The 59,415-nt window shown below is 35.7% G+C and overlaps 5 protein-coding genes across 6 annotated transcripts; 3 read left to right on the forward strand and 2 right to left on the reverse strand.

The window, feature by feature from the left end:
• The first annotated feature begins 3,499 nt into the window (after nt 1-3,499).
• LOC126967027 (mitochondrial import inner membrane translocase subunit Tim29) lies at nt 3,500-4,330 on the forward strand. Its single transcript, XM_050811340.1, has one exon. It carries the CDS (start codon nt 3,675-3,677, stop codon nt 4,245-4,247), a length of 573 nt encoding a protein of 190 aa, XP_050667297.1. The 5' UTR covers nt 3,500-3,674; the 3' UTR covers nt 4,248-4,330.
• Nucleotides 4,320-20,405, reverse strand: LOC126967007 (F-box/LRR-repeat protein 7-like). The gene is made up of 13 exons (XM_050811306.1): nt 20,229-20,405; nt 20,000-20,121; nt 19,773-19,918; nt 18,733-18,881; nt 18,057-18,103; nt 17,173-17,332; nt 15,599-15,789; nt 14,455-14,541; nt 12,285-12,789; nt 11,110-11,315; nt 9,930-10,073; nt 8,594-8,750; nt 4,320-7,953 (listed from the first exon to the last, which is right to left on the reverse strand). The coding sequence occupies exons 1-13, from the start codon at nt 20,299-20,301 to the stop codon at nt 7,874-7,876; spliced, it is 2,067 nt and encodes a 688-aa protein (XP_050667263.1). The 5' UTR covers nt 20,302-20,405; the 3' UTR covers nt 4,320-7,873.
• A 3,813-nt stretch (nt 20,406-24,218) lies between these two features.
• Nucleotides 24,219-32,612, forward strand: LOC126967020 (2-oxoglutarate and iron-dependent oxygenase domain-containing protein 3-like). Its single transcript, XM_050811328.1, has 4 exons — nt 24,219-24,425; nt 24,507-24,942; nt 31,270-31,422; nt 32,309-32,612. The coding sequence occupies exons 1-4, from the start codon at nt 24,346-24,348 to the stop codon at nt 32,597-32,599; spliced, it is 960 nt and encodes a 319-aa protein (XP_050667285.1). The 5' UTR covers nt 24,219-24,345; the 3' UTR covers nt 32,600-32,612.
• A 3,075-nt stretch (nt 32,613-35,687) lies between these two features.
• LOC126967009 (uncharacterized) lies at nt 35,688-39,236 on the forward strand. The gene is made up of 3 exons (XM_050811309.1): nt 35,688-35,856; nt 35,939-36,073; nt 37,042-39,236. Exons 2-3 carry the CDS (start codon nt 35,955-35,957, stop codon nt 38,582-38,584), a joined length of 1,662 nt encoding a protein of 553 aa, XP_050667266.1. The 5' UTR covers nt 35,688-35,856; nt 35,939-35,954; the 3' UTR covers nt 38,585-39,236.
• On the reverse strand, nt 39,120-59,155 carry LOC126967017 (ubiquitin-like protein 7). 2 transcript variants are annotated; one of them, XM_050811323.1, is made up of 9 exons: nt 59,002-59,155; nt 58,647-58,810; nt 57,929-58,143; nt 54,269-54,497; nt 53,494-53,621; nt 50,434-50,554; nt 45,116-45,256; nt 40,823-40,951; nt 39,120-39,599 (listed from the first exon to the last, which is right to left on the reverse strand). In XM_050811323.1, the coding sequence occupies exons 2-9, from the start codon at nt 58,807-58,809 to the stop codon at nt 39,544-39,546; spliced, it is 1,182 nt and encodes a 393-aa protein (XP_050667280.1). In that variant the 5' UTR covers nt 58,810; nt 59,002-59,155; the 3' UTR covers nt 39,120-39,543. The 2 variants fall into 2 exon arrangements, with proteins under 2 accessions (XP_050667280.1, XP_050667279.1); XM_050811322.1 differs by having other exon boundaries at nt 58,883-59,121.
• Between the last annotated feature and the right edge of the window lie 260 nt (nt 59,156-59,415).

The following is a 59,415-nucleotide window of genomic DNA, read 5'->3' on the forward strand; positions in this document are numbered from 1 at the left end:
TTCAATAATATAATAAAGCTTCAAAATACAAGAAAGTGAAAGGTGCGCGAGAAATGATGCGCACCAAAAACGTTACTATGCCATTTGATGATTAGGTTTTACTCTCCATATTTTTCTCATACTGGGTGCCTTATATGAAAATCGATTCTTATTTTGTTTAATTATATTCTTTCCTAAAATTTAAGAATCTTATTTATCATTTATAATAAATCGAAATTTCTTAGATATTATTTATTTTCCAAGCACACCAATATGCGTGAATTCACTTCATAATAAAATATAGGTCAAAACTTTCAAATGTTGATGTTATCTTAACTGCAATATACCGCGTTGAGCAATTAGCGACATGCTATATAACGACCTTACTATCCCAAACAACGCACTCTGAGTGTTAAGCCGCTCAAGTGCCTCGATATTTTTGTAAGCGCAACAATCGTGTAACAACACACCACACGTTGGTCGATAAAACACAGCTGTTGTGTTTCAGGACCCAATATGTGGTAATAATTGAGATTAGAAGTATTAATCATTGTCATAATAGGTTATAATAGAATAGTTAAGAAGGTCATAGTTTTAAATGTTGTAATATAAAGCCCACATATAAATATTTTCATCATTGATCGGTATGTGAAGTAAGTGTTAATTGGATATTTTATCGTTGTCCAAATCAATCAAGTCATCATACAAAAAAAATAACATTTGCACGTAAAAAATTGACCTTTATATAATTAATCTGATGTTTTTAGAAAACCACACAAGATAATATGAACACAATAGTCACTTTATTTTTAGTAAAACAGCTTTATTTAATATGCGTAGAATAGTGGAGGTGTCTGTTTTCGTTAATAGTATTTTCCAGTCGTTGACCCAAAAAGGGAGTAGTTGGGCTTGGTGCGGAGCTCACGAGCCTGTTTTAACAGCAACTTGTTGGATGAAGTGAGGTGGTCATTGACAAAGTTACTAGCTGCGAGACCTGCAAGCCCAATATCAGCAGTGGTCAGACGACGTACTTTCACAGCGGCACTGAGTTGATCGTTGCGGCGGCGTTGAGTGAAACATAGTGTAGGATTAATTTGGAATCCCACTTATATATCAATAGAGGAATAACATGTTCTCCTTTAGGCGGTCGTGGCGCACTGGCGGTGTCCCCCGGCGGCTTACGCCATTGCCCATGACGCCACACCAACCTCAACCGCTCGCGGGTGACGGCACCCGTGGTTGTCCAGCCGCTTGTGGGTGACGGAGGGATGGCAGAAGTCCAGAAGTCCTTGTCTTTGCATCACCAACGCTCTTAAACATGTGACACGAGGCATAAAACATGCTCAATGTTGTATGCGCGGTTTGTTTAGGCTTTATAAAAGATTTCGGCTTACATTTTATAGAGGAATTCCTTGACGCAATTAGTTTGTTTCCTTCTGGTAAAAATAATTGTTTCAGGAACACTGTCATACTGTGTTGGAGGGTTTGGGGAATGGGCGCCAGTTGTTATGTAGAAACTGAATTTGTGTAGTTTGTGTGCAAGTAAAGGATCTTTTTTAATCTACTTCATATTATAATTAGGTTATCATAGATCAGCCTTTGTTACTATGCCCTATAATATTAATAAATTGATTTATTAAAATAGTATCGGCTGATAATCAGTAAACAGAATCAATAGTGTGACACTATTCGATAGAAATCGAATAAAATGGCTACAATGACATTACCAAATACGGCAGAAATAAGACATTTCAAAACTAGACACGTTATTTTTATAGTTACACCAAATCTAATTGTTTTATGAATATTAGGTTATTTGGCGTATGGTCTGTCCCAATTTGTTGAGTCGCCAACGCGGCTCCCGGATGTGGATAGCCACATGCCGTCCTTATTGGATCTTCTGCTGACTACACATCCCGATAGTTACCAGGTCTCTGTCAACGCCTCTCTCGGAACGTCCGACCATTGCCTGGTCAGGAGTGTAGTGCCTATCCGACGCCAGCGTCCCAGACGACCAGCGACCCGCCGCGTTTTCCCGCACTAGAAGTCAGCAGATTGGGATAGGATGCGTTCCTTTTTGTATCCTACCCTTGGGGCAAGGTTTGTTTCCCTTTGGATGATCCTAGTGCCTGCGCCGTTGCGGTAGCCTTTATGATACTGCAGGGCATGGATATTTTTATACCAAGCTCTGTAATACCGATCAGTGGCAGATCACAGCCTTGCTTCGATGCGTCAGTTAAATGCCGTATTAGTAGTTAGATGCCGTATACACGGGCCATGGAAGTCTCTCTCGGGAAATCGTTGACCAGTGCCGGGAGAAACTTGTGTCTTCTATGGAGTTCTCTCTTGAGAAGGTCGCGGAATGGGGTAAATTGAACCTTGTCCAATTTAACCCCCAGAAGACTCACGTTTGCGCGTTTACCACAAAAAAAAACCATTTACCGTATCACCGCTCTTCGACAACACTTCCCTTAAAGCCTTGCCTAGCATCGGAATACTGGATCACGAAATCTCGAGCGATTGCCAATTCCGTGGCCATCTGGAGGGTATAGCCAAATTGGCTTTGAAGAAGCTGGGCGTCATTAATAGAGCACGGCTATACTTCAAGCCGGACCACCTTTTAGCGCTCTACAAAGCGCAGGTCCGGCCATACATGGATTATTACTGTCGTCTCTGGTCTGGCGCACCCCAGTATCAGCTCGACCCAGTTGACCGCGTGCAACGTAGAGCAGCTCGAATTATTGGGGATCCAGTGCTCTGTGAACGGCTGGATCACTTGGCATTGCGTCGCTTCATTATATGTCTTCTACCGCATTTATCACGGGGAGTGTTCCGAAGAGCTGTTTAACCTAATTCCTGCCGCTGAATTCCACCTTCGCACGACACGCCACAAGTTAGGATATCATCCCCACCATCTGAATGTGTGGCGGTCCTCCACAGTGCGATTTTCAAGGAGCTTTCTTCCTCGTACTACAAAGCTGTAGAATGAGCTTCCTTTGTTTCCGGGACGATACGACATGGGTATCTTCAAAAAAAGCGCGTACACCTTCCTTAAAGGCCGGCAAAACTCTTGTGATTCCTCTGGTGTTGCAAGAGATTGTGGGCGGCGGTGATCACTTAACACCAGGTGACCCGTACGCTCGTTTGTCCTCCTATTCCATAAAAAAAAGGTTATTACTGATCTTAAGCAACAAACATCTAGCAGACACCTCGTATGACCGAGTAAATAATCCTATATTCCATGTTCATGTTTCATATCACATCGAGTTTATTTATTCAGAGCATTGGTAACAAGAGCTTCGGCTCAAACCAAAATACAATAAAATAATATTTAAATCAATATACTCAATTACAAGAAAAGCCCCCGTTAGTTTTATGGGCAAAAAAATCAATTTTATGACACTGTCAACACTCAATCTCGTTAAAGTAAAGTACCATTTTAATATTTCAACCGAAGGACTAGCATCCATGGTCATGACATAAATTTAAAAAAAATATGATTGTCTGTATTCTCTCACTGTAATGTCATAATATCGCAACTCAACTGTCAAAACATTACCTAAAATTAAATTATTATTCTAGATTTCCAATAACAATAAAATTTACTAAGTCCAATCGAAATATATAATAATATAAATCCAGTTCAAAGTTTATAATGTACAACTTCAACAGTCAGTAATAACAGTAGTAGCAATATGAATTCAGCAATCATTAAAGTTAAAACATCTGCTAATCTCGTTCGTAACGTGCAGAAACGTATCACTTTGCCCGAGAAACTTAAAGGCACTATAGTCGAAAAATGGTCCAATTATTGGAAAAATCTCTTCATGGACTACACGCAGATGCTACAAGACTTAAGAACGGACATGCAAGACAATCCAAGAAAAGCGTTCATATGGAGTTCTGCTCTGGCCGCTGTGTATGTTTTGGCTGCTCGTAATCCATCAGAAATTGATTTTAAAGATACGGTGAAGAGAGTAACAAATGATGCCATCTTAGTTAGTGAAGAGTGCAGAAACTCAAAATCAATTGACCATTTGAGGTTGATAGAACAGAGTTACAATGAAGGTGTATTGCACTATAGAAGTTTAGGGGTTATATCAATCATGTATATGTCGGAATTAAACAATGAATGTGATTTATATAAAGCACACTGTTCATATTTGCAGCCAACATATTTTGGAATATTCTCTAGAATAATAGACATTGGTATGATGGGCAGATGGTGGAATGTTTTTATAAAAACAACAAATTATGATGTTGCATAGACCTGTTGCTTATTTACATTAATTTATTTAGAATAAATACAAGGTAGTAAATTGTAAAATAATACACAAATATATTGAATGAACTTATTATTTCACTTGCATATAATATGTATAAAACTAGAAGAATATGGGTATTTTACTGCACCATTAAGAGATATTAACATAAAATCACCAACTAATAACCCAATTTTATACAAACTAAAAAGAATTTGTACCTATTACATTAAAACATATATATTTTATCCAGTTCACTATTTCTACAATATAAATATTAGTGTGAATATGGATGGACCTGATATCACTTATTTCCCCTGACTCAAATGTGATGTAAATTTTCCTAAATCATCTAGCAAACAACACTCCACAAGTCACTGACTTGTACACTAACAACATTCAACACCATTTTTTGGTACATATTATGAAATGAAAATAAATATGATCTAGTATATTTATTTTTATATTACATTTTAATAATTTAGATCTCCAGATATTAAACTAATTTTTAAATTAATTCTTTAAACTAATTTTAAATTATTTCATATTCAACAACCATATATGAACCAAGATATAGTGGCATATTGTCATCAATTAATACCCGTCTTTCAATATCTCTATACATGCAAATGGAGGGCAGTAACAGCTCTAGTGTGCACTCAATTGTACTTATAAGATGGGGAAAAGTAGACTGAAATATAGTCATCTCATTCATATCATATAACTTACTATACAAATAGTCAGCAGATGAATTCATTCTATTACTGACTTGTTGGTGTGGGTGGGTGGGCAGATTTAGTAATCACCAATCTTTGCAATGCAAACAATACAATCAAGTGAGGTGAGTGGGGTGGGATATTGAAGGCCTTTTGCATATTATTGTAAAATCAATACTGACTACTCTGGATTTATTGAAGATCAATTTGTCTAATGTGATATCCACAGGGATGTCTCAAAACATGCACCTTTATTAGGTGCTTGTATGGGCTTTTAAGGTTACAGCCCTGGCTATACAACCATAGCATACATTTTACGTATACCATATTTTCATGGGTGGTAGTTTTTGATGCTTAATAAGACATGATTGTAAATCTTGTTTTGAATTAGTTTACATGACTGAGAAAAAAACAATTTACATCACACTAAGAACAATTATTGTATTTTAGGTATACTTTGTAGTTAAAAGTTATTACTATAAATTAATATAAAACTGGTAAAAGAAAAAACAGTTATGGGTAAAGTAACACAAATATCAATCTGATTATGTAATGATAACTATATCAACCATTAAAACACACATAAAAAATAACAAAATTAGTTGTTCCTGTAACATTTAAGTACTAAAAATGATCATTCTCAAAAATAAATAACATTGGTGTATGAACGCAATAAAAATAATCTTAATACGAAAGATTATCACAATCAATTAGATGTTAAGCAACAATAAACTTACTGTGTGTATATGTTGCAAGCAAGTTGGACACCATAACATTTACAAGTAACTTTTTTTATAATTCTCAACTTTAGACCTAATTGAATATTATTTTAGAGATTATAATGATATACAGATATATATGGACAATCAAAATATATTAATGCTGACATGAAACAACAGGATAGGTGAAAGTGAGCAAGTAGTAAAACCTCATAGTAAGCTGGTTCTGTTGCTTTTGCAATATTTAAAAAAGAAAATACTAATTGTTATTGTTGTAAGTAAAGTATTTGTAAAATAATGGACCTATATTGATTTAAAAGAGAAGTGGTGAGTTTCTTGCCACAAATAATTATAGCTCTTTTTCCAAAGTGGTAGTAGATTATACAATAGCATAATAATATATCATTGAGACAAACTTTCATTTTATATGTTAAGGAAAAACTTGTTTGTTTTTTGTGTTTGATGAAATTATATATACATATTCAGGAAAAGGCTGAAGCTACACAATATTTATAAAAATCAATTTTCAAGTGATAAATTCAAATTAGAAAAAGTAGTAAAGTTAGATAAAACAGAACAAAATATTATATTTATTGTTTTGATTATTTTGATTTGAGTTTTTAAAATTGTTATTTCAGTTTTTTTCACCTATCAATATACAGATTTATTTTCTATTAACTAGGTTTAATTTAAATTGTTACGAAAATCAACATTATTTCTATGACCATAACACGCAATTACCTACTAAACTCGAATACATGTGGTGGATAGGAAAATTGTTAGGTTGAAGTCCGATCTAAAAAAAGCACAAACAATATCGGACTATCTAACATTAACTAAGTTTTATTATATTTATGACTTAAGACTCACAATTGTATGATCTATATAATCATCACATAATATTTATTGCTTTACACTTTTCTATCAACAACTTTATCAATATATAATAATGTACTTTTTTTTCATGAAATTTCCAGAAATTCTGCAGTAAGGGAAATTTTTATTGTTACAATTTTAAATTTACAATAATATTACTTTATAATTTTATTTGTAAATATTTTTGTGATGAATGGTCCATGTTTAGACCTAAGCGCTGTCAGCTATTTAAAGCTATGTATAACTACTAATAAGTTTAATGAAAATAAAGCCAGTAATGAAAACAACACATTTATCACAATAATTCAGACTTTGTTAATACTCGACACATATTTCAGTAAACAATTGAGTTACGATACCACCCGAAACTTAAGCTAATGAAATATTTTAAAATCACAGGGAATACAGCATTCTGTTACTACTATATTAATATACTATAACTATTAATATTCAATAGGTATCTATGTATAAATGTGAATGCAATACATAAACCATGGAAGATTAAATACTTATTTTGAATGAATACAATGTAATTATGTTGGGCTTGTCATTTCTGGGCATTGATTAGATAAAAAAATTAAGCTAACATGTCATGTATAACAAACAACAGCAAAAGTGGCAAGGCAGGTGAAATTGAAGGAAGCCCTTTTGTGTTCTCTGTGTATGGACATGGTCTTTTACTAAGAGTGATGGTAAACAGGCAACTTCGAACTGTTATAATCAACAAGCACTGTAAACTGCAAAATATATTCTATCCATTTACTTCACTAGTTACCTAGCTAGATATTCAACGTGACAATTTCGAATTATAGGCATGTGACATTTCTGCACCGAAAGACAGTCAGTGGTTGCAAGCGCCATGATCGAGGGTTGGTCAGAATGTCATGGAATCACAGTCAATGTCTGCATTACTTACATCAAAGTTTACAAGATAAACATTTTATTTTAGTCAACTTTTGTATCATAGGTACTTATTTAATGATAATATTTGTCCTTTTTTTTTTAGAAAATATCCTAAACTAAGCACAATTCAATAATCGTATGTTTCACAAGGCAAAAAACATGTTCAGCGACCCTTAGCCAGGCGCCCAATTTAAATGTTAATTGTGATTCTTGGATAATTTTCATATCTAGCTAAATAAGTTGAATAACTAAAGATGTTCTTCAATAGCTGCCTGAGTTTCACCCAATCTGAGAGTAATGCAATCAGCCAACTTTAATTCATTAAGAATCTAGGCCATAATTATTATCTTGGGATAGTTTTATGTTTCTGGTGTGCAAAAGTAATATGTAGCAGGTGGAATACACTAATAGCGCAATGTTAAATTAAAAGTATGTTGTTAAAGAATCCATCGTAGTTAGCGATGTTTTGTTGCAGGAAGTCTTCCTCGTCTGACAAAACTGTAATAAAAATAAGATATTAATTATTGCAAATTCATCTAGTGAATTTTGTTCCAAATATTATGAACATAATTATAGTCAAAATATGGCCAGATAATAAACTAGTTGAATATCAAGTCTGCTTTTTCATGGGAAAGTTTATTGAAAATCTTTTATCTATCCTTTGAGTTGCGAGACCTGTCAGATTGTCAGTTACTAAAGTCACTAAATTTACCATTGTAGCCCAGGGGGTTAAGATTCGGGCCAGATGGCACGTTGACATTCAGCCAAGCTTGGCTTCAGTGAATGGCCATGCGTATTATTAAGAGGTTTCACCCTGTTACATTATGTGTTCACGAATAAGACAGTCTCTTGAAACACTTTAGCTTAAGTCTTTTAATCTTTTTTTCACAAAATGAATCATTATGACTCCAAGATAAAACACCCCCCACCAAACCATGACTGATCCACTTTTTAGTCCACTTGTGGAGCTATGAGCGTATACAATTTGTCATTTTGCCTGTTGTAGCATTCTTCAATTGTGTAATATTTTTCATAATTTAACACCTATCTATGAAATAATTCATGCACATAACAACAGAGGTACCTAGCAAACTCCTTTTTTTTAAAGTCAAATACTCTTCCAATAGTGAATACCTACATTGGTCAAAGAAGTCAATGTCGTCGTGATCAAAGACTTCATCGTAGGAGTCGTCCGAACTGCTCTCGAATATTCTGTCGATGAAGTCCGGGCGCATGTGGGGATTGCTCTTGTCATGGTGCAGATCAACTGACAGCAGCTGGTGTGTTGGAGTATCCTGGACATACGGAAAATAAAAAACGAATTCGCACATTAGTGTACACAACCAAATCAAATTTTCAAAAATTTTAAGCTGTTAATATGGCATGTTTCAAAAGAAGCATCCTGCTCAGACCACAGATGCATACTCTTCAACCTGGAGGTAAATACTACTAAACCATCTCCACGAAAGAAAACCGAGCAGAACGAACCTCGCCGAATACAAGATGATGATGGAATCGCGTCTGAAAAAGGGAACGAATCCAGAGAAGATAATTGGAGTAGAAAACATTGGAAAACAGGCAACAAGAATTAATGATGTCACGATAACCGTTTATGCCCCTTCACCATTGCCAACCCAGACAAACCAAAAGCCCAGTAGGAAGTTGAGGAAACGTCTGAACCGCGCAATTAACACAGGCGAACAAAGCGATTGGGATAAGTACCAAGACAGAAAGTCTAAGTACAAAAAACGCATCAGTTACAGAAAATCTGAAAGTTGGCGGAAATACTGCAACGGCATTGAATGCCAGAACCAGGCAAACAGGGTAAGAAAAGTCCTTTGTAGTCAACCCAGACAAATTCTGGGTTCCCTGTAGAAACCTGATGGTACTTTCACTAACTCACCAAAAGAGACTGATCTTTCTGGAAACATACTTCCCTGGCTGCAAAATCATGCAGAAAATGGAGTAGGTGGATGAAAATTTAACGCATTTTGCGAATTCCCGAATTGTGTGTCCAGTGGACAGTGGCGGTGTGTCAAGGAACCCGTGAATGTAGCTTGGAGCTGTTATACTGAGGCAGTATCGCCCCCAACATACTAAAACTTATTACTTTTACTTGCTTACGGTCATTCCCAATATTCAGTCTATCTCCGGTTGTGGCCTACTTGAGATAAAAATAGTAACTCTCGTTGACTTTTCTGTCCCAATAAACTTATCGACGGTAACTCGCCTTATCCGTACACGCTGTCCGTCAATGGGAGGACGTATAGCTTACCAGCGATAGAAGTTTGTATGGAAATTGCAATTCACGCGTCCCAATATAAGGCGATAAGAATGACTTATCGGGTATATTGGGACAGCTTCAGATTATTGACTGCTAATTACTGACAGTAGAAGATAGTAATTTCTCTCTATCTGGAGATAGTATATTGGGAACGGCCGTTAAGGATTAACATCAAAACAAAAGTGTGTACCCGACTTTCGGAGGGACTCTCGCCTCCAGCGGCCGCGGTGCCTCCCAACAGGAGTGCCAGCGGGCGAGGGTGTTGGAGCAGGGCCCGTTCTCCGGCCGAGATCACTTCCTCCGTCACCGACTCGCAACCGCACAGGTCCAATTCCTAAAATAAGAATAGGTTTCGACGTCTGTGTGCAATTAAATTAGTAACCAAAATTTATAAACGATACGCGAGTCGAACCCGCGCAATCTCGGGTTCCGTCCGAGCGCTCTTCCAACTGAACCAGACGTTCGAGTGACGTATGGTTCGACCGAGAGGTCGTGCGTTCGAGTCCCGCATCGTTCATAAATTGTGATTAATCCAGATTTCACTTTAAAAATAAAAAAAATTGTCTGTGTGCAATTTTAAGTTTCTTATTCTACCTACCAATGTTAAAAAAATGGATTGATCCGTGAATGGTTGTCGGTTGTCCATTACTGAATTAAGTGATCGTTATGGCAACGCCTGCTTGGCTATCCAATACGCACGCTCGCGCGAACCTTGCTCGTCTTCCTACCTACTACTTCACCAATCCGACAAGAATCCGACCGATATTTTAAAAATAAAGAAACATAAAACAGGAAAGCATTAAGATGCTATAGCATAAGTGCTAAGGCACTGCTATCCAAATTTAAATTTTTTAAGCTTCCTAAAGACGCTGAAACAATCTAATTTAAAGTTATTATTATGAAATTACCACTAACGATAGCTACCTTTTTATTACCAATACTAAGTAGGTTCAAATACGTTAATAAGTAGTCTGTTAAATTTTTACTCTTCCAAGATTTCACGTTAGTGTGCGACGTCTGCACATATACATCTATGGAGATAATACTTTTTTTAATGCTTTTAAATTAGTATTTCCCAATTAATTATTGTTTTTTAATTTGTAAATCCACATCTTTTAAAAAACTATTGTCTTCAGGCGACTCTATATAATTCGACATTAACCTTATTCCTACCATTAAAAAAAAAACGAGTAAAAAGAGTAGTAAAAACTCTTTACTTCCGAGTCGATTGAGCGGCTGACAGATATCCGACGACTGAACACGAATTTTGCTGAGAGACATACAGAAAATAATGGCGAGGGTGTGCAACGAAAAATCAACGAGGGCAAAGTCATTAGAAGTAGTACTTATAATAAACAGAATAAGCATACCTCAAGGTAATGGCATTTGTTAAGTATTGCAACGATTGGCTTTGCGGTGATGGAGATATTGCCACGCGACATCAACGTCACCAGGCGGCTCAGTTTGACGACCGCGGCCAAGCCTGTGTTGGAGAGCCCCGCCAGGTACGACACGTTTAAATTCGTCAGCAGGGTGCATTGAGAGCATATCGCCACTATGCTTTCATCACTCACTCCTGAAACAAATGTATTTAGTGCCTAGTTGAGCCATGCAGTTTGACACACATTCAATTAAATCAAAGTAACTGGGTCTATATCTGTTGCTATAATCCTCCTTAAAAATATGTTTCTTCTGCATATCACTGATATACTATATGATATACACATAAGAGGCAATCATTGCTCGGGGTAAGTTTGGTTCTTAAACCGGCCATGCCAACATCTCTCCAGGTATCGTCAACGAGACCGGAACAAACTTGTGTCTCTCGATCTCTAGTATTACGGATGTCTATGAGCAGTATTTGCTTTCCATCATGCGAGCCGCGTGCCGCTTCACCCCCCTCTATTATATAAAATAATGTGTCATAACCTGATTCAATACCGTCAGATTGTGGGTAGTTTACTTTAAACGATTTCTTACAGATGCGGAAGGAAGATACAGCTGAATTATTGGCATATGATAATTGTTCGGATAAAATAAAGAATGAAATAGCTTTAGCCCTCTTCTGCAGCAAAAAGCTCTAATAAATAAATATTATTTAAATAAAGGAAGCCCGCTGATTTTCTATCGCCCGTTCTTCTCAGCGTGTACACTTTTCTATAGGGCGTGCGACGCTCCTGCGATTCTTCTGGTGTTGAGGAGAATGTGGGCAGCGGTGATCACTTTATGTTCATACTCCTAAGACTAAATCTATTTGCTCGCTATTTTCACTATGTTGTTCGGTGGGTGGTTCAGCCGGGCCGACTCTTTGGTGGAAGACAAGTGAAACCCCTAATTCTAGGACTTGGGTCAGTCTTACACAAAAACTTTGAAATACTAGATACCCATACAATTACTGCGGCATTTTGAGTGTTATTTTTCATTGCAATGTTTTCTTCTTATTACCGTCATTTTTGGGTGCAATAAAATATCCGGCTGGAATCTTAAAATTGCCAAATCCAAGCTAATTACATATCCGATGTGAAGAAAATAATAAAAATCGTACCTTTATGGGAAAAGCTTTTCCTTGAGTTGCAACCAGAAATATTAAGATCTTCTAACTTAGAGCATGACTGTGCAACTTGTTTTATGACCTCATTTGTTATGAATATGTTCCGACTCAGATTAAGCCGCTTTAATTTGGTCAGAATGCCAATTGAATCACAGAGCTCATGTATAAGTACAGGCACTGGACCATCCATTGATATGTTTTCACTGAGTGACAATTCTTCTAGTTGCGGTACTTTTCTTAGAATGTTGGGTATTAACTTCCACATTGATGGTGGGCACACGTCGAGTTTGAGACAAGTGAGGCAGGGCAATGTGTCCATGGCAGCGTTGACAACAGTTCCCTGGAGACTGTAGCAGTTGTAAAATGATAGTGATGTTAACTTTGATGGTTTTGAACAGTTAGTGAGGAATAGTCCAGTGAGATGTGTATTGTTTGAAACAGACAACTCTTCAATACTTGCATCACTCTTCACTACATGGACTAAGCTGGCATCAGTTAACTGAAAACAATAGACAATTAGGGTGAAATTTTTTAATTTCTTTTTACTTTTTTACTTCAGAATTATCCTTTCATTAATATCTATGATTACAATTTCTTTTTGAGTCAGAAATTAATTTTTAAAAGTGTACAAAAATTTTGAGATATATAAATCATAGCAGAGATAGGCCATCATAGGGTATATAAAAGTATGAAAAAAAAGTCAATGTTTTCAAAAAACACCTATCGTATAACCACCATACAACTTCTTTTAGACGTCATATATTACGTGAAATATTTAGTGAAGAAATGTTGCGTTAGTCTTCCATCAAATTTATGACATTATTACATTACTATATGACCCAGCATCCTGACTTACCGGAGTAAGGAGTGAACATCAAATCATTGTTTAAAATACTATCAGGGTAAATATTACTGAACAATAGTTCTACATATTATACCTACAGCTATGTTCAATTTATTTCATTGAAAAAAAAAAAACATTGGCTATTTTATTAAACATTTAAAAAACTAAATTATTTTAAGGACAAAAGTTTCGCAGATAAGAAATAAATAAAGATAATCTTGCGGAATGGACGAAAATGATATTTTTTGGACAAAAACTATGACTTCATACGCATTAACACCAAGCATCAAACTGGCAAGCATTAATTATTATTTTTTATGAAAATAAGGGACGAGACGAGCAGGACGTTCAGCTGATGGTAATTGATACGCCCTACCCATTACATTGCAGTGCCGCTCAGGATTGTTGAAAAACCCAAAAATTCTGGCGGCATTACAATTGCGCTCGTCATCTTGAGACATAAGATGTTAAGTCTCATTTGGGAAGTAATTTAACTAGCTACGGCGCCCTTCAGACACAGTAATGTTTACACATTACTCCTTCACGGCAGAAATAGGTGCCGTTGGTACCCATAATCTAGCCGGCTTCCTGTGCAAAGGAGCCTCCCACTGGTATATCAGTTACTTTTCCATTTTTTTTACATGAATCTCTTATAATATGGACTCAATTGTATTATATAAAACGGAAACTTGTAACGAATATTGTACTGTGTAGTTCAGAGTCCGTTTACAGGCTCTTATAGAATCAGAATATCTTTATTCAATAAAATCTCGAAGATCACATTGAATCGTCACAAAATAAATTATTCTAATATACAAAAATACAAAGTTGTATCCATAATTATACTATTGCACTATATTATACAAAAACTAGTCATAGCTCTACACCGGTTTACAAGAACCTAAGGTATTGTCAAGCTGTCATTGAGAGATGGAGCGACATCTGGCCAAGCTATCTTGGCATTTATAAAATCATCTATTCTATAATAGGCTTCCTTAATTAATTGTTTTTAAATATAAGATTTGAAATGACTAGTCCACTACACTCTAAATATTCTCGAAATATATGAAGAGGGTAAATTTTATACATGTTTGGATATACCAATTAAAACAATCAGATTTTTTGAACTCAAACAAAACTTTAAAGTCCAATATATAAAATCAATGCTGTTATTCCTTCGGTGTTTTCCATAAGAGTGTATTTATTATCCCCAAGTTCTAACTGAACACATTTTTTTCGAAACTTTTCGATACACAGCTTCCAGAGAAAAATGTATGAATCCTAGATGAAGTAATAAATAATACTTAAATATTATCATACCTTATAGCAGGAAACGAAATCAATTTTCTTTAATTGTTTACATCCATACATCAATGGATTCCAATTCTTTGTATGCATTCCTGCGACCTAGAAAAAAGAAATACAAGACTGTAACTTTTTGTAACTGTATCACTTGTAAGGAGGTAAGATTAGGTTAGAAAGTAAGAAGAGTGTCGAAAGTTGACAAGAATATAATACGGATTTTTTTTATGGAATAGGAGGACAAACGAGCGTACGGGTCACCTGGTGTTAAGTGATCACCGCCGCCCACATTCTCTTGCAACACCAGAGGTATCACAAGAGCGTTGCCGGCCTTTAAGGAAGGTGTACGCGCTTTTTTTGAAGGTACCCATGTCGTATCGTCCCGGAAACACCACACAAGGAAGCTCATTCCACAGCTTTGTAGTATGTGGAAGAAAGCTCCTTGAAAACCGAAATTTTTAACGGAGGATGCTAATTACGAACTCTTATCTCTTTGGAAAATTACAACTAAATACTAATTAGCAGTTATTGTCGTGTGAATGTCCTGCCGATAAAAGAAGCTAGAATTTACCGATACAAATGTATCGTGTTGCGTGTGAACCTTTTATATTGTCAAATTATTAAGACAGAAGACCGAGTGAAATGGCACTTTCAATACGATGTGACTGTCGTGGTGTATCATAAACACATTTAATAATAATAAAAAATTCTTTATTGCCATACAAATATAAAATGAACAATTAGGATACGCGATGAAACAAAAGGCTCAGCTTTACCTGACATGGAATCATGGATTTATGTTTCCATGCAGCGCTGTTTTTCAGCCATCCCCTCCTCCCTAAGGTGTTGAGCGGGAGTGGATGTATTATGGCTCCCCGATTACCTACTTAAGCTATCTTGTTTTTATAAAATGTAATATTAGAAAAAAAGGTGTTCTGATTACTCTTGCAAGTGTGTATGTAAGTGTGTGTGTGTGTATGTATGTGTGTTTGCGTATGTGCGTGTGTTTATGTCCGTACACAGAAAAAATCTTTTGGAGAAAGATATTTCCAGTGGAAGTGGTTAAATTTCTCCGCAGCAAGTTGCTTTTTTAGTAGAGTAAAACGGTATTTTTTTTTAAAGGACTCGATACTCATTTATAAATAACTGTATTCAAGCCTACCTTAACTTCTTCCAAATTAGGGCAGTACTTCCCAACCGTATGTGCAGTGCGGTCATTGAGATCTGACCAGTTATGATCGATGTGAAGCCGTATCAGTGAAGCCCCAAATCGCTGAAGAACTTGTCGTAACACGGCTGTCGTTAGTTTTACTTGATCTAATTGCCAACTTGACGTTTTAAACGTGCGAATGCCTGTTGGATAAATGTTTTTTTAGTACATTTTGTTTTAATCTTACACTTCCGACAGCGACAACCTCCTCACCTAAAGGCAATATTTTGAAAATATTTTCTTATAGCTTAATGAAGGTTAACGATTACCTAAATAATTAAATTGGCAAAATTTTGAAATACTCAGAGTTGCATCGCGACCAATGGTCTTGGTAAGGTTAAATATAACCCGTTTTACTACAGATTAAAAACATTAAACACACAGATCCAAATACATGAAGGAGTTTTTAATCAAAGGTTTTCAGTACAAAAATTTAATTTTTCAGGGTAAATATAATTAAAATGGTATTTATTTAAAAATAAGAATATTATTTATATAACGTAAATAAATAAATAAAGCAATCAAAATTATTTTAATTTAAATTAATTATTGTCATTGAACTTTTTTGTTATTTACCTAAACAAAATTTACTTCACTCTACTCTATACATACTACACTTAACCCTTATTAAAGTTTATCAGCGATACAGATGCTTTATTTGTGAAATAATATTAAATACAAGATTGTTACACTTTATACTAGGAAGCATAATTATTTTTGGTAAGTAGGTAATACACCCTGCCAATTAAAATACAGTGCCACTCGAGGTTATTGAACATCCAATATTCTGGGCAGCGACGCGATCGCTTTAAAATATAAGATTTTAAGGCGCTTAATCCACGAACGAGTACATCGCTACTATAATATAATAATAATATTGACACACTTTTTACACAAATTGTCTTGCCCAAAAACAAAGTTAAGCATATATAGCCTGTTTTATGGGTTACAAGACAATGATATATATAATACAATATACTTACTTAAACATACATATAAACATCCATGAGTCTGAAACAAACAAACTATGTCGTCGGGTAACCTCTACAAGACGACGATATAAATATCGTCAGATAATCGGCGAGACTCGCTACGATGTATTCGATAGACCGCAATGACTCATACAGCAATTTGTTCTGTTGAAAGTTTTCTTTTCACAGTGCGCTCGCATTCAGCCACTAACCGTGCAACCTTGTGGAAGGCACCTTCTCTTATAGTAAGTAGCTTAATATAAATACATCGCACGCGTATAATATCACTCGCTCGTTGAGGCAGTACTTAAATCTCTGTAGCACTGTAATTTTACATCAAACAAAAACACCAATAGTGGTCGTAGTACACGCAACTCATAGAAAAGCTTCTCCGTAGTACCCAAGCAGGCAGCATCCAGTGTGAAGGGAATTACTCCCTTTAAGAAGGGTTGTTTTTGTAAAGATATGGCATCCACATGCCAATAACGCCCAACCCATTCTTCACACTATTTAAGATTTGTGTAATATTTATAAGTTTAATATAAAGTCACTTACTATTAAGATATAAATGAACCACATCTTTCCACTTTTTACTAACACGCTCGGACCTTATTAAGTCTGTTAGGGGCACATGCGATAGTATGAGCGACCAGCAATCCATGTTGAGGACATCCAATATATTGTATGATTCTTCTGTGGTTAATACTTCGTCGGTCTGCAAGCAAATAAATCAAATGTAGGTTACAATGTAGTAACATATTAGTAAGAATTACCTAGAAATGTAATAGTTTAATGAAACATGTTTTGTACATGCATAATATATATGTACCTTGTACAATGGTTACCACATAGCCTTCATTCGAGAATCCCACAATAAGTTTCATCAGATAAAACTGATCTGGTAATACTTTATCTATTAGTGTCAACAATCCTTGGCACTAGGTGCTTCTGATAACGATATTACTCTAAAGTGACATATGACACAGTGGTTCATCAGGTAAAGATGCAGCACATGAACTGCAAAGGTGCTCAATGAAACAGGTGGCTGATCATGTATTCCATTGTTTATGATCATGGGATTTCTTTCTTACCAACAACCTACACAATGCTGGATGGGCAAACCTTAAAAGCTGCAGACACTCGAAAGAAATGATATCTGCATTATCACCCAGTGACACAGAGAAAACTTGTAAGCCTAAATAAACAATATACGAATTATGGTAAGCACTCTTACAGGAACACACCACAACCAGTCCGGAGGGCAGAGTGTCCATCTGATCAATATGGTCGCTCATGTAATCTTAGTTTTTGCAGTAACATTATCATTCATAAAGTGCTTGTGAATCTAATTCTACATTATGAATTATATAACACATAAGTATTCGCCAATTATTTTTTCTTGTAGCCACTATGTGGAGAGACAGATCTTCAATACTTACAACAGGATTGCCATTGTTGTTCTGAACATCCAAGTTTTCTGCGACACCTGTGAACAAATTTTAATTTTCTCTTAGTTTGTAGCTCCAAATAAACTCTTGAGGAATAAGAGGACAGAGAAATATTTAAAAATAGTAGCACTTGCTTAAGTTGTTTAAAAGTGGCATTTAAGGTGATGACATCAATGTAGATATCATTATTTTGGTAATTATCCATACAGCCTGTACTGAAATAAAAATGCAAGCTATTTATGAAAGATGAAAAAAATAAAAGAATAAAAATGAAAGACACCCGATTTAAGGGTGATAAATTAAATTTTTCTTTTGACATGGCAAGGTGATGGATAAAGGGAGGAGATGCACCCAAAATCGCCACAGATCGCGCCTTCTGGATCGAGCCATAATGGACATTGTAATGCAGTATTTTATTAGTTACATCTGTTTTAAATGTAAGCTGTAATGTATGAAGTAAAGGCTATTTTGATTATATTTAGAGATACTAAGATCTGGCATCATATTAAACTTTGTTTTTACTTTTTATAACCATTATTTCTCTAAATTATGTTGCTTTAATTGTTATCCAGTTCAGATCAAAAGCAACTCTGAATGTATAACTTTCTTGTTCTCGGGAAAATGTTAATATTTAAAAAGTTGCCATGTGTACATAAATGTGAATTACCCCAACTATGGCTAGACTCAGTTGCAGATGGTTGTTTCCATTGCACTCTGCCATTAATGTCCTCAGCTGGTTGATGCCAGCTATCAGCTGGTGATATCTTCAGAATTCTATCACGGATTTTTTTCTCATGAGGGGGTGCACATAGAGCTCTGAAAAACCCACAAAGTATTAGCATTACCATATATAAATTGTAAAAATAATCATAATCTAGTCGCAGGGTGATTAGATAATCTGCACTTGATTAATAGTAATAATGACTTATTGCATAGTAATTTTTTTATAAATCTCCTAAATTTATTTATAGTCAAAGTTGCTCGATTCTGGAGCTATTGTTTTTTGGTAAAACTATGAATTAAATAATAATAATTTTAAATGAATTTTAAAGGATTATGTGATGTATTAGATAGGCTGCCTTTAAAAATGATGTAATGAATTGAAAAAAAAATGGTTGCCAACTCTCAATCAGCCACAACATTATGGTTGCCAGGTGTAATTAGAGCAACATCTGTACTATGTGATGTTTGCAAGGCGGAAGAAAATTCCACATAGAAACTTTGTTGTGTGGTATTTTCAGGTCAATTTTGAGGGTACATTAAAAAAAGCACATTCTCATTTGCATTTCTGTGGTGGTTCAAGAATAGATTGCTGGGATCACATAACATTCGCACATGATTTTCTTTTAAGACATAATGTCAAATTCAAATATTTTTATTCAAAGTAGGATATGAAATAACTTATTACGTCAAAAACTACTTCAAATTTGCAAAAGTGTGCTTCAGACCTGAGAAGAAAGGGTGCAAGAAACTCAGTGGTTTCATTGGGCAGCATTGCCTCTATATATCATAGGTCAGAATACTACAAAAATAAGTAAAGTAAACTAGTCGCAATCTTTTTAACCATGTATGCTGCAAGTCTATTATTAGCCAATCCTTCAAAATGGGAGCCTCATTGTAATTTCAATCAAGAGTAATGCCAAGAAAAATAGCAGATTATTATCTTATTTTCAATAACAATATTTTAATTTTAATATAAATACATACTTGCGGGCATCAGCTGGATCACCAAATGTGACAAATGCATATGTAGGTATTGGTGTTTTGTTAGGACCTCTTTCTCCCATTTTTAGCCAACAGCTTTTGATAAATCCATACTGAGCAAATACTGCAAAGAGTTCAAGTCTAGTTGTCTGTGAATGAAAAAATATTGAAATGCCTAAGTAGAATTAAATTGGCCTCGCTATAAAAACACATATGATTACCACAAATACCTTTGCTGGAAGACTAGTGACATAGATTTTTCTGATGGGTATTCCGTCTTCTGTGTGTGTAGGTACGTCGAGATTTCTTTTCCTTTTGGTGAATACATCAGTTGAATTTATGGCTTGGGCATCTAAAAAAACATCATTTTAAGAATAGGGAAATAGTTACAATCAAAAACGAAGTATAATGAAGAATAAGAGAGAAATAATCAAAATTATAAAGTAGAAAAGTGCTTACATAGTTCCCGTCTCACAATGTGAACCACGTCGGGGAAAAATAATTCATCATCACTTTCATAAAACATAGCCATATTGTGCCACTAAATCAACAACAAAAATAGTCATTAATACAATTATACAAATATTTTAAAGAAAACTGTAAAGAAACAAATGATTTCGAGAGTAAAACTCACATAAAAAAATATAATATATCACAAACAGACCCACAGGCTGAACTTCATTAGTGTATAGTCTATGGGATGAACCCATTGACAGTTGACACTTGATAACAGACTAAGAATAATTTGTACTGTCTACAATGATTGTTTAGAGACTGAGCGTTTGGCGTTTAAATAAAACAACTGCTTGACTGTGAGGAATATGTGGAAGATGATTTATTAGAAAGTTACATGATATATATACAAAATCCTTAAAACTAGTTAGCCACTTACAATTGTTACTTAAAAAATATTTACAAGTTCAGAAAATACACACCAATACTAAACTTACATTTTGACCAATAGTAAAACGTTTCATTCAATAAGAATTGAGAATAATATTATGTGTTCTATCTCGCTCTAAAACTAATGCTATCGCAGTTTGTGAAAACTCGCGTTGAACCTCGATCATACGATGTCAATGAGCATTTAGCACCTGCTCTGTCGCCCATTGATAAATATTGCATGAATAGTGATCGACGCCCCGACGCGTCAGTCGAGTACGCTCTGCCTTGCTGTGCGGTTGTGTAACGCGGAGCATATGTCTGATCACGTGAGTATATCTGTGGTCGTCGGGAGAACGTGACGATGCTTGTACTTCGATGAGTTCACTGGTGATCTGTATGAGGTTCTTATCAGAGCTAATATTACGTTATATAAAATAAAATGTTCTTTTTAGAACGAATCTTTCAGCATACGCTTATTACAGTTAATATGCACGATAATTATTTCTACGATCTATAATGCTAAGAAAGTATTACGTTACTAGTTAGATATTAGACATTTGTATTAATTGATATTATTGGTTGTCGGTACAGCTACAATTGTAACATATCTCAACAGTTTACCCTATACACAGTACAACTTAGTAAGTAAGCTATATTAATTGAACGTAGTGTTTAAATTCTCTTTGACATTAATGTACAATATCTAATAATAAAAAGCAACTGACTTCGAAAATACTGTCATTCATACACTCACGCCTTGTTCCCGTCGGGGTAAGCACAGACAATAGAATGCCCCTTGCTACTATCCTTACAAACCTCCCGCGCTTCGTCTACATTCGTTACTCTTTTTATACATGCTCGCCGGTTGCGGGTGCTTCGCACGTTTCCTTTTCTACAACAGACCAAAGCATTTATTTCATACTTTAGTTACTTTGAGCCTCTTAGATGATTATTTTATCAAATAAATGTAATCTCTGAGTCTGAATAAATCTATGTAATTTAAACGAATAAAATGTACAATATTTGTTATGTTTTTGAAGTGATAATCCTCACTTCTGGAATTAATACACAAATAAATCTTTAAAAAAAATTATGAACTCTGCAGGACTCGAATTCACGACTTCTCGCGTTCCGTGCAAGTGCTCTTGTAATTAGGCTAACAGTTTACAATTTAATGTAATTATGAAACAATAATGATACCTTTTTGCAGGACTGGCCGACCTGATGGCTGGCTGAGTGCTGGCCCACAAACTGTGCAGGCCAAGAAATGGGAAAAGAAAAACGTTAATGATACATACAATACAATAGTGTTCTGTGTGTATGATACAAACAGCAAAAAACATGGAAGATAATAAACTCGAATATGTATGGCATTACGCTAAAAATAATGGCAGCAGATGCTGTCTCGCTCTAACATACAGTTCAGACAGAAAACTGTTTGGCGAGCTCTGTTTTCGTTGGACGTCAGGAAGTCGAGCGGGCTGGATGGCATTTCTCTAATCATGCTTAGAACGTATGCCCCTGAGTTGACGCCGGTGCTAACGCGTTTATTCCGGCACTCTTATTCTAAAGGCGTAGTCCCTGACTCATGGAAGTCTGCCCTTGTCCATCCGATCCAAAAAAAAGGAGACAGTTCGGATCCGGCAAACTACAGGCCTATTGCTATTACCTCCCTGCTCTCCAAAATCATGGAGAGCATAATTAGCCGTCAGCTCTTGGTATACCTAGAGGGTCACCAGTTGATCAACGACCGACAATACGGGTTTCGCCATGGTCGGTCGGCAGGTGATCTTCTGGTATACCTGACACATAGATGGGCTGCGGCTTTTGAAAGCAAGGGGGAAGGCCTGGCACTTAGCCTGGATATAGCGAAGTCCTTTGATCGTGTATGGCACAAGGCGCTCCTCTCCAAACTTCCATCATTTGGGCTTCCCGAGAGCTTGTGCAAGTGGACCTCCAGCTTCCTCACAGGGCGTAGCTTACAGGTAGTTGTCGACGGATATTGCTCGAACCCGAAGCCCGTGAATGCTGGAGTGCCCCAAGGCTGTGTGCTGTCTCCAACGCTGTTTCTTCTGCATATCAATGATATGTTGGACACCTCCAACATTCATTGCTATGCAGACGACAGCACTGGTGATGCCATATACACGGGCCATGCAGGTCTCTCTCGGGAAATCGTCGACCAGTGCCGGGAGAAACTTGTGTCTTCTATCGAGTCCTCTCTTGAGAAGGTCGCGGAATGGGGAAAATTTAACCTTGTCCAATTTAACCCCCAGAAGACTCAAGTTTGCGCGTTTACCACTAATAAAACCCCATTTGTCGTATCACCGCTCTTCAACAACACTTCCCTCAAAGCCTCGCCTAGTATCGGAATACTGGGTCTCGAAATCTCGAGCGATTGCCAATTTCGTGGTCATCTTGAAGGCAAGGCCAAATTGGCTTTAAAGAAACTGGGCGTCATTAATAGAGCACGGCAATACTTCTAGCCGGCCCACATACTAGCGCTCTACAAAGCGCAGGTCCGGCCACACATGGAGTATTGCTGTCATCTCTGGTCTGGCGCACCCCAGTATCAGCTCGATCCATTTGACCGCGTGCAACGCAGAGCAGCTCGAATTGTCGGGGACCCAGTGCTACTAGCTACTACTACTACTAGTACTACAAAGCTGTGGAATGAGCTTCCTTGTGCGGTGTTTCAGGGACAATACGACATGGGTACCTTCAAAAAAAGCGCGTACACCTTCCTTAAAGGCCGGCAACGCTCCTGTGATTCCTCTGGTGTTGCAAGAGATTGTGGGCGGCGGTGATCATTATAATCTATCTGTATTGTTTGACACTTTATTATCGATTGTCAATATTTTATTTTAAATTATTATTAAATTTATTTTTATTTATTTCATTTTTATGGTATCTATATTTTTGATAAATAAGTTTACTACCTTTTAAATCCTTTTTATTATATTATATTGTGGTTATGATGTGCAAAAAAATATTTAAAGCCTAAAAATTAGGGTTAACTAACTTCTACTAATATGTATTCTGTTATAATTTCAGATTCAGGACCCTCGCCTACTACTTTATTGCAACATCTGAAAACGAATACCAACAACTGTTTAAACCGAAACTACAACGCAAAACAAAACTATTAATAAAATATTTATTATGTTAATTGTTTTTTTTCTTTGAGATAACTAAAACGTATCCCTTAGTTTAAACTAGTTAGACATTACTTAGGTCAATATTAAAATTACTAAAAGAGAACCTTAAAATTAGACATTATATATATTATTAGTTATTTATCGATAAAAAATTATGCATTGATTCCAACCCTATATATTTATTACATTGGCAGATCTGATATTACGTCATTAGTTGATTATGTTGGTATTAAGATTCAGTGCAATACAATACAAGCGTGAAGCGATATTTCTCATTATTTTTGGCACTCCCGTCTCTTGAACGTAGTGTTTAAATTCTCTTTGACAAACATTGGCAACTGGCAATTTTATGGACAAAACCTGATTATCTTGGCCTATGGACTTGCATCCCGTGCCACAATTTTTTTTTTTATTAAAACCAGAATAACATCAAATTAAAGTTTATTATTTACTAAATTTAGGAATTTGTATCAGAAAGTGTAATTAAATATATTGTATATCATTTTATAGAAGCTTTGATGTCATAAGTAATAATGTCTGAACTTAAAAGAAGAATAAAAAGTGTGCCTCTTATTGATAACAGCAACGATAAAGTGAAAGAAAATCATAAAACGTTAGTATATGATTTTATTCAAACATAACTATGTAGTTTTACTATATTATTAATATATTTACATAAATATAACTCTTTCAGACCAGTTCAAAAGTATAATCAGATATCACTGCGTTTGTTGTCTCGTGTTGTTGTTGTGATCTCATTTATTGTAATTATTTATTTCACTGCAAATAATGAGAAAATTAAAATATTTGCCAAACAAAGTGACCAAATATCAGGAAAATCTCAATACTTAAAATGTTCTCCACAGTACTTGAATGAAATTGATAAATTCAAAGGATGTGTCCCTCATAAATGCAAAAGGTTTGTTGCTGATACAGTTGTGTCATTGAAGGATGTTGAAGGCTTGTTGTCCATTGCTAAAAAAGGATTCCAGTATGGCCGTTCATTGGGTGGAGCATCTATTCTTGACTTACACAGTGGTGCTATGTCTAAAGGGCAAGTTTTCATTAATATATATGAGTCACCATATATGAAACAATTGTTTACTGAAGAAGATTTTAATTTATATAGGGTAAGTTCTGCATAAATTCAACAGTGTGAACCTTCAATTAGAAAAAGAATACACTATCACTAGTACTATCTAAGACAATTAAAAGATCATTAAATTATTTTAGTCATTAATATTAATCAAACATTCACATTTAGGGCTCTGATTGTACTTGAAACACAACATTTATGACCTCTGCAACATGTATTAAATATTAAAAGCATTCCTGTTTAACTCTTATTTTTGATAGCAGTACTATTATTGCAGCAATGTTATTTCTTCTATAGTCTGTCCAACTTTTTATTATCTTTTTGACAGTTCACACCTATAAATTGCAGTTTTTTGTTCCTGATAATGTACTACAGCTATGTAGTATTTTATTGATGGCCCACTTACGGCTGTTACCAATATTCAATCTATCTCTTACTTGAGATAAAAATCGTAACTATCATTGACTTTTCTGTCCCAATAAACTTATAGACGGTAACTCACCTTATCCATACACACCATCTGTCAATGGGCCAACATATAGCTAACAAGCGATAGAAGTTTGTATGTAAATTGCAATAAGAATGACTTATCGGGTGTATTGGGACAGCATCAGATTATTGACAGCAATTCAATGGTGACTGTCAAATATACATATAATAATTATATTTTTGATCATTGCTAATTGGTGTGAGGTCAGACTATTTGGTTTTAGTTATTAATGAATGAATTCATTCTTATGGTTTGTAATATTTATTGTTCAGTAAAGGGGTTGTAGAGATAAGCCTTTGGCTACATTTGTACAAATATTTCGAAAATTAATGCAATAGCAATCCGAGCAGTATTGTGACTCCCTCTAAATTAGTTGCTATATCAACTGGAGTATCATTGACTTCCATCAGAAAGGTCCTATCTGAAAGCAAACGGCAGCCTTCAGAACATGGTTGGTCCCTGTAGATCTCTTTAAATCACCTAAAAAACAAAATGGAAGCCTACAATAATAATAATTTATAATAGATGATTTTGATCAACAAATAATCTGGAGAGTGATGCACAATATTTACATTACAATTAAAGAAATTTTGATAATGAAAATACTACAACGAATTTTTAAAGAAGAAATATATTACAAACTGCTAATGGCAACTTTTAGCACTTTTGGTTTTAAGCAACATGTTTCAAAGGGCAATAGCTTGATCATCCAAACCAAAATGATGGTATTTTACCGAATGTATTGCTTTATATTTTAAGCTAATCAAAAAGCGATCATTACCATGATAATTTGGACTATGATAATTATTTGAAGTGGCTCCAAACGCAAATAAACCCCACTCTTAAACTGAATAGTGTCGTTGTTGTTAATCCTCATTCAATTTAAAATCATGCTCCGAGTCATAATTCTAAAAAACAGCAAATGATTGACCAGCTGATGTTTAGAAATATTGAACATGCTCAAGCCTCAGTTATATGAACTGGTTCTAAAAAATAAGGCGAGGTTTGTAGAGTATAAGACAGCCAAATATATTGTGTCAGCACAGCCTACTATACTTTGTTTACCGCCTTATCACCCTCAGTTTAATCCTATTGAAAATATATGGGGGATAGTGAAAATTTACATTAGCTTCTAACTTACCGTTTGATATTATTAGTTCCACATGAAGTACCAGGCTTTAAAAATGGTAAATAAAAAAAGTATTGGTTTATTTATTTATGTACTGAACATGTGTAGGTCTCTCAACTCAAATTTAAAAATGTCTCTTAAGTAATTTACCTGTACCTACATATTACATGTACACTTATTTACGCGCATTTACCACGGCCCCCACTACACGCTTAATGTAGACTTTTGCAATATTAGAGGAATCCACTCCAATTTAAGCGCCGTCCATCACCACCTGGAGGCTTCATAGCCAGCCTTGTTTTTCCGTACGGAGACACAGATATCTCCGCCGAGCGATACAGCAAATTTAACGTACCCCGGGTACAAAATCGAGCAAAATTTTTGCCACATGCCGGGGTATATCTGCTATAACAGTCTCGGCAATTTTGAGAGTAGGGACCTATTGACTCTCTGGCTACATGTAGATTTTGAGTACTGTGTCCGCATCTACGCGTATGTGTATACAGATATGGGACCTGTCGTAACGCATAAACGGATCAGCTCATGGGCTGCGTTCTCGGGCTTCCGTCTCAGCTCAGCTCAGTGATTCGCCCATCGTTCGATTATGCGCACTCGCTCAACGAGATTTACGTGATTGGTTCTCCCAATGGCATGATTACGGTAATTGGTTCGCGAGTTTGTCACCTTGCGAGTTTTGTCAGATACGTGGATGATGTGTGCGTTATGTATAATAATAATAAAATAATAAAATGAATTAATTTTTGGCACTATAATTATTAACTAAATTTGTGTAGTAGTAGTAGTAGTAGTAAGTAAAAAAGCGAGACCACTTTTCTAAAAAGCTCACAACGCTTCTGTGATTCCTCCGGTGCTACTGGAGAGTTTGGGGGTCGATGGTCACTTAACATCCGGTGACTCATTTGTCCTCCTCTTTCAGAAAAAAAAACCTAATTAATTTTTTAATCTATTTGCATAAAAGTGTGATTCGAGTGTTTCTTGAATGAAAACTATCGTATCATTTGATAATTTTAGTTTTTCCATTATAGTACAGTAGAGAAACATTTTTTCAAAACGTGTTGACAAAAATTTACGAACAACTTGAAAATAATTTAATCTCCGCCACTTGTCTTGAGTATTTTTTATACCAATATTTATTAGGTCCTTACATATGAAATTGGCGTTTTGTATGGGAGGAACAAAAAGTCGAATATTTTTAAATTTAATTAATCAAAGTATGAACCATTGTTTTCTATGCACTTTTGCCATCTCATAGGTAGTTCATTGATCCCTTTACTAAAAAAACCAGTCGGACGGAAATCAATAAAATCTGTGAAGGCGATTTGGACTGCCCCATCAGAGTTAAATTTTTTCCCTTGCAAGAAGTTGTCCAAATTTCGAAAAAAATGGTAATCTGTTGGAGCAAGGTCCGGGGAGTACGGAGGATGTCTTAGACATTCCAATTGAAGCTCTTCTAATTTGGTAGCCGTCTGTTGTGCAGTGTGTGGTCTAGCGTTGTCGTGAAGTAGCAGTGGCGTGGAGCGATTGACCAGCCTAGGTTGTTTAGCCGCTAGCTTTTTCATCGTGGTTTGCGATAGCTGACAATAGACATCAGCCGTAAAAGTCTGGCCAGATTTGAGAAAACTGCAATGAACAATACCGGCACTAGTCCACCAAACAATACAAGTAACTTTTTTGGGGTTAATTTTCGCTTGGGGCAGGATTTGGCTGGCTGGCCAGGATCCAATTATTGCGCTGAGTGCTTCCGATTATCGTAAAGAATCCATTTTTCATCACAGGTAATGATTCGGTTTAAAATACCTTCATTATTGTGCCGGTTCAGTAATGTAACGCAGCAGGCGACGCGCGTTTGCCGGTTTGCTTCAGTCAATTCGTGAGGTACCTTTCAAGCTTTTTAATCTTCCCAATTTGCTTCAAGTGAATTAAAACAGTTTTATCACTAACACCGCAGCCTGCAGCTAACTCGGACGTGGTTTGCGATGGATCCGCTTCCACAATAGCCTTCAATACTTTATTATCAACTTGGGTCTCAGGCCGTCCACGGGGCTTGTTCTGCAGGTCGAAATTTCCAGAACGAAAACGTTGGAACCAAAAACGAACTGTGTTTTCTTTTGCAACATGACCGCCATACACATCATTCACCCTTCGAGTCGTTTCCGCAGCACTAGTGCCACGGCAGAACTCGTACTCGTAAATAATGCGATACTTTAAGTTTTCCATTTTGTAAAATGAGTGACGCAAACAGAAAAAAACAAATGAATGACGGTCATCGAAGCACAAATACATGAGTAAATAGCTGTACAAATTTGAATTTGGAATTCCTTACCAAAGAGGAGAACATCGTGATTAAAGTGGCCAGTACGAAATACGCCAATTTCATATGTAAGGACCTAATATTAAATTGTCAAAGAAAAAAGTTCAATTCGGTATATTTTTATCACAAAAGAAAGGTTCTGAATAAAAGACGAAAATAATGAATTTTCATTATTAGTTATATCTATATTATTAGAAATATTATATTTTTATTCATGACTAGCCACCAGAATATTTATTAAGAATCATAAAAAGAATGCACACCTGAAATATTAATATGACGTACTTTATTACGATCATATGTTCCGCGAAAAAATGTAAATATATTTAGTTTTTGGTGAACCAAAATATTATGTTTATTGCTTTTCAAAATACTCTGCTTTACATTTTAAAATTTTTTCATGCGTACGAACCATTTTTTAAACAGGAGGACCACAGATCTGTAGGCATGTTTTCTACGTGCTGATTGTACGCTATCACTGCCTCTTCGGAATTGGTAAAAGTGAAATCTCTGTGATTCCCCTGGTGTTGCAAGAGATTGTGGGCGGCAGTGATCACTTAATAACAGGTGACCCGTACGCTCGTTTGTCCTCCTATTCCATAAAAAAAAACCTCTTATCAAATCTTTGATTTTGGGGAAAATACAGAAAACAATAAATCCACTTTTCGTCTCCTGTGACAATGTCATAAACAGCATTAGAATGTCCGTGGTCCTACTTCATTAGCATCGCGAGCCCGCTTCTGCTCCGCTGTCAGTTCATGGGTGATCCAACGACAACAAAGTTTCCGAACTTTCAATTCTTCGTGTAAAACTTTCTGAATTTACCTCATACCATAGTCCTCGAATTGTCTCATAGGTAATCCAAGGGTTTTCTTCAATTAGCCACTCAGCAGTAACCACATTATATTCGTTGACGGCAGTTGAAGGCCGCCTTTCACAAAATTCGACATGTAAAGAAACCCGACCTCTCCCAAATTCAGCAAACCATCTCCTCACGGTGCTCAAGCAAGGTGCTTCTCTCGCAAGAGCATTTGGAAGAAGAGCGGCACAGTCTTGCGGAGAGAGAGAACTTTTAAAATCATAAAAAACATTGTTCTAAAATCTTTTCGCCTTTATTCCATTTTCGTTGCGAACTTTGATGTGTGATAAAAAACCATTGACAAATGATTTCCCGCCAATTTGTTTTATAACGTTTCAAAAAATATAACATTCGAAATTCAATTAGTTCCGATTAGCTAGAAGTGCAAAACTTAGTATGCCCCATTAAGAGAATTTAAACACTACGTTTAAGAGACGGGAGTGCCATATAAAATAATGAGAAATGTCGCTTGTATTGTATTGTACTAAATCTTGATATACAACATAAACAAATAATGACGTAATATCAGAGCTGCCAATACAATAAATATATAGGGTTGGAATCAATCCATAATTTTTATCGATAAATAATGTCTATTTTTAAGGTTCTCTTTTGTTAATTTTAAGATGGACCTAAGCCAAGTCTAACTAGTTTAAACTAGGGATACATTTTAATTATGTCAAAGAAAAAAACAATTTCCATAATTAATACTTTTTAATAGTTTTGTTTTGTGTTATGTAGTAGTTTCGGTTTAGACAGTCCTTGGTATTCGTTTTTAAGATGTTGAAATAAATGTTTTTGAACATTACAGATACATTAAAATATTATAATTTGTACTCCAGGTGAATTAAATCAATACTCTATCACTTTTAATCACTTTAAGCATTCTTTATTAGCTTATTAATTGTTCTTTAGTGCTTACCTTTCTTTATCCAAAAATAATTTAGCCATGAAAATTCTCTCACTCCCATCTGACCGGGCAGATTTTAAAACACATATTTTACAACTATTTTATTACATTGTATAGCTTAGAAATGTCTAACGCAATTATTCTATAAATAATTAAGCAAATTACCTTGAATAATACACGAATAAAGTAAAAGCAAACGACAATTCGTAACAAAATTATTAACAGTCACTTTTATGAATGACGTCATGTCACATGACATTTAAACCAAAACAAACAAAAGAGTCGAATATATGTTAGAGCGAGACAGCGTTTGCCGCCATTATTTTTAGAACAATGTCATACATTTTCAAGTTTATTAGGGAGTTGCGCCAGGCTGGTAGTCTACAAACTTGAAAAACATTTTTAAAGCGATATAGTGGGAATAGTTTAAGTTGCGCTATTTAATACTTCCATGTTTTATATGCGTTCATGTTGATTGCTTTATATATGTAGAAGTTTTATGGTGGTGAAACCAATAAATAAATCGTATATTTCAAATAACAATAATGATGTTTTCTGTTTTAAATATAGCTATCATGACAAGCATATTTCGTCCTCTTATAATTATTATAATACTTTTAATTCTTATTATATTTTTATAGAGTGTCAAAGAGAAGGTAAAACACACCATTGCAACTCATTTTGGTATAGAAGCTGACAAATTACACTTAACTTCTCCAACATTTATTTCCGAAATGACATCGAAAGAACCTGTGACTTTGCATGATGAATACTGGCATCCCCACATAGATAAGGTAAGGTAACCCATCTTGTTTAGTTTGAACATAGCAAGGGATATAGAGAGCCAAATCTTCCCTTTCTATCGTGTCATTAGTCATCAGGTGATACACCTACTTGGTACAAGTATATCACTATTACTTATGGAAGAGAACAAACGAGCATATAGGACACCTGATGGAATTATTACTTACATTAAAGAAAGGGAAATTCCTTGTTTATATGAAATATTTATTACCTCTATTCTTAATATTTTTCAACTGTGGCGACCCTTGAATATTGCGAGAGGTGCAGTCTAGGGAGACTAGTATAGGGATACATTATCAATGCGAAAAATTTTAGTTTTTTGATGACTTCTATAAAATTTATGGTGTGGAACCGTCAACCATAGAACGCTGAAAGATAATCTCGTCTTATTTTAATTAAAGTTTAAAAATTAAAGCCGGCACCGTCGCCAGTTAATCTTATGCCAGTTCACTTAACGATCTCATTTTTCTGTCCGGCCATAATAAATTAGGCAGTCAATGGTTCGTTAATTTAATGCTTGACACATTAGCATAATAATGTGTGAAGCATTAAATTAAGTGAAGTGTGTTCATCCTTACCTTATGTTAGACCTTAAACAGACTGAAAGCTCCGCTTAGTAGCACTATGTCGTCTACGTAAGTGGCTTTGTTACAGCGCCTATAAAACAAACGACTTGTTGCTGCTAAAGTGGGGTGTTCCCTTTGCAAGTATATTCGGCCCGAGTACGAGTTAGATAGACACATCCGAGTCCAGCGTTTATCTCATTACACAATAATTTATATTATGACAACAACTCATTTGTTGTTGCTAGGTATATCAATGGTAATGGTATCAATGGTATAATAAATTTAGTATGTAATGTATGATTTTTTGCAGGAAACGTATACCTCATTCCATTATACAAGCCTTGTCTATCTGAGCAATTACAATATTGACTTCACTGGAGGTCGATTTATGTTTATAGATGAAAGCTTCAATACTACGATAGAACCAAAAAAAGGAAGATTGAGCATATTTACCAGTGGCCATGAGAACTTGCATTTTGTTGAAAAGGTTCAATCAGGGACAAGATACGCTATGACAATTGCATTTACTTGCGACTCCAAATATGCGATTCACGACCCTAGTGTTAAAAAATATAACATTCCATCTAAAACTGTTAAATAAAGTTGTTGAATAATGTGCTTGTATAATTTATGATTTACACTCAGGTACTTCAATTGATAACACATCGTTTTCACATTGTTCTCTCTTAAAAATTACATATTATATTTTATATCTAATATTGTAAGCAAAAATTAATACCTCCTCTACTTGCCATACTCGGTGTCGATATATTGAGCTACGTTCATTAACATCACTCACTCCACTGGTCACTTGGAATAGAAAGCAAAACTAGCCTCTAAAATGCTTAGTGTACTCAGTAACGCGAGACACTACTTCTCTATAAGCCACTGCCTGCAACTATACAAGGCGCATATTCGGCCTCACATGGAATACTGTTATCACTAATGGGCGGGCGCTCCCCAGTATGTACTTCTTCCATTTGACCGCATACAAGAAAGAACGGCTTGAATCTTCGACGATCAAGACATTACCGACGAGGTTCATTCTTTGACGTTGCGTAGAGATTTGGGTTTCCTCTGCATCTTTATCGCATTTATTACGAGGAGTTCTCGGAGGACTTGATCGGGTTGATACCAGTAGCCAAATTCCAAGATCGGACATTGCGCCAAAATCTAAAATTCCACCAGCATCATCTTGACGTCTGACTTTCTACAACCGTGCGTTTTGGTAGAAGTTTATAATTGCCTCGCACAGCGACTATGTGGAGTCAATTACCTGCTGCAGTTTTCCTGAACCGAAATGACTTAGGGAATTTCAAGATAAGAGCATACTCCCAACTTAAAGGACGGCAACGCATCTCTTGACCCCTGATGCTGATGAGGCGGTGGTCTTCCCACTTTTCATCTCGTGAGCCTTTTTGCCCCGTCGTGCATAAAAAACCGATCTTGTATGTGATCGTCATGCATCAGGCGTCATCACCATGCTCAAAAGTCTACATAAACTATGACGAGGAAAGAACCTCTGTATTGTTTTTAAAAGGTGTGACGTTAATACTGTTGACATCACAATTGCTATCTTGCTGAAGATCACTCATTGGTTCTTCTAAAGAAAACTACACGAGTAGGTATTTTATTACTTTCGTTTATTCAACGGGCAGCGTTACGACGTTCCAGAGAGGTCCGTACCGTACGACCTACTGCACGTGTTTTGAAATGCGGCCGTATTTATGGGGCTCGGTGCACGTGCACGTGTTTTCAATTCATGTTGTTTTTACAATAATATCACATCACAATGTAATTACAGGATAAATTATGAACTAATTTTAACTAAAATTAGTTAAACTGAATTATTCTCGTTTTTATAATAGGTGTGTTGTAGTATTTGCGCCGATAACTATATTTTCAAACTATGTATCTGGTTATGAGCTTATTTGAAACATGGTTTGTGATGGTATGACACATGTGCGTTCATAAATAACATCAATTAGGTAAAACTGAAAGTTCTTAGAAAATCAATAACTGAACTAGCTAGCTATTCGTTTCATTAAATCTTTTCAGAATAGTGTTCATTCACTTCAAGACATCGCTGTGGTTACAATGGAACCACAGATAAAAGCACTTTGTCCACTCGTCTTTAGGGGTGTCTTCGACGGCCTTTTGAAACGCAGCCTCCTTCCTCGCCGCGGCGTCCATAAAACATTTTCCTTGAATTTTTGGCAATAAAGAAAAATCGTAAGGTGCGAGCTCGGAGCTATACGGCGGATGACCCAACAATTTCACGTGGGACGTCGCCAAATTGTCGATCGTGGTGTGCGAGATCGTTTCTCGCGAAACTTTTCCAAGACAGGTGTCAAATAATTGTCAGTGTAGCTCTCTGCAGAAACTATTTTTCAATTCTCTAAGATAATTATCGCGTCATGACCTGTCCTTCCGAAGTATTGTCCGACGGGACCGATGGCTGGTCCATGCGTCAACTCATGATTGTCAACACAAGTGCTGATTGTGGTGCCTGGTATACTCATAAACTTAATAAATCATTGTATTTGTTAGATGCGATTACTCATTATGACAGTAATCACGACCATCATGTTCATGAAGTATCCTTACACAAACAATGAATTATTCTAGCTCTTCAGGTCGATGCGTCCAATACATAATTACTTATGTTTAAGTAAGTAACAGTTTATCCGGATCATTACAGTCAATGATGTTCTATTCATTTACGGCCGTTTTCAATAACGTATCTCTATTTACGGATGCATTGCTATCACCGTTTAATGACAAGATCGTTTCTATCTATAGTTATAGTCCAATGCTTTATGTCGATGCTTTTACAGATTTGCGATATAAATAAGTATCACTTGGTAACGATACGTCTGTGATACTGTGTAAATTGCACTAGTTTGTAATTGTTCATGTTCTTGTAAACCATTCACATTCATCGGCGATGGCTTTCTGTACCTACACAAAATACTATATTTCTAATCATTGTTCAAATATTACTGGGCCAAAAAAGAGTGACTCTATAGTTTTCATTTCTGACTGTGTGCTTGTCGCGTCCTTTCGTCTGTCTTATTCTGTACCATATTCCATATTAAATAATTGTACCATATTTAATGAAAAAAATATTCGTTTCAGAAATTTTTTAACGCTTCTTGAAAATAAATCTTATATAAATAAAATAATTTTACAGCTAATAAGTCACACTACTTTTTTTGCGTCGTTTACGTACTATTTAATCACATTTTATGGCACAAATGTCTAACATGTTCATTAACATAGTTAACACACGACTAAGGAGGAAAGTGTGCTTACATTGTCTTTAAGCACACTTTTGCCGTTCCGCTTTTAGACAGCGAATGATATGTCCATATGTATATAGAACTTAATTGTTAGTATGTCGAACAAAGCTGCATTTGCATCGATTCTGTCCAAAGACGACATTTTTTTTTAAATTATAATCGCTTCCCCAACGGATTTAATTTCTTTCAATCAGAACTATAGTTATAAAGATAGCAGTGGAATTATAATTCCACTGCTATCTTTATATGCGTAGGGAATTACAGCACATGCCATTAAATAAATAAAAAAAAAGACATCCTTAAAAGTCAAAATTCCATCAAAGATTGAGTTGTCAAATCATTTCTTTGATTGTCAATTAATGTCATTGTCAACTTGAGTTTTGCGATTTCATAAAATTTACAAATTCTCAAAACAAAACACAACGCAAAAATCGTGAACATCGTGAGGCAAGCAATTTTTTTATAATTTAAAATAAAAATGCACTGTTCTCTAGTATTCTGGTAATGTAAACAAACCATATATCTGATCTCTTCAAAATTTTTTGCGCTTTTATAGGTCAGTAAAATAGAATAATACTTTTGTCCTTGATGATTTTGTTTTGGTTTATTTTATAAACAATTATTGGCCTTACCCAAAGGTAAAAACTGTTAAGTATGGACGGACCTACTCTAGAGCACAGTGATTCTGATTCCTGTGAAAGTTGGACGGTATTGGATTCAGGCCCTGCTGAAGGTACCGAAGCTCCTGCTTTCACAGACATTCATTATGAGAGGTAAGACTTTAAATGACTAAAATAATCTCTGTCAAAGGACAGATTCCCAGGTGTTGTAATGTTTTTTCTCGTTTTTATATTAAAAACATACACAAAACACAAGATCATAATTTGGATTGCTGCCAATATTTAAGTGTATTGTAAACAGGATGTGTTGCACATGAGTTTGTGTGTATTTATATCAACAAAGACAAATATTGTTTGGTGAGAATTATTTATATATTATGTTAGGGTGGACTCGGCCCCTGTAGAGTGCTAGTACCTAGAATATCTTAAATACACATTATATTTCAACTCTTAATTGATTTAACGATCTAGAAAATGACAATGTTGGTACTTTAACATTGATTTCAAACAATTTTAGTTCAGGTATCTTGCAAGTTGCTCACACAAAAGTTTAGTAGTATGTCATGCAAATCAATAAAATTTATTTATCAATATGGCTGTACATTTTAGATCTTAATTTTTTTCTCTCATATATTATCTATAATTTTCTCTTCACTTAAAATATAGTATTTAAAGTCACATCCTTGATACCTACAAAAGGGGTCTTATTGTTTCAATTAATTACAATTGAGTTCTCTCTAAACAGCTTCAGCCCTAGGTGTTACCAGTATATTATGTTGAGATATTTCAATTATATTTTAAGACACAACATTCACTCATTTATGGTTCTCACCACTTGCATGAGTCACATTTATCCATACTAAAAGTACTTTCTCTCACATCAAACCAAACTAGAGCAATTTTTTTTAAAGATATTTTAATTTGGAAATAAGTAGATCTATTTAAATAATTAGTCTATTTAAATTTATAATTTCAATGGCTTCACAGGTATCATATTTTCATTCTAGAAAGAACAGGTTTCTTCTTTAATATAATTAGATGTTCCAGAGTTCCACCTGTTAAAATAGCAAAACTTCAACTACATTTATATGTTATTTTAATTTAACTGACTGTGTTTGCAGCTCTTCACCAGAAATCAATGAAAGGGATGAAGACACAGATGGCATATCTGTTATAAGTGACAGTGAAGTAGATATACCCATCCCATATACTAACTACAATGATGAGCATGTTAAAGAGGAGATCCGTCCTACTGAACAACTTATTCCACAATTCAATTTATCACATCCACATCTTTCAAATTACAACTCTACAGATGAAACTTTAAGGGCAAACAATTTCTTGGGGGATAGTATTAAACATAAGACATATGTGCATAAAAGAAATAAAAGGCTTAGTACTGTATTAAACATCATTGTTTTGGGCAGTGTTATAACAGCAGCTGGTGTTGCAATAGGCCACATGTGGGGTGCAAAACATGATTGTTCAATTCGCACCACACCATCAGTTAATAAAATCTTGTCTAATTTGTATAAACTACAAGAAGAAAATGCTTATCTAAGAAGTAAATTAAAAGAATTATCAAGTTACTTCCAACATCACCAAAAACAGGTAAATAAAAAACCGACTCGATGTATGAAGACATTTGAAGAATCATTGAACAATAAAAATGCAAAGAAATTCACAAAATGTGTTGATGATAAAACAATTCCAATGGATGAATTAGATGCACATTTGGTTGAACCATTATTTGAAAAGGAGTTTATAGAGGATGTAAATAAACTTCAAAATGTGTATCAAGTAAATCAAAGTTGGCTAGATAAAGAAATAGCTAAAAGATTAAAGAATGAGGAAGACCATACTAATAAATACCTGATGAAACAGTCTACTGTGGTTGGTCCTACAATCCTTGGAAGTACAAATGAAAAAGAGAATGTAAAAAACGAGGAAAACACTGGTGATGAAACTAATGACATAAAAAGAGTTACTTATGCAGATTCACTAAAAAGTAACAATAAAAAATTGGAAAAAAGAGAAATTCCGAAAATTATCGAAAATGATACAAAAAGGCTTCTTAACAGGCAATACAAATCAGAAAATGAAAATAATATACTTCAATCCATAAGTGACGAAGAGTTGAAAAAAGATGACAGATATTCAGTTTACAAACAGAGGCAGGATAAGAAAAAAAGTAACCGACACAAGTCATTCAAAAAACAAAAGCGCAGAAATAAATATGAACAATGGGAGTTAAAAGGTGGTTTTATGAAAGATTATGATGACATTTCAATGGAAGTACAAGACAATGATTATTCTATTGACCCTCAGAAAGTGTTAGTTAGAGACATTGGAGTACAAAATGAAGCTAATAAGAAAACAGTAACAGAATCCATTAAGCAGACAAATGTTTCCAACAATTTCAAAGCAAAAGAAACGCCAAATAAAAAAGAAAAAAAGGATTTAACTTGGTACGAAAAAAGATCAGAATTTCGCAATGAATCTAGAAAAAAATTAGAACAAGAGATGTTTGGCCCTACAGCTCCAAATACTGCTGGTTGGTATTTTCGACGTATGCAAAGACGTGAACAGTGTCGCACCAAGAATGACAACACTACACATCAGAAAATATCTAAACACAATATGAATTATAAAATAAAACATTAAATATAAGGTAGGGCTATTAATATTCTGAGAATATGACTTCAAATAGTTTCACACATCTTACCAATTAGGTTGTAAAATATTATATTATAGTTTCGATAATATTTTTATATAACATTGTATAGATGGACTTACCAATACATTCCTATGGTTGGTCTCTGAAATCATCAAAAGTTTGGATAGCCATGAGTTGGAACAACTAAGAAATATTATTTTTATTAAACTTCAGACAATAAAAAATAAATTGTGCATTTAGATTATTATATATTAATAGATCAGTAGAAGCATTTCAAATATCTAACTTTGAGGCTTAAGTGTTACAAGCAATGAGTTTAATCTAGATTAATATGAGAAATTTTTATCCTTACCACCACATAGTGTCGTAGTGACGAGGCGTATTAAATTCGTAGTTCTTTAATGCTAGGAAGTTAAGTTTCCAGGGACAGATTAAATATGCTAAAACAAGAACTTATCTTCTATGATATAAAGCAATATTAGCTTTAGTGTCTTATGTCTACTTAATAAAGAAAACAACATATTATAATATGACATAAATATCGTTTATTTCTTGCCCTTAAGGATTTATCCAGTGATATTATTATAGTGATAACAGTATTTAAATGAGAGATAAATTATAATTAAAATGTTGACAAAGTGGTGGAGTTTTATTTTTTTATGTTAATGTTTATTGTAGCACTTGCCAAAATTAACATGTGCATAGTTTGCATGATGACCTAAAAATGTTTCTTATTAATATTTTCTTTCATTAACGCGCATGTTACAAATTTCAAATGATTTACGTAAACCTAATTTAAAATTCTAGTTTCATTACAGGGGTTTTAGTCCTTGAAAAATTATTTTATTAATAGGTTAACTTTTTATATGTCAATGTCAAAATATATAGATTTGTTAGAAGTAACTGTTTTGCCAAGAGCACCGCCTATATGACGCAACTCTGTATGTTAATCGTCTCCTATGGCTCCACTAAACACCAAATTAATGGCTGCGTTGACATCACCTGAAAATAAACATTTCTTAGAAATATCAACATTTATAGTACGTAAACTTATCACGAGGGATTTACTCGGGTCGACTTTTAACGTGCTTCTATGTTAGGTTTCAATCAAGTGTATTGTATCCTCTTATTCACAATTTCCTATAAAGTCAGTGTAAACAAAACACTAAGGCATTGTGGACGTTAAAGCCACAATAACTCAGAAACCATAACGAATAGATAACAAAAATGTGGATTGTGTATACGTAAAATGTTGAGGACAGCACGACAAATATTTTCTCTATTATTCAAGCTTTTTAAGGGCATATGTGAAGACACATCACACTGCGCTTATCAAGAAGACTGATGGTAAGCGTATGCTGAAACAACACAAATCTTGCAGGATAGGCCAGTTGCATGCTGCGATGGAATTAAATGACACAAGACTCGTGCTAGCTAATACAAAATATTCACGTGATGCGGAGTGGTGAAGCAACCGTCCAATTACATTCACAACACCAGATGAGATGTTCTTTAGTCTTATCGGTTCTGCAAAGCTGCAGCAGGTTATTAATACCAAAAAAAATCTGTGCAAGGCAAAAAATGTTTCGCAAAACAAGCGGTGGTATAACATCAGACGTCAACAATTTCGCATTTTGATGTAACGGCTGGTGGTCATCGCAGTTTGCTAGCCCATGTACCTATGGTATAATGTTCTCGTTTATACCCCGGATAGAAAAGGTAGGAAAACAGAGGGGCTCTGTGTCTCGGTCAAAATGAGCAGGACCGATTTCGCCGTCTCCAGTTGGAGATAGATCAAAGCTCTCGGATATAACAGAAGTCCCCAGCGAAAGTGAAGGAGGATAGTTTTAGCCTTATGAAATGTTTGCTCCGAGTCTCCTCTAGAGTTACGAGTGCGATGCCCGCGCATCTACCATTAGGTAAAAGTCCTAATTGTGGATGTTCAGGGAGCGGATTCTTAAGGACTGCATAGTTTGCTACCGTCCTGGAGTAGTCTTGTAAACCGGTGCAATTAAGAGCCGAGCAATTCTTGTATTTACAAGAATTCTAAATACCTAACATAATATTATGACTAATGATTTCATGAAATTTCAACACGAGTTTGGAAAAACTTGTTTTATTGGTATATTCCAGGTGTCTCGCTCTTCGCATTGCATAACAGTTAACCCAATTACTCTTAACAATAGGTACACAACCAGGTCCTGAATTTAAATAACATGTCTCACCAGAACATATATGCAGAGCGCGCACGTTGAGCCGGTCGTCAAGCAAGCCCATTTCTCGCATGTGGCTGAGTTGAGTTGAGTAATCCTCGTTGCCTTCGTTTCTCTCCACCGGACTATGGGACGACGATGCTGCCAAAAACATATATATAAATTGTATCAATTGATACTTGACCCGGTATTCTCATGTTATTAAGGGCGAATGAAAAAGAAAGAGTGACTGAATGATTCATAGTTCATGTGTTATGTTCGTAAACTGACGCTACTTGTGATGTTGTTGATAAAATTTTAAAGTATTTGCTTAAAACTTATTTGTTGACGCAATATTTATTTATTTATTAAAAGGTGCTCCAACAACACATACACAATACATTCTTAAACTTAAATATTGCACAAAAATAGTTCCAGTGTATGAGTCAATTACAGGTGCACACAACATGAATGAGAATCATTTCTATTGGGCACTTATATATAACACAAAGACTTATACACTATAAAAAAAATATGATAATAAGTAATTATAGAATCATTATACTATAGTTGCAATACCATACGTTTGAATTCTATGAGGCTATCGCAAAATGGATCGGCCCCAGATGTCTCCAAAATATTATTTAATGAATTACAGACACGATGTAGTTGCGCGTTGCTGCCAACGTTAGTCCTTACGGTGGGTAGATAGAAAAGTTTGTGTTTGCTTCTTGCCCCCAATCTCGGTATGTTTAATGTTATTTTGCTCAGAATATTGGGTGTATCTAGCATGTTGTTTAAAACTTTATATAAAAACGAATGGTCAAGCATACGACGTCTATCAGAGAGGTTATTATTTTAAAAATCTTTAATCTTTTTTCATAGTTGCTTATATTTCTATTTATAAACCATATGTGCTTGGTAAATGAGTGATTAATTCGTTCAATGCGATCTCTGTGGATAGAATACTGAGGGTTCCAGATAACGCTACCGAATTCAAGTGTGCTGCGGATCAAGGAATTAAATAATACAATTTAAGGTTTTGATTTCTTAAAACATTTAGTTGCTCGTTTTATGAACCCTAACATTCTGGAAGCCTTACTGATTATATTATTATAATGTGGTATAAAGGTGAGTTTCATATCTAGCGTTATCCCCAAGTCTCTTACCTCAGTGACCTTCACCAGTTGTTCATCATTAACATAAGTTGTGGATAGAGGATTCTTTCTTTTGGTAAATGTTATATGGTAACATTTAGAAGCGTTCAAGCACATTTTATTTAAATTACACCACATCTGAACTCGCGTTACATCACTCTGTAATAATGCCCTATCATCAACATTATGGATTTCTTTAGAAAGTTTCATATCATCAGCATATAAAGAATAGGTACTGTGTTCAATGAAAGAGCCTATGTCATTAATGAACAACGCAAACAGAACCGGGCCAAGATAGGAGCCCTGGGGAACTCCTGAGGTAGCAATAAATGGTAGTGATTCGAAGCCATTGATTGATACAAACTGACTTCTTTCTGTTAAGTAAGAACCAAACCACTTAAGTAACTCTCCATCTATTCCATACAAACAATCAAGCTTTTTTAGCAATATTGGATGACTGACTTTGTCAAATGCACTGGAGAAGTCTGTGTATATGCAATCAATTTGATAACCCTTGTCAAGTGCATTTGCCAAATTATCGACGTGCTCAAATATATTGGTATCGATAGACCTTTTGATACAGAAACCATGCTGTTTTTCATTTAAGTATTGTTTACAATGTGATGTAAGAATAGGACAGAGGAGAGATTCAAAAATCTTTGAGAAAGTGTTCAGTATGGAAATAGGTCTGTAGTTTAAAACATTATTTGTCTCGCCTTTTTTGTATACTGGTATTATTCGGGCTTTTTTCCATTCAGAAGGAAAGATCTAGAAGGAAAGACCTATTTGAAGCGATCTGTTAAAAATTAATTTTAAGGGAAGGGCTAGAGAAGATGAGCAATATTTAATAAATAAAGTTGGAATATTATCCGGACCTGATCCCTTATAAATATTTAAGCTTTTAATTTTATTTATTATGATTTTCTCAGTAACTCTAATGCTACAGAGTGGTATGATATTATTTTTATATATTATGCCTTGCGTGTCACTGCTTTTAAAATCCGAGTCATTAGAGTAAACAGAACTGAATTGTTCCGCAAAAAGATTAGCTATTTCTTCACTATCCACGGCTATTGTTATTAGTGTGCGTGCACGGTGCATTTCATTGGGCAAAGTATTGGTATTCATTCTTCTATTTTTTACGTAATTCCAGAAATATTTAACATTTTTACATATATTTCCTTCAATATTGTCTACATATTCACTATATTTAGTACTGATTATTTTATCACATTTTGTTTCGAAATCAATATTTCTAAACAAGGATGAAATGAATCCTTTTTGCTTAGTTGTGTGTTTAATTTCTCCTTCGGATTGTTTTTATTATATTTATGAATAGCACCAAGGACACTGTCACGGCATCGGTTGCTGCGCAGTTTAATGATCACCGACCTCGGTTTTCCATTGTTCGGATTAAGTTTTGCAACCCAAAGCACGAGAGAATGTCGTTATCCTCAATTTTGGCAGAAACAACTTCACTTATTCTTAAGACTGTTTTTGCTAGGTCTTCGTTTCTAAATTCTGGTAGACCATGGATTTCGACATTCGACTCCCTAGAATATTGTTCCAAACTAGACAACCTGTAAGATATTTCACTAACCTTTTTCTCGAGCGAAGAAGTACTAGATAATAATTGTTTGACCTCGGAGTCCCGCTTTTCCACTAGTAATTTCATTTCTTCATATCTACTGGTAGCAAAGTGCACAGCTGCTTTTAAAGCCGATATTTCATCCTTTAAAGGTGATATTTCAGATGATATAATCTCACGTAAAACTTCGGGGATCTCAGCCTTCAGCACTGCACGAAGTTCGGCACGTCCAAACGCTCGGGGTTCCTCACCCGAGGCCGGTGCTAACGTACTGTGTTCATCATCACCTTTATTGACATCTCCGCTTAAAACACTCCTCTGACCGCGGATGGGGGTTTCACTATTATCTCCAGTTCTTTTCAAAGCAACTTTGCAGGTCGGACATTTCCACGACGTTTTATTGTCCTTTGAAAGTTTTTTAAAATTTGATGTTGCAATGTTCACGCAGGAATAATGAAATAAGTGCGCACAGTTTTTACAGCGCATACTTTCGGTTGGTAGCACTATTTTTCTGCAGCCCTCGCAGGTATCCGTATTGATAAGAAGAATGAATAAATATGACTGCACAGCAACTAAATATAATAACTACGCCTTAAGTCCAAAAATTTACTTTAGCGTTAATATTGAGGGAATTTTGAAAATTTTAATTGAAACAGTCTATTCTATGTAAAGTACTTGTTATAAACTTTTATTTACACTGTTTATTTGTTAATTACACAGAAATGACACTTATTTTTATAATTTCAAAGTTTAAGCCACTAAAATACAAGGTAATTATTTAAATATAATTGTTATAACTCGATACTTTAACAAGCCGTGTGTTACGTACGGCGCCCGACGAAATTTTTTGTATACAATATCTGGGTATTTACTTAGAAAGCGTGTAAATTGATGACCTAGTACTCAAAAACTTTGGAGTTATTTTATTATTCGTTTCCTTTTTTTAACAACGAAAGCTTGCAGAGATTGTCTTAAAATTTTTATAATACTGAAGCTGTGACTGTTGCTTCAACAGCGGCAATGAGTTTCTCGCCACTTAGTTATGTGTAGTAAAATATATAACGTTGATCAGCGGTGGCCCCAAGGTGGAATGTGAGGTGCTTTCACCGTTGGCGCTTGGAACCAAGGAGTGCAAAAACGACTTCGAGCGAAATTTATACCTATTTAGTTACAGGCTGTAATTAGTACGAAAATACTAATTTAATTATATAACAGTAATTATTATGATAATAATTAAATCAAATTAAAAACCTCTTTATTATTCTAAAATTAAAATTTGAAAAATGTTTTTGAAGTTTGAGAATGAGTAAATTTTTTAAAGAGTAAAACAAATCACAAATTTTTCATTCTGTTTCAAAGGTAGCGGAGTCGACCCCGGCTCAGTAAAGTCCCGGCCGTATCGGTTCACAACGTCTGCTGTCGCCCGGCTTACCATCTCTGAACACAAAACTTTGACAAACCTGATGCACTCTGTTCCATGGGTAGGGGAGTCGAAACGGCTCAGTAAAGTCCCGGCCGTATCGGTTCACAACGTCTGCTGTCGCCCGGCCCACCATCTCTGAACACAAAACTTTGACAAACCTGCTGCACTCTGTTCCATGGGTAGGGGAGTCGACGCCGGCTCAGTAAAGTCCCGGCCGTATCGGTTCACAACGTCTGCTATCGCCCGGCTCACCATCTCTGGGGTGATCATTAGCTCACTGCTACTCGCACCAGTGGTCTCTACAATATTACATTTCATTGTTTATTTTCCAAACACAATTTATTTAAAACACCTTTCATATAACATAATAATAACAGAACATACATCAAATAAAAATGACGGCGACACAATCATCAATTTAGATATCTAGTACCCGGTAGTAAAATAATCATGTCACGTGGTGCCAAGGGCAGTCAACATGAAGCTCAAATATTACAGTCTGCCAATAATATCCTTTACCACCAATACCAATAGTAAAACAATAAAATACTATACCATATCATTTCAAACCAAAAAGTAAAGAATAAAAAAAATTACCCCAAAAGCGATTCATTTTTTCGAGCCCAAATTTAATCTTAATATCATCAGAATATAGCAAGCGTTTTAAGTAAAAAGGGTCTACTAAACATAGCTCTAACTGAACTTTTTGAAAATGGAAAAGTAGTAGATGTAATATGTCTAGCAGAAACATTCGTAAATGCAGACAACCGATCTATATTAAGTTGAATGTTACAATGGTATCTGCTTTTTGTAGACCTAAGCAAAAGCGTGGTAGGGTCTGCATTCTAGTGCAGAATATTCTTTAGAATGTTGTGGTTTGAGAATACCCAAGCACAAATTAATTGTGATATGTCTATACACCAGTGGGAGGCTCCGTTGCACAGGAAGCCGGCTATATTATGGGTACCACAACGGCGCCTATTTCTGCCGTGAAGTAGTAATGTGTAAGCATTACTGTGTTTCGGTCTGAAGGGTGCCGTAGCTAGTAAAATTACTGGGCAAATAAGGCTTAACATCTTATGTCTCAAGGTGACGAGCGCAATTCTAGTGCCGCTCAGAATTTTTGGGTTTTTTGGAGGATCCTGAGCGGCACTGCATTGTAATGAGCATGGCGTATCAAATAAGCTAATCTTATAATGTACACATTGCCATATATGCCTGATTTGCCACAGGAAAACAAAATACGATACAATTTAAACAATTTGTTAACCCTATTGTCTAATTCTCATTATTTGACATGTAATAATAATATATTATCTAATAAAATACAGATAATAGACATTAATAACATAATTAATTATAAAAAATGTAAGGTTTTGACATCTGATAGGTTACACCTATCTAATTTCTATAAAAGACAGATAGCAAAATCGCTATCATATTATTTATACTATAACACAGCCAACTATTTGGCAACCCCTGCTTCTTTTGAGCAGTTTAGTTGTAAGTCGATAAGCACTGCTTCTATTGAGCAGAGTATTAATTTAATAACCACTGCTTCTATTGAGCAGTGTACTAATTTAAGCAAAGATTTGGAATATTTTCCAAAAAATTAAACAATAAGACAATAGGGGACTCCTCTAGCAGTGTAAAAACACAATGTAATATAACAAGTACTAGAATAAGTAATAATAGTAAAATTGCAAACCTGATGCACCAAAACATGCAAGGATTATTAGGTAAAGAACTTGAACTGGAGTTATTTATAAATCATAAAGATATACATATTTTATGTTTAACAGAGCACTGGCTCAGAAAATATGAGCTCATCTTTAACTTCAGTGGTCATCAGGTGGCAAGTGCGTTTAGCAGAGAAAAAGCTACACGTGGCGGCTCTCTTATTCTTGTAAGTAAATTATTTAAATTCAAAGAACGAGAAGATATTGTGGGCCTCTCTGTTGAACGTACAATTGAAATAACCTGTGCAGAGCTCAAGTGCGCCATTGTTGTTAGTATATACAAACCCCCAGATGCAGTATATGAATTATTTGAAAGTGTATTGGAGCAGGTTTTATTAAAATTATCTGAGTCTAAGAAGTATATCATGATATGTGGTGATTTTAATATTAATTTATTAGAAAAATCCTCAACCAGTATTAGATTCAGATCTTTATTCAAATCATATGATTTAACCAATATTTTCTTAGAGCCTACTAGAGTAACTGGCACCTCCAAAAGCTGTATTGATAACATATTTATAATTAACAAACTGAGTTCAGACCACTTTGGTCAGTTAGCCTCTTTTAATATTGAGGTCAATAAATGTACTAAAATTAAAAAGTTTACGTTTGTTCCTGTGAATAATAAGCGAATGGAGAAATATAGAGGCAATGTGTCAGTAAATTCTCAAATTTGGATTTATTCAAATATAATATTGATCCAAATGAAATGTATGATATGTTATTTAAAATAATTAAAACAGAGTTTGCTTCTATATTTACTTCTAAGACAGTCAAATCAGGTGGTCTCCTGTCATTTAATGATTGGGCAACAGCTGGCATTCATAGGAGCAGACAAAGGCTATATGAACTGTATAGTGAGAGATCATTGTATAATCATGATACATCTTTTCTCGAGTATGTTAAAAAATACTCTAAATTATTTAAAAGTGTTTGTTCTATTGCAAAGTCTATGCATATCATTTTTAATTATTTGAAAAATGCACCAAATAAAATAAAGATGACTTGGAATGTTATTAACTGGGAATCTGGAAGATTGAAAGAGCGCAACATTGAATATAATCTATCAATAAACAATACAATAATTCAATCTAAGCAGGAAGTTGCTACTGCTTTTGAGAATTTTTTTTCTGAGATTCCAGTTTCTATCACAAACACTCTTGTCTCCTCCACCAGTGTTGCTGAGTCACTTCTTCTGGAAAATGTTAAAGGATGTCAACAAAGTTTCAATTTTAGTTTTTTTAGCCCTGCAGAAATAATTAAAACTTTTAAATCTCTAGACATGAAAAAAACTGCTGATATATGGGGCATTTCTGTTAAAATAATAAGTTCAATAATTGATGTCAAGCACCATATCTTGCAATAGTATTTAATAATTGTATTAATCGTGACGTGTTTCCTGACCTTCTGAAACATAGTAAAATTACACCAATATTTAAGTCGGGAAGCTCTTCTGACCCGAACAACTATCGTCCTGTGTCGGTTTTGCCGACCCTTAGTAAAATTTTTGAAAAAATAATTTTAAGCCAAATGCTTACTTACTTTAACTCTCATAAGTTACTTCATTTGAAACAATTTGGCTTTACTAGGGGACGTTCAACAACGGCTGCAGGTGTTGAGCTGATCAAGAATATTTTTGATGCCTGGGAGGAATCGCAGAATGCACTTGGCATCTTCTGTGATTTATCTAAGGCTTTTGATTGTGTTCAACATTCAACGCTGGTCAGGAAGCTATACCACTATGGCATAAAAGGAACTTCGCTCGATCTTCTGACTTCATATCTAAACAATAGAATTCAGAGGGTCGATGTGAATGGCAGGAGATCTCCTGGGACAGTATGGGGGTACCACAAGGGTCTATTCTTGGACCGTTCCTCTTCCTTATCTATATAAATGATCTTCCTAATCTTATAGAGAAAAAACATAAGGTAGTATTGTTTGCGGACGACACTTCACTGATTTTCAAAGTGAAAAGAAACCAAACTATGTATGACTAAGTGAACGATATTTTATCTGACATCGTGTGTTTAGCGCTACTAACCTATTGTTAAATAGCAAGAAAACTAAATTCATTAAATTTACCGTACCAAATGTCAAAAATGTAAATGCAAATGTTTTGTTAAACGGAGAGGTGATAGAACTGGTGGAATCTGCTATATTTCTTGGCATAACTCTAGATTCCAAATTACAATGGGGCCCCCATATTGAAGGATTGGCGAACAGACTTAGTTCTGCAGCATACGCGGTAAAAAAATTAGACAATTAACTGACAAAGATACGGCGCGACTAGTATACTTTAGTTATTTCCATAGTATTATGTCCTATGGTATATTGCTATGGGGCAACGCTGCTGATATTAATACAATATTTGTGCTGCAGAAGAGGGCTATTCGCGCTATTTATAACCTAGGTCCTAGAGAATCATTGAGAGCAAAATTCAAAGAAATTAACAGCTTGACTGTTGCTTCTCAATATATTCTTGATAATGTAATGTATGTTCATAGGCACATAAGTGAATTTGCCAGAAACTGTCATAACCATAATGTTAACACCAGGAACAGACATAAACTGATGATGCCTACTACTCGGCTTAGTCGAGTTAGTAAGTCTTTTGTGGGGCGATGTATATGCTTTTACAACAAGATCCCAGAAAATGTTCAAAACAAAGGTGTTACGTTATTCAAAAGAATTGTTAAAAAACGTTTGTGTGGTAAAGGTTACTATAACATAAATGACTTTCTTAATGATACCACAGATTGGGAATGGAGCGACCGCCCTCAGGCTATTAAATAATAAGTTTAAATGTACAATGTTACTTTGTAAATGTTACTTTAATTGTAAAACATATTTTTGATGAAAAAAAAAAGCCCTTGCGTGTTGTGAGTTTGTTGCGCCCATTCTTCTCAGGCCTGAGGCATTCACTTTGGAATGGGTGGTAGTTTTTTTTTGACTTTCAATAAGTGATTTCACATCCTATTTTGAATAAAAATATTTGAATTTATTTGAATTTGAATTACCATCAGCTGAACGTCCTGCTCGTCTCGTCTCTTATTATCATAAAAAAAATACAGGACGGCGAATTCGAACGTTACTGAATTTTTGAATAAGCTTGATTTACTAACTTGAAATACTAAAACGAAGCTAGAGATTACTAATTTATTGCGAAATTATATTTTTTTTGTCATATTTATGAACCTACTCGGCAAAAATCCTGTATTGACCTCTTTCTTAGTAATATAGAAACTGCCACAGGATAGATTCGTCAGTTAGGCCTATCGGATCACGACACAGCACAATTCTTAGCAGTACCGACAAAAATAAATAAATCAATACCATTTTATAAGTTTACTTTCAAAAGAGATTTATGTAATCATACCATAAACAAATTTAAGGACTGTATAAAAAGTCTTAAGTGGATAGACATGATGTTCAAAAATTGGACAGATCTTTTGATGAATTTTACGACACAATAATCATATTATGTTTTCCTCTTCTTAAGTATAAAATTAATATTTCAAATTCAAAAATTAAATGGTTGTGCAGAGGTATAAAAATATCATGTGTAACAAAAAGAAATTAAGGTATCAATATTATAAGAATAAAATATCCGCAAACAAAAACAAATTTAATAATTATTTAAAGATTCTCAACAAGTGTATAGACCTAGCTCAGAGAAGTAGTAACAAGAAATATATACTTTACTCGAAAAATAAATGTGTGATGTGATTAAGTAGTACCTTGGGTAGAGGAGTTTTGTTCAGGTCTGCCCGTCTCGTTCAGTAGTCTGATCAGGTCGTTCTGATTGGCACGGCGGCGCACTCCCGATTGACTGGTCGAAACTACACTTTCTGTTGCTGCCTAGAATCAACACCAATGTGTTATATATTAATATTTCTGTATAAGATGGGGCAAATGGGCAAGAGGCTCACGTGCTGAGGTAAACGCCCAGCTCACGTGCTGAGGTAAACGCCCAGTTGCCTCATGGTTGGGGCACATGCGTTTTTCGCAGGCATCGATCTATTATATAAACGATAAACGACAGCGAGCCAAAAATAATCTTTCACTCGCCTCGCTACAAACCCTATTTATATTTCGATCGTTATATATGTTGATCGGCAATAAAATATGCCAACGAACAATAAAAAACAAAGTGTGTGATAATTGTAAAAACTGAGACTCTAAATGAAAACAATGAGCAATACAATCAAATAGAGGTCATTTACACGTCATAGTCACAATTTTTTTTTAATGGAATAGGAGGACAAACGAGCGTACGGGTCACCTGTTGTTAAGTGATCACCGCCGCCCACAATCTCTTGCAACACCGGAGGAAACACAGGAGCGTTGCCGGCCTTTAAGGAAGGTGTACGCGCTTTTTTTGAAGGTATCATGTCGTATCGTCCCTGAAACACCGCACAAGGAAGCTCATTCCACAGCTTTGTAGTACGTGGAAGAAAGCTCCTTGAAAACCGCACTGTGGAGGACCGCCACACATCCAGATGGTGAGGATGATATCCTAACTTGTAGGTATACCAGAAGATCACCTGCCGACCGACCATGGCGAAACCCGTATTGTCGGTCGTTGATCAACTGGTGACCCTCTAGATATACCAAGAGCTGACGGCTAATTATGCTCTCCATGATTTTGGAGAGCAGGGAGGTAATAGCAATAGGCCTGTAGTTTGCCGGATCCGAACTGTCTCCTTTTTTTTGGATCGGATGGACAAGGGCTGACTTCCATGAGTCAGGGACTACGCCTTTAGAATAAGAGTGCCGGAATAAACGCGTTAGCACCGGCGTCAACTCAGTGGCACACGTTCTAAGCACGATTGGAGAAATGCCATCCGGCCCGCTCGACTTTCTGACGTCCAACGAAAACAGAGCTCGCCTAACAGTTTTCTGTCTGAACTGTACTTCAGGCATAGAGCTCTGACACCACGGGATGGTCGGCGGTGTTTTTCCGTTGTTGTCAAGAGTCGAGTTGGAGGCGAAAAGTGTGCACAAGAGATCGGCTTTCTCTATTGCCGTATGGGCCAGGGTGTCATTCCTCATGTGCAACGGCGGCATGGACGGCTGGCTGAAGTTATCAAGAGCAGCTTTCGACAACGACCAGAACTTGCGTGTTCCGGTCGGGTAACTGGAAAGCTGCTCGCCGATTTTGACGACGTGTTTTGACTTTGCATGAGCGATTTGCCGCTTAAAAAATCTGGAGGCACGGTTGTATTTCCTCTTAAGAACTGTGCAGTTCGGATCCTTTGTGCCCAGCGCCGCAAACTAAAATCGATACGCCTGTTTTTTGTAGTCAGATGCTGCTTTAACAGACGCATCGAACCAGGGCTGTGATCTGCCACCGATGGGTACTACAGAGTTTGGTATAAAAATATCCATACCCTGTAGTATCACATCGGCTACTGCAACGGCGCAGGCACTAGGATCATCCGAAGGGAAACAAACCCTGCCCCAAGGGTAGGATGCAAAAAGGGAACGCATCCTATCCCAATCTGCTGACTTGTAGTGCCAAACGCGGCGGGTCGCTGGTGGTCTGCGACGTTGGCGTCGGATAGGCACTACACTCCTGACCAGGCAATGGTCGGACGTTCCGAGAGGGGCGTCGACAAGGACCTGGTAACCATCGGGATGTGTAGTCAGCAGAAGATCCAATAAGGACGGCATGTGGCTATCCACATCCGGGAGCCGCGTTGGCGACTCAACCAATTGGGACAGACCATACGCCAATGCAAAATTATGCACAGATCGCCCTGCGTAGTCTGTGGTACGTGATCCAAGCCATTCGGCATTGTGCCCGTTGAAATCACCCAAGACTACGATTTCAGCGGAGGGGATCTGTGCAAGTACGTCGTCAATTGCCGCTTGAACGCAGCCCATGAGATGATCGGTTTCTGCGTTACCACTATGGGACCTGTAGACACACGCATAGATGCGGACGCGGTCCTCTAAATCTACGCGGAGCCAGAGAGTGGACAGGTCCCTACCCTCAAAATTGCCGAGACGGCGACAGCAGATATCCTCCCTAACGTACACACATACCCCGGCATGAGGCAAAAAATTGTGCTCAATTTTGTACCCGGGGTACGTTAAATATGACGTATCGCTAGGTCGAGATATCTGCGTCTCAGTAAGGAAACACAAGGCCGGCTGCGCCGTCTCAAGGTGGTGGTGGACGGCGTTTAAATTGGAGTGAATTCCCCTGATATTGCATACGCGGTTCTGTGCCCTCCCCAGAATACGAAGGGCAGCCCGAGCTAGAGTGCCCGGGGAGGGATTCTCCAACTCTGGTAGAGCCGGTACCCTCCTGGGGTAAAATCTTTTTGAGTACCGCTGTCATATTCGGGTGAAGGGGGGGGGGGAGGGGAATGGCCACCGGTCCTCGACACTAACCTATGCGAAACATAGCGGCACTAGGCCGCTACTTCACGCCGGTATTCTGTGCAAGTGTGGTAATTAACCCGGACGAGTCTGGCCCGATTGTGCTGACGTCAAAAGACGGCAGCGTGACTCTCCCACTTCTAAAAAGCCCTTAGTCGCCTCTTACGACACCCATGGGCCTGGGACTCCCCTATTCTTTTTACGCCCCGGGAAAAGTGCAGGGCAAATACAATAGTTTTAAAAAAATGCATCTGATTGGGTTTGTCCTTATACTTAATATTTATTAGTTATTCTTTATACTTATAAGTTATAATTATTATAAGTATTTGTTACCAAATAAAAAAAGAATATTTTCAAGTATCAAGGGTGATTAAACCTATCCTTGAAAGCTTGATGATAGGTAAAAGTACCTGTAGAGCAGCAGCTAGTTGGGCCTGTGTGATGGTACTCCTGGATTCAGTCTCCTCAGTTTCTTCTTCTTCAGCATCCTCATCTTCAGATAGGGCCTCGAGAGAGTACGCAAATCCCGATGTAGGTGCTGTTAATACATTTGATGTTTCACAGGTTTATTTTTATTTATTGCCTTCGAGTAATATGTTTAATATGCAGAAAATACGAAATAGAGTTTGGTGGGGTAAGAAGAAAAATTGATATGGGCAATATCTATATTAACTGACAGGCAATTTCCATTTTCAACTGTAACTGCATAATGCTAGCACCAAGAACAAACATAAACTTGTTAATACTAACAACATAGTAACTACTCGGCTAAGTACCTATTTTGAATAAAAATATATGAATTTTAATGCTAAATTAACAATTTTAGAGTAATATACTTAACTATTTCCTGCTTTTGACATTTCAATCCATCTATATCATGATAAATTGATAGTTATAAATTTATATTTGTATGAATGTGATAACTGTGTTCTACATATATCATATATCTTTGAGGGTTTGAAAGTTAAGATGAGCAAATTGAGATAAAGATAGACTGAGGAATTATGATAGACAAGAGATTTGATAAAAATAAAGAAAAAACAGAGCAATCAAGTCTTCCTTAAGAACCGTTCAAGTGCTTGAATGACAATATTGTATTGTAGCCAGAGAGGACCGAAATATGATGCTTAATAGGCAAGCAAGGACATACTCACTAAGCAATTTAAGTTAATAAAAATTACTAACTAGTATCCGAAGTTGTAGCATGGCAACTTGTGCACAAAAGTCTCAACAGATGGCGCAACGCGTTCGGCAAGTCTGGATGCGCTTGGGCTCCACGCCTCATGGTCTGAACATCAGCTCCAAGTGCTGCTAACAATTCTACTTCGTGAAGGATTGATAGCGCTGTGCAGTCTTCAGCGAGTGATGGATAGTTGTCAATGATCTCATCCATAACAGATTCGTTGTTTAATAGCTGAAATATTAAGGACCATGTAATGTGTGAATTTATGTTTTATGTGTAGCTGTACCTACAACGAATAATATCAATTAATACAAATGTCTAATACCTAACTTGTAACGTAGCATTATAGATCGTAGAAATAGTAATCGTGCATAATAACTGTAATAAGCGTATGCCGAAAGATTCGTTCTGATAAGAACATTTTATTTTATATAACGTAGTATTAGCTCTGATAAGAACATTTTATTTTGTATACCGTAATATTAGCTCTGATAAGAACCATTTCATAATGCTGTACATCAACTCATAGAATCATACAGATCACAGAAGTTTCAAGCATCGTACTTTCTCTCGACGATCGCAGCTATACTCACGTGATCAGTCATATGCTCCGCGTTATACAACCGCACAGCAAGGCCGAGCGGACTCGACTGACGAGTGAAGCGTCGGGGGTCGATCGCTATTCATGCAATTTTAATCAATGAGCAATAGCGTAGGTGCGGAATGCTCATTGACATCGTATGATCGAGCTTCGACGCGAGTTTACACAAACTGCGATAGCATTAGTTTTAGAGCGAGATAGAACACATAATATTATTCTCAATTCTTATTGAATGAAAGGTTTTACTATTGGTTAAAATGTCAGCTTTAGTATTGGTGTGTATTTTCTGAACTTGTACATATTTTTTAAGTAACGATTGTAATTGGGTAACTAGTTTTAAGGATTTTGTATATATATTGTGTAACTTTCAAATAAATCATATATCTTCCATATATCTTCCACATATTCCTCACAGTCAAGCAGTTGTTTTATTTAATCGCCAAACGCTCAGTCTCTAAATATGCATATAAATGTTTTTCTGAACTCTCTTTGACCTAAAACAGATGAATAACGTAGATGTGACATAATATCAGATAATAGTAAAATGCCTACTACTCATTGCACCTGTGAGGATAATTATATTTTCATTTTGCCATGAAGAAGTTGTTATTTTGTATGTGCTTTTTCTTTAGCTGACATTGAAAATCATTCTAAATTTTTATTCACTTTACGCAATAAAGATAGATAATTCTAGTCGAATTATGAAACTACGTAATTAGGTTTACATTTAGGTTAAAAAGATCGGCCTGTCTGCATTTTTACTCTTTGAATTGTGAAATTTACTGCTCTGTGATTGGAGAATGTGAGAAAGACATTATCCAATCACAATCACGCAATATTCCTCAAAAGATGCCGACGCCGTCAAAAACAAAACCGCCAATAAAGGCGTATTCACACTGCACCATTTTTAATTAAATGAGTTCACATTGATGATAAGTTATTACCTAAGCACGTCAATGTAGGATTATTTGAAATTTTCTCCAGCTGACATTGAAATTAATTCCAAATTGTATTTGTAGATTATAGGTACCACAGCGGCACCTTTTTCTGGCGTGAAGCAGAAATGTATAAGCATTATTGTGTTTCGGTCTGACGGGCGCTGTAGCTGGTGTAATTTTCGGGCAAATGAGACTTAACATCTTATGTCTCAAGGTGACCAGCGCAACTGTAGTTCCACACAGCGTTTTTGGGTTTTTCTAAAGTTTTGATCGGCACTACATTGTAATGGTCAGGGCGTATCGATTACCATCCGCTGAATGTCCAGCTCGTCTAGTCCCTTCTTAACACAAAAAAATGTACCTATTACCCAATAGAGATAATTCTAATAGGCTCCTATTAAGAAATTGTTCTTCAAGGATAACTTTAGTCAAAAATGGATGTCTTGTCATATTAATAATAGATACTTCGCACGACACGCCTACCATCTGGATGTGTGGCGGTCCTCTACAGTGCGGTTTTCAAGGAGCTTTCTTCCACATACCATAAAGCTGTGGAATGAACTTCCTTGTGCGGTGTTTCCGGGCTGATATGACATGGGTACCTTCAAAAAAAGGGCGTACATTTTCCTTAAAGGCCGACAACGCTCCTGTGATTCCTCTGGTGTTGCAAGAGAATGTGGGCCGCGGTGATCACTTAACACCAGGTGACCTGTACGCTCGTTTGTCCTCCTTTTCCATAAAAAAAAATAGTGAAACATGAGTGGAAAAAATATACCTTTGCCTAACCCTTCATGTAATTTCTTATTTTGTTTGCAATCTGTTACGCAATAACAGGAAGAATGTTATTCTAATTCTATGTGAAATACATAAACACATGCCACATGCTATTGTGTGATTTCGTCTAGTGTGCATACCCCTTAATCATAATCCCAAAATCAATGAATATTTTATTTAATCATTTTTATACTTTAGTAAAATAACTTGTACCCAAATGTCAAATGACACTCTGCCAAGAAAATGTTCATTACATGGCGATTAAAATATATAATAAGTTACCCGACCATTTAAAAGACATGACATGTAATCAACTGAAGAATAGATTAACAACATGGTTAATAAAAAATTGTTTTTATTCAATAAATGACTATTTAAATTTAAGGAAATTTGAAATATAAATCTGACATGAATATTACTATTTTATTAGAATTATAATTGTATTGTATATGGTTAGGTTCAAGTTTATATGAAATAAAATGTTATACTACATATATTTGCATGCCTTGTAGGTAGAATAAGAGAAATTTAATCTCATTAAAATAAGACCTATTGTAAAACTGACCTTATTCAAATGCAAATAAAGATTATTATTATTATTATGTTCTGACAGTTGTGTTTGTGAGATTGTCGCATTGGACTATTGATTTCGTGTGATGGCAGATTACGGGAACAATGAATATTACGACATGATATTATTGTGTCTGGGTTCATAATGTAGGTACCTGGACTGTTGTGAACGTACTAGTGATGAAATAACTAGGTATCTACTTAGGTAACTCACTACCTAAAACATAATCAACATGACATGATATGGTGTTTTCTGTGTATTTATTGTGTAACTCAAGGAGTGTTCAAAAGCTGCGAAGGATACAAATAAGAAGAATTGTTTGCACCCATTATTATTAAATAATGTTATGGTCGGTAGATAGGTTACCTAAGTTTGTTTACAAACAATGGCTCCGCCTATATTAAATGGTGGTCTCTTTAAAAGTTAGGGTTGTCTAAGAATAGAAATTGAAAAATAATATTTTTATTTTGTAGCGGCTTTTTTGATTTTTATTTATTTTATCTATTCAAATTTAAACATCACAATGACATGGCATATGACTAATATAACATAGTATTGAAGAGATGTTATACCCTATCTGATTCACACAGTATCCCTCACAAATAAAGAGCTTTTACTGTATTAGATGGCCCAGATGATTTTGGGAATATAAACATCAATAATATGTCAAGGAACTTTTCATTTCACCTTCCAAAATCGGGGAGTGCCCTTTGGCACTAGATTTTTCATATACACCAATATATATCATCCTAATTATAAGCAATATAACTACATGTACCTGCATTGCTCTTGTCCATCCTAGTGCATTTGGTGTGCATCCTAAGGTTCTTAATGTACAGTTCAAGCCTGCTAATGCAGCATCAGTAAATGTTGGAGGTGGTGGGGTCGGGTTTTGTGCCTTTTTCTTTACAACATGAATCATTTCACCATTTTTTATTCCATTATCCTGCAGTGTCTCATCATCATTCAGTATCTTGCCATGGTATATGAGTTCTGAAATAAACATGAAGAAAACAGATAAGATCATCATATATATTGGCCTTATCAGGCTAATATAGGATAGGCTCTCTATTCTTTTCCCTACAGCATTAGTTCTATAATTTCAAAGTCCAGCCTCACTTAAATGTCATTGCTTGTAGTGGTGTCATGGGGCTGGCTTGTACCTTTTTCATTGAGTATTTGATGTTTAAGTATTATTGTTGCATCACTTTACATATATTGTGATTAGAATAATTAGTAAAACAATGAAGGTATTAATATTGATTTACAAAAAGTGGCAATGAGTTTCTTGCCCTTCTTCTCATTGACACTCAACCTTTTCTGATTTGGTGGTAAATCATAAAGATGACATTCATAAGTGTCATTATTTGACCGAATAAATAGTAATTTTGGTTTGGAACAGATAGACTTTTGAATATCTGCTGAAATTATATTAAATAACAATTTTATTTTAGTGTATCACTGGTACTACTACTACTCTTAAATCTAGACTTTACCCAGAGATGCTGATGGTAATTCTGTCTTCTTTTCGGCTTCGGATTTCAGATTAGATACAGTGTGATTCAGTGTATAATTTTCTATTTTGAAGCGTTCAATAGGCCCAGGTTTAACTTTAATGCCCAAAAAAAGGCTAGATATTGTTTGATCTAATGTCTCCATCCTAAAATAAAACAGTAAATATATTATTTATATAATAATTATTATTTAAAAACATTAATTATTATTCATTTACCCAATTACACAATAGTCGTAGGATTTAATAAAACACGTCGATATAATATTATGATTTCGTTTTACTGTGTTTATGAAGTCGAAAATGATATCGATCTTATCTAAAATATTGAGGTTTACCAAATATTTTAACACTTCAGTATTTATTGTTCAAAATTCAATGACTTCCAGTTACAAGTTCCACTTTCCATAAATATTATGAATATGAACCCATCATAATGTAAAATTGTAAAACATTGTAAAATGACTAATCACAATGAGCAAAATGTCATTGTCAAATAACAAATTCCGATAGGTAGACAAGCAGACATGCAAAAAAAATTGCCGTCAAGTGGCTAGCAGACATAATATTCTGTCTGCCTGCTTAGACATCGGTTCATATTTATTTTTTTAGTACAACGGCTGGGCTTGAGGTTCAAAACATACTCAAGCGTGGATGATGCTTGAGATGCTACGTAGTACGTAGTTGTACTGCCATATGGCCCAGGGTGTCATTCCCTATTTGTTGCGGCTGCAGGGTCAACTGGCTGAAGT

This window comes from Leptidea sinapis, chromosome 12 (assembly GCF_905404315.1).
Source record: "Leptidea sinapis chromosome 12, ilLepSina1.1, whole genome shotgun sequence".
In the NCBI taxonomy this organism is placed as follows: domain Eukaryota; kingdom Metazoa; phylum Arthropoda; class Insecta; order Lepidoptera; family Pieridae; genus Leptidea; species Leptidea sinapis.

What these genes read in the sequence shown, in the direction of transcription:
- LOC126967009 (XM_050811309.1), top strand. Translation starts at nt 35,955, where the DNA reads ATGGACGGACCTACTCTAGAGCACAGTGATTCTGATTCCTGTGAAAGT. An exon ending in ACAGACATTCATTATGAGAG is followed by an intron (nt 36,074 to 37,041) that starts GTAAGACTTTAA and finishes CTGTGTTTGCAG; the next exon opens with CTCTTCACCAGAAATCAATG.
- LOC126967007 (XM_050811306.1), bottom strand. Translation starts at nt 20,301, where the DNA reads ATGGCTATGTTTTATGAAAGTGATGATGAATTATTTTTCCCCGACGTG. An exon ending in TGAGTCTAGCCATAGTTGGG is followed by an intron (nt 18,104 to 18,732) that starts GTAATTCACATT and finishes ATTTGTTCACAG; the next exon opens with GTGTCGCAGAAAACTTGGAT. An exon ending in ACAAATGCCATTACCTTGAG is followed by an intron (nt 10,074 to 11,109) that starts GTATGCTTATTC and finishes TTCTTATTTTAG; the next exon opens with GAATTGGACCTGTGCGGTTG.
- LOC126967027 (XM_050811340.1), top strand. Translation starts at nt 3,675, where the DNA reads ATGAATTCAGCAATCATTAAAGTTAAAACATCTGCTAATCTCGTTCGT.
- LOC126967020 (XM_050811328.1), top strand. Translation starts at nt 24,346, where the DNA reads ATGTCTGAACTTAAAAGAAGAATAAAAAGTGTGCCTCTTATTGATAAC. An exon ending in GTGAAAGAAAATCATAAAAC is followed by an intron (nt 24,426 to 24,506) that starts GTTAGTATATGA and finishes TAACTCTTTCAG; the next exon opens with ACCAGTTCAAAAGTATAATC. An exon ending in GGCATCCCCACATAGATAAG is followed by an intron (nt 31,423 to 32,308) that starts GTAAGGTAACCC and finishes GATTTTTTGCAG; the next exon opens with GAAACGTATACCTCATTCCA.
- LOC126967017 (XM_050811323.1), bottom strand. Translation starts at nt 58,809, where the DNA reads ATGGAGACATTAGATCAAACAATATCTAGCCTTTTTTTGGGCATTAAA. An exon ending in GATGGACAAGAGCAATGCAG is followed by an intron (nt 54,498 to 57,928) that starts GTACATGTAGTT and finishes TTAATATTTCAG; the next exon opens with CTATTAAACAACGAATCTGT. An exon ending in CGCTCTGCATATATGTTCTG is followed by an intron (nt 39,600 to 40,822) that starts GTGAGACATGTT and finishes GTTTATTTTCAG; the next exon opens with GTGATGTCAACGCAGCCATT.